This window comes from Vulpes vulpes, chromosome 8, assembly GCF_048418805.1.
Source record: "Vulpes vulpes isolate BD-2025 chromosome 8, VulVul3, whole genome shotgun sequence".
In the NCBI taxonomy this organism is placed as follows: Eukaryota; Metazoa; Chordata; class Mammalia; order Carnivora; family Canidae; genus Vulpes; species Vulpes vulpes.
The window spans coordinates 77,177,211-77,247,455 of NC_132787.1; the positions used below are offsets into that span (position 1 = coordinate 77,177,211).

At 51.5% G+C, this 70,245-nt stretch overlaps 4 protein-coding genes across 5 annotated transcripts in view; all 4 read right to left on the reverse strand.

Moving 5' to 3' along the window:
- Positions 1-6,984: 6,984 nt before the first annotated feature.
- Positions 6,985-10,484, reverse strand: ADRA2B (adrenoceptor alpha 2B). Its single transcript, XM_025994320.2, has one exon. The coding sequence runs from the start codon at positions 10,125-10,127 to the stop codon at positions 8,793-8,795; it is 1,335 nt and encodes a 444-aa protein (XP_025850105.1). The 5' UTR covers positions 10,128-10,484; the 3' UTR covers positions 6,985-8,792.
- Positions 10,164-30,795, reverse strand: ASTL (astacin like metalloendopeptidase). The gene is made up of 12 exons (XM_072718827.1): positions 30,744-30,795; positions 29,963-30,091; positions 27,979-28,040; positions 26,590-26,680; positions 26,040-26,157; positions 25,093-25,274; positions 22,564-22,645; positions 22,318-22,472; positions 17,157-17,551; positions 16,515-16,556; positions 11,084-11,186; positions 10,164-10,423 (listed from the first exon to the last, which is right to left on the reverse strand). The coding sequence occupies exons 1-12, from the start codon at positions 30,793-30,795 to the stop codon at positions 10,164-10,166; spliced, it is 1,671 nt and encodes a 556-aa protein (XP_072574928.1).
- A 5,267-nt stretch (positions 30,796-36,062) lies between these two features.
- Positions 36,063-38,597, reverse strand: DUSP2 (dual specificity phosphatase 2). Its single transcript, XM_072767180.1, has 4 exons — positions 38,059-38,597; positions 37,655-37,776; positions 37,022-37,241; positions 36,063-36,902 (listed from the first exon to the last, which is right to left on the reverse strand). The coding sequence occupies exons 1-4, from the start codon at positions 38,444-38,446 to the stop codon at positions 36,688-36,690; spliced, it is 945 nt and encodes a 314-aa protein (XP_072623281.1). The 5' UTR covers positions 38,447-38,597; the 3' UTR covers positions 36,063-36,687.
- Positions 38,598-67,959: 29,362 nt separating this feature from the next.
- The window catches only part of STARD7 (StAR related lipid transfer domain containing 7), a 25,705-nt gene continuing 23,419 nt past the window's right edge, over positions 67,960-70,245 (reverse strand). For both annotated transcript variants that reach the window (XM_072767181.1, XM_072767182.1), the window contains exon 8: positions 67,960-70,245. This exon is cut by the window's right edge. The gene's annotated coding sequence lies outside the window, so the exon portion shown is untranslated.

Below are 70,245 nucleotides of genomic sequence, written 5' to 3' on the forward strand. Positions count from 1 at the left end.
GAGCTCCCATCTCCTGCTCTCCACTAACAGAGTCTCAAAGGAATGTGCAGGAAATCGGGTCCTCGGCATGTGGCCAGGAGTTTGGGGACGCCTGCAGGCCCGTGGAGACCAGTGCCCCTCACCCAAGCCCAGGGAGCTGCAGCCTGAGAGACTTCAGGCCAGAGAGAAGAAAATAAACAAACAAGTTTGCTGGCCGCCTTCAGCTGTGACTGTCTCCTCCCCTTCGCCTCCTCCTCGTCCTCCTCCTGACACTCATCATTCTTCCCCACTTCCTGGAGCCAGGAGACCCTGACATCCCTACTTATTTTTAGTCTGCTGCCTCTAGAGCAGGGCTGCTGGCCCTGGGCCTCACCCCACCCTGTCCCCTGTCCCTGGGGGGCAGCCTGGGGCCAGAAGGTACCTCAGATCGTGAGCAAACCCACACCCAAGCCATAGCAGGGACAGTGTGGCCCCCCCTGCTCCCCCTTCCACTCCCCTCCTGCCTGAGACACCAGCCATGACCTCTGCAGAGGCCTCCTTCTTGGCTTCCTGCCCTCCCCCAGCAACCACCCCTTTGGCCCTGCCTTCCCTCCAGGAATTTCAAAGGTTCTGCTGCTGCCCTCCATCCCTCAGTGCTCAGTGTTGGGGGCCTCTTCCTTGCCCCCTGGATCCCCCAAAGGTCCCCCACTCTCCTCTAAGGTGCAGCGTGGTGTTGTCTCTCTCCCAGACATTGGGTCCTCCACTCTACTGGTCATGGAGCGGCTGTCCCTCCTATGACCACAGCGAAGATGGGCACAGGGCAGAGAGTGGGAGGTGGAGGGCATCACTAGAGGCAGCCTCTACCCACCTCTGTGGTCCCCAGAAATCCCCCTGGGCCCCAGACATACACACTCTCCCCAGTCAAACCACAGCTATGCTTCAGGGGGACTCACAGCCCACCTGGCCCCCAGACAATAACCAATACCTGTTATAGTTTGAGACCATGTCTTGAGGCTCTAACTTCCCACCCTCTTGTCCACTCTTCCTCCCTCCCTGGGAGGAGGTTTCCTAATTATGGTTTTCTGCCCCCCATCATGTTTCCAGGGATATTTTAACACCCCTGGAGACTGGTGTTGGGGCAGCTGGCCAAATAGGCCAGCACTTACATTGTCACTATGTGTCGGGCGTGGTCAGGCCTGGGATACACAGTAGGCCAGTTAACCATCACAATCCTTATGGCGCTCACATTCTAGTAGGGGGTGAAGACAAGGAACAGACAGGTAAGTGGAATATCCAGCATGCTAGCCGGTCATAAGTGCCAGGAAAACTTACAGCAGGAAAGGGGGTAAGTGTTTGATCGGGAGGGACCAGGTGAGGCACAGCATGTCCTGATTCGTATGATGGGTGGGGGCCGCAGGGTGGCTTCGTGCTCTGCAGGTGGAGGGACCTTGAGCCTCCTGGAACACAGAGAGCAACAACATCTCCTCCAACCAGGCGATGGGACTCAGAAGCAGCAGAGGAGTAGGCCATTCACCTATTTGGGCCGGGTGACCCTTGAATCATCCTCGCCTTGCTTTCCATGCTCTTGGGAGGATCAGCCCACTCATGCCCCTGCACTCCTTTCCCCTCTTCCTGCCCTGCTCTGGCCCGGGTCAAGGTATGCTGGCTGCCACAGTCCACTCCGCTGTCCCACCAGCTCCCGGGCTGCCATGGAGGAATGTCTTTGGAGGTGACCCTTCTGAAGTTCATGCGGAAGTGGGGACCGGAGCGGGGAGCTGCTTCTTGAAAATGGATAAGTAGAAAAAAGCAGGGGTAGGGTGAGGACAGGAGGCCATTGATTGCCCCCCCAACTCTGCCCCTGCCCAGCGGTTCTTAGGGCAGAACCCAGGACATCATGTGAACACGCTCCTGTCCAACTCCTTTATCTGATAATGAGGAATTTGAAGCCCAGAGAGATGAAGGCATTTGCCCAAGGTCACCGAGCAATTTGATGGTCCTACTGGGACCATGACCCGAGCCTCTGGCCCCTGGCCAACATTTCTGCCACAGCGGAGGAAATCTTTGAAACAGTCACCAGTTCTGCACCCTCCCCCCCAACCCCAGCTGCCAGGCCAGCGTGGGGCAGAGAGGCCAGAGCCTGCCCAGATGGGCAGCCGTGACAGCTGCATCAGAGCAGCAGCCCGGGGGCTGTTGGAGATCACCCAGGGACCTAGTGGAGGCAGCTGCCTGGGGCTCCCCACGCCAGCCCCTTCCCATACTGGGAGGGAGGGCTGGGTTTAACCTTACCACCACCCCCCTTCAGTGTCCAGGGACCCCAGCAGCAGACTCAGGCAGCCTCCCACGTTGTCTCCCAGCTGCAGCCGGCCTTGGGTGAGAACTGGGACACCTGGGTCCCACACTGCCACCCACACCACCGTGGCCCAGCCTTTTCCCTCCTGAAGCACCCCAGGCCCCTCCGGGAGCAGAGACAGCAGCATAGCATCTGAGCTCTGGCTGCTGGGAGATGGGAGATCTGCCCCCCTCCCCAGCTCCAGAAGGGTCCTGCCACACACACACCCACACCCCTCCCCGACCTGAGGAAACCAAAGGTCAGGACCCTCACATCCTGGGGCTGGGGCCCAGCACCTCCCCCGCCTGCCAGAGCACCAAGGACCCCAGAGAGCTGTGGCAGGGCCAGAAATAGCCCCAACTTGCCAGGGAGGGAAGCTCTTTTTTAGACTCTAGTATGTTCTGGTCCCCTTGCAACCATAATTGCCCAAGGAGCCTGCAGGCCCCATGAAGAGCCTGGACAATCCTCAAGGGGGAGGCTGAAGTCAGAGGGTCAGCAGGAGGCAGAGGGGACACTCAGGGAAGGGGGAGCAAGCCTCTGAGGACCCGGAAGTGGGAAGGGCCAGGAGAGGGGAGGAGAGGAAGGGAAGAGAGGGAGGAGAGGAGGGAAGGGGGATAGAGTCCCAGGGGGAGAGGGTGAGTATTAGAGGGGGGGGCGTGCTTCCTTTGAAATCACTGCTAATCAATAGATGGCCACAAGGCCAAGCCAAGGGCAGGAGCCTTTGGCCAAAGGCCAGGGGAGGGTGTGAGAAGATCAGAGCCAGCGAGCCCTAGGGAGGGTGCAAGCTGACATCCAGGCTCCTTCCAGTGCTGGCGTGCTGACAACAGCCTTCCCCACAGCCGGACGGAAGGACGGACGGATGCAGGAGCACGAAAAATCCCAGAATCTAATTTTAGCTGAGTGCTCCCGCCTCCCCTAACAGAGAGCAGAGCTTCCCACCCCTGCCCAGCTCCCGTTCTAATGGAGGTACCAGCAGGCAGGGAGATAGCCCCCCACCCCGCCCAGCCAAGCCTTAGGGTCTCTACAGAGCAGGCCCTCCAGCTAGCACAGGGAGGGGCTTTGCTGGGTTGGGCGCCGCCCCCCCCCCCCCCCCCCCCCCCCGCCTGCTCCCCCATTGCTGAGGAGGCAGATACTGAAGCCAGTTAGTGACACAGTTGAGATTAATCTGGGTGGGTTGGTGTCCTGGCTCTGGATGACCTCAGGCAAGGCACTCAATCCCCCTTGCCTCAGTTTCCTCTCCTATAAAAATGGCAATTGTAGTTGCTTTAATCTTAGATGACGCACATCAGGCACTAGTCCTGATGACTCAGAGCTGTCATTATTCCTCTGTCACTGCCCATCTCAGAGGGCCCCAAATGGATCAGTCACCCCAGACCCAGCCTGCCTCTGCACTAAGGCACAGAAGAGAAGAAAACACAGCCCTAAACCTGCCTGAGAGTCTGACCTGAAGAACAACTGATTAACTCCAGGAACTTCTGAATCTGGATCTTCCAGAAGGCCGGGGGCACAGCCGAAATGGAGCCTCAAGCTAGGGGACCTTAGGGATCTTGGGGTCAACCCCTCATGGGCAGGCAGGGCACCGAGGCCCCAGGAAGGACCCAATCCTGCTCAGGGGCAGCTGGACAAATGATGGCAAGAGGAGAGCCTGACCTTGGACTCCTAGCCACCTCCCCACTATGGTTCTCACTGGCACAAAGCCCCACACCGGCCCACCCCTTCACAGCGACCAGGCCCTCTAGGCAGAACTCCTGGCCAGCACCCGGGAAGCCAAAGTTGCCCTGCATCAGCTCCACCTGGGCGGGTGGGTGGCTTTTCAGGCCCAGCCAGCAGCAATCCCATCTCCACAGTCTCACATCCTGTTCTCAGCACCACTTCCCAAACACAGAAGAGTATGGGGAGAGGTGGGGGCCTAATGAACTCACAAGCCACAAGCCCCCTCCTCCTAGCACAGGTACCATTTGAGCAGGTGGGATAGGGGTGCCTCCTGCAGCAAAGCCCCCAAGAGGAATTCCCAGCAGCCCTGAATTTCTCAGCAGCTGGCCTGAGGCAGAGGCTGAGACTGAACTCCCTTTCACAGGTGTCCCCTGTGATCTAAGGACCCGGATTCTTTTTTTTTTTTTTTTTAATTTATTTATGATAGTCACAGAGACAGAGACAGAGAGAGGCAGAGACATAGGCAGAGGCAGAAGCAGGCTCCATGCACTGGGAGCCCGATGTGGGATTCGATCCCGGGTCTCCAGGATCGCACCCTGGGCCAAAGGCAGGCACCAAACCGCTGTGCCACCCAGGGATCCCAAGGACCCGGATTCTTACGCAGTGTATGAAACTGGAGGGGTGATATCTTCCCAAGCCATCCACCCCACCTCTTCTTTAACTGTCTTCTTAATTGGTCCCTCCCTTTGCTGGGGATGTCTTAAGACAGGTGATAGAAGGGTCTTCAGAAGGTAGAAGTGCTCCCTGCCAGCGCAGCTCTCCTCCCCCTGGTGAACTGCCAAGGCTCCCTGCTGCCTCCTGTCCCTTACCCTCACCCCCAAGGTGTGTGAGGGATTCCCTCCACCCCCATCTCTGCTGCTCTGTGCCCGCCTCTTCGACCCTCCACCCCCACCCCTCAGATGGGCTCAGGGTGAAATCAAAAGTAGGTACTACTCACACAGAACAGCAGGAATGGGGTGTGAGAGGAGGCGGAGAAAGCAGACTGCGAGCCAGGGCTCCTGGGATCCAGCTCTAGCTGCACCACCTACGAACCGTGTGACCACGGCCCGACCCTGGGGCTCTGCCCCTCAGGCTCTGCATCTGAGACCTGAACAAAGTAGCAAAATAGGAACAAGCCTGCCACAGGCCCCGGCATACAGCAAACTGTCCCAGATGTTTCCCGAATGCAGGCCTGTCATTCCTTGAGTCTGGATACATCCCCTTGGGTAGGATGGCGCGGAATGGTGGGCAGCGACGGGCAACCTGTGTTCCAGGCCAGCTCTGCCACCGTGTGCCTGGGGCGGGTTGGGGGGGTGGTCAAGGTAAGTCATCTCTCTCTGGGCTCCAGTCACTTCTTGAATAAAATCCGGGGTTTGGCCTGAGCTGTCAGGAATGGACAACCTGCGGGACACACGTACCATCGCTTACATGTTCTGAGGCCGTGACAGACACGAGCGGTCCGTCACCCCACCACCACCTACTGAACCCTGCCAGCAGCAGGTTCCGAGTCTCCCAGCAGCTGGCACCACTGAACGAGAGCAAGAGGACCACGAAGCTTTGCGATTCAGGGACCCAACTGGGTGACCTTGAGCCTCAGTGTCCTCTTTGGCAAAATGGCCCCACCTAGCAAGATTGTGATGATTGAGGAAGCTAAGATATTCAATATTAGTATTCAAAACGGGCTGCCAGCTGTCCAGCTCCAGCAGGGGTTACTCTCTGCCACCATCTGGGCAGGGAGCTCTTCCCCCAGGCACGGGGGCCCACCCCTCACAGACCCTCAGGTAACACTGACAGTGTGGTCTCTGTGGGTGACCTCTGGCAAGTCAGTACAACTTTCTGAGCCTCAGTGTCCCCTGAATAAAATGGGCTGATACTACTTTTACACAGTGGGCATGAGGATTACACAAGGTAATTAGACAAAGTGCCAGGAAAGTGATTGGCTCAGTAAATGGGAACAAATGAGCTGCTTTAATCTACCTTCATCAGGCGCAGGGCCCTGGCTTTGGAAAGCCAGGCTAGTAGGAATTGCTGGGAGCTCCTCAGGCCAGGACGTGGCTTCTCATCAAGTCCCCGTGTCCACCAGCAATGGTGGATACATAGGAGTCTCCATCGGTCACCCGTGGCAGAAGCCATGGCCCTGGGAAATGTGAATCCTGGATACGGGAGATGGCCTCTTACCACCATACCCTGGGGCCTCACCGCTCCTCCCTCTGCCCTTCCTTCCCAGGCCTCACCCCTCCCTGGGGCCTCCTCTGCCCTCAGAACCAGGCCAACCTGGCTTGGGCCTCAGAGGCTACCCTCACTGAGGTGGAATGGGATGCCTGGTGGACCAACTCCTCACCCAACTCCCTGGGTGGCCCTGGGGTCTCAAAGGCCTCATTTGAGAAACAAAGAGATTGATAGGAGTGATATCTGCAGATCTTCCAACTCTGGTGTTTGTGACCAAATCATAGTGTGAGAGAGCCCTGAGCAGAGCAGCTCTAGTCCATTCTCCTGCCTTCATGGAAGGCAGCAGCTGAAAGCACTCTCGGTTACCATCCTGCCCTTCCACCCATGCTCTTCCCGCCCCCTGTGGGTGGTGTCCGATGACCTGCTCTGGCCCCCAGCCGCCACACCTGACCACAAGGCAGGGCTAACTTCAGGCTGACTCTCAAACCATCACGAATCCACCAAACCACACCCTTGGCACATGCTGTCCCCTGTCAGAAACACCTCTCCTGCCTTGCTTCTTGGCGTACTCCTGTTCTTCCCCCAAGGCCCCCTCCTCTGGGAAGCCCTCCTTTTCCTCCTTTGGCAAGCAGCCAGTCTCAGGCTACTCTGGCCACTCTCATCCCACTGACTTGCAATAAGGGATGCTGAGTGGACAAAGCAGGTGGGCAGGTAAGTAGGTACCACTTGCAGCCACGCAAGTGGCCCTGGGAGGGAGCCCATGCTTAGAGATACTATGCAAGTAGCTGAGAAATAATTACTCTTGGCAGCCTTTGGGCAACAAGGACACAGCTCAATTATTACAAAATATCCTTTATTGATAAAATAGCTCAGACTTTAAAAAAACAAAACAAAACAAAAACACCTGCATATCACAACAAGGGGGCCACAGGCAGCCACAACTGCAGGAGTCCCATGGGACACACACACAAGACCAGTCAGCAGATGTCACAAGTCAGCCACTCCCCTGGCCCCAGCCTCCCCAGCCTCGCCCCAAGACCATGCCCAGGCCTTACACTGAGCTTGAGGGAGTCCCTATCCCCAGAAGGGACTCTCTTTGGTCCTCTCCATTCCCTGCACCCCAGAAAACTCTCTCAGGACTTCTCCAAATCTGGCCAGGCCCACCAGAGTGCCACTGTGCCAATACTAGATACCCGCTGGCTTAATGTCAAAGCAGGGCCACTCCTTGGAGAAGGGGAAACGTCCTTCAAATGCTCCCAAGTGCTCTGGTTGTCGGGTCCTGGGATGGGGAGACAACCAGGAGGGAGAGGCCCCTGGAGCCCCATCAGGGGGATAAAGCAATGGGGCTGGGTCAGAGATGGCCAACTGGCCCCCACCCAGGGTAGGGTCGGTTATACACCACAGGGACCCATTGGGGGCTTGGAGCCCTGGCCTGGGCGCTCTGGTGGGAGGCTCCTGCAGGAGTCCACAGGGCCCTCATTCACCTGTTCCAGCCCCAGCACCAAACCCAGGAGCTCTGTCACCCATCCCAGGCTCTCACCTCAGACTGCTCCCATGGTATGGGTATTTTTAGCTAGTGTGGGGAAACAATTAGCCTGCTTGATGACAAAAGACTTTTCCCCCATTGGGGGGCCCAAGCCACTGAAAACCCCCATAGTGTTGTAGGTGAAATGTCAAGAAGTTGTCATGCAGCAGAATAACTAAACCCTTGCAGGCGCAAGAATGCGTTCTCGAAGAAGTCCTTTGACTGAAATAGTGGTTCTATCATTCCCCCCTTCCAGTTTGGGGTAAGAATTCACACACCCCAAGCACAGAACAAAAGTCTACAGGAAGACAGGTGGTGGTAAACACAGAGAAAGGGTCTTTTTATGTGACCAAATAATCACATTTTCTGGTTCTCTAATGCGTTTCCCCATAGAGCTCAAAGCTTTCTGCAAAGGCTTTTATCCTCCTGCAGCAAGTAGGCGGCAAGCCATTGTTGCCAGGTTTTTGCAGGGGGTGAATGCTAGTGATCAGGGATCTCCTGTTGAGGCAGAAGCCAGGCCTCCAGACCACCCCACCAAGGCGAGGCATCCACTGGTACACGCCCACCTCCCAGAGGGTGCCGGTGAGGAAAACGATTCCAGAAAAGGTTCTGGCCCTTAAAGGAGCTACAAATCCAAAAGTAGGTGGAAAGGGAAGAAGGCCCAGAAACCGTGCCAGACCATAACCTCCCCCACCCAGGACCTGATGGGGACCATGGGCATCCAACGTGGATCCCTCAGTTCTGTCTCCTCCTCAGCAGCACATCCTCCTGGGAAAAGTGGAAGGCTGGCTTCCTGCTCTTTACCAGGGGAAGATGAGAAACAAAACCACCACAAGCAAGTGACCAGCCAGGAAACACAGGGTCCTGGAGAAAAAGAAAGCCCACTCATGGGCTTGCAGGGGCTTTGGGGTACTGGGAGGGAAGTGCTCTATCCTGGCCTGGCTTTAGAGGCTTCAGATGGACCCCTGCTAACAGCACCCCTGCCCCTCCCAGGGGGCTCCCAAGATGAGGTCTGCAGGACCAGAAAGCCCCAGGGAGGTGGCCACATAAAACAGGGAAGAATCAGAGTGGCCCTGGTGCCACCTGGCACCAACCCCACATGGGCGGCGGGCAGGTGGCTCACCATGCCGTCTGGGTCCACTGGCGGCAGAGGATCCTTCGGAAGGCACGGCGAAAGTCCTGGTTAAAGATGGTATAGATGACAGGGTTCAGCGAGCTGTTACAGTAGCCAATCCAGAAGAAGAACTGGAAGAGACCATGGGGCACCTTGCAGTGCTGTGGGCAGATGGCACCCAGGCTGTAGCTGAAGAAGAAAGGGAACCAGCAGAGCACAAAAACACCAATGACCACGGCCAGCACAAAGGTGAACCGCTTCTCCCTGGTCAGCTGTGCCCGCCGACGCCACCACTGCCCGCTCGTGGTGCCCACACCCCTGCCCAGGAGCACCTGGCCACGTAGAGTTGCCAGCACCCGAGAACCCTGTGGCTGCTGCAGGGGTGGGCTACAAGCTGACGGAGGAGACGCCGGTAAGGCCTGAGGCTCACACTCTTCCTCCTCTTCCTCCATCTCGGCTTCCTCCTCTGGTGATGCCCCACACACGCCTTCCTTCTGACTCTGGCCTGGGGTGGGAATGGCTGACCAGCTGGGTGGCAAGGCAGGGGTCCCAGGATCTTCAGAGGTATCGCCCTCTTCCTTCTCCCCAGTAGGCTTCGAGTGTCCATTGGCCTCTCCAGAAGCAGCCAGAGAGGCCAGGGTTGGCAGTTTGGTTGAAGCTGCCGTGGGGACTGAGTGGGGCTGCTTGGACTCACCCTCCCCGCGGCCCCCCGCGGCCCTGGGACCTCTGCGGTGACTGCGTTTGGCGATCAGGTAGATGCGCAGGTAGACAAGGATCATGATGAGGCAGGGTGCAAAGAAGGAGCCGATGCTAGAGGCCAGGATGTACCAGGCTTCTTGGTTGAGTTTGCACTGTGGGCGCCCGCGGGGCTGGGGCCCCTGGTCGCCCTTGTAGATAAGCGGCGGCAGGGAGATGACCGCTGCGATGAGCCACACGGTGAGGATGATGCACTTGATGCGGCGCGGGGTGCGCTTGGAGTTGTACTCGAGCGCGCGACTCACGGCCCAGTAGCGGTCCAGGCTGATGGCGCACAGGTGCACGATGGACGAGGTGCAGAAGAGCACGTCGAGCGCCAAGTACACCTCGCACCACGTGCGCCTGAAGTACCAGTAGCCCAGCAGCTCGTTGGCCAGCGAGAAGGGGATGATGAGCGTGGCCACCAGGATGTCGGCTGCGGCCAGCGACACCAGGAACAGGTTCTGCGGGGCGCGCAGCGAGCGGCTCGTCAACACGGCCAGGATGACCAGCGCGTTGCCGAAGATGGTGAAGAGGATGAGGAACGTGATGACCGCCGCGATGGCCGCGGTGGCCTGCACCGAGTAGGGCTCCTGGTGGTCCATGGCGGGGCGGGGGCGGCACCGTCCTGCGGAGCGAGGCTAGACCCGAGGCGCGGCCCCCCGGCGGCGCAGGAGGCGCCGGAGCCCCATGGCCGGGCGGAAAGGGGCCAGCCGCCGCCCTCCTACATCCTCTTCCACCGGTACCGGCGTCCCCGCCGTCCTCCCCGGAGAAGTTTTCCAAGTTGCCCCGCTGCCGGCCCGGCCCCGCCCCGCCCCGCCCGGGACCGGAGGAAAGTTGAGCCCTCCCGCGCCGAGGCTGCCGGGCGCGCGCGGGGGCGCGGGGTGCGGGGCGCGGGGCCCTGCGGGCCGAGCGGGGGGCGCGCCACCGGTGGTCGGGGCCGGCTCGCGGGCTTAGCCGGGAGCCGCGCCTGCAGGCAGCCCGCCGCGGCAGGGGAATGCGAGGAGAGCGAGCGCGCAGGAGGGAGGAGACGGGAGGCGGGCGGGGAGGCGGGCGGGGAGGGAGGGAGGGAGGGAGGGAGGCGGGGCGCGGCCGGGCGGACCCGGGGTGCGCGGAAGGTGCGCCTGGCGGGAGGCCTGGCCCGGCCCGGCCCGCCGCAGCCGCCCCGCGCCCCGCACCCCGCGCCCCTGCCCTGGCGCTCCTGCCCCTCCTCCTCCCGCCTCCGCGCCACGGGAAGTCGGGGAGCCCGGCGTCTGGGGTCCTCGGGACTCCGGGAAGGATGCTTGCAGGAGCGAACGGGGAGCTGGGACCGAGGCGGGACCTCTCTGCAGCAGACCCGGCCCGAGCACCGCATCCAGCACGGTGGGCGCCGGCCGCTCCCTGCCCCCGCCGCCCAGGGGCCCCAAGGAGAGGTGGCTGGGGGGGGCCCCGGGGCGTAAAGAACCACACCTCCCACTCGGCGCCGGAGAAGCAAGCCGAGTGGATGGGGTGGGGGGAGCGGGGAGACTGCCCGGCGCCCCTTCCGCGAGGGCTTCCTTGCCGCGACCGGACCCCGTCGGACCTGCGCAGCCTTGGGAGGCGCGCGTGGCCGGGTCGCGGGCGCCCCCTGTCTGCAGCTCGCGGACACCCGGGAGGCCCCGCCGGTCGCGGCGTCCTGGGGGGCCCTGAGGAGGTTCCCAAGGCCGGTGGGGAAAGCGAGTGCTCAAAGATTTAGGACGTCCGCTTCCCTGATCCCCCCGCAGCTCTCTCGGTTTCCTTCACAAAAGGCAAAAAGGTAAGAGGAAAACTGGCTTGGACTCCAGTCTCAGCTTTTTAACACAACTCAGAGAAAAAGTGGGTGTCGGGGGCAGCTAGGAAGGTAGGAGCATCCCTTTGACTATGTTGTGACCAACCCCCCCACACACCCTCCCCCGCAATCCTGCACACTCCTCTACATGTGGAATGGCTGTGGAAGGAGCTAGATACGAAATTTCAGATTAATCACCCCACCCCATCCCTGACTCCAAGAGCCATAGGCTCCCCCTCAGCCCTACTCACTCTGTGGCCACTGCCACCAGTGTCACTCTGGGCAGCCTTGAGGACACATTTTTTTTTCCACCACTCCTGGAGCCCCTGGTGTTGTAACCCCAGCCTAGAGCCAGGCCTCATATTTATAGCCCATGGCTCTACAGGAGATCCTTTGTATAAATAAGCATCAAGCCACCTCTGAAAGTAGGGCTCCTCCAAAGGATCCCGCCTGGAGGCAGCGCGCACACTGGGCCTTCCCGCCTGCTCATCTTCGTGGAACCAGACCAGAACCAGGGACTGACCGCTCAGTGCCTACACGGTCTCACCCGGATCCAGGCTCGCACAGAAGTCGAGGGGCTCCTCCATCCAGGGCTGTCCCTGCTTCCTGCCATCCTACTCTGCTCCTTTCTAAGTCCACGTGCCCCTAAGAGCTGATGGTGGGAGAGGACAGCCAGCCTCTCTTACCTCTCCAGAGACAGATTTTATGGATGCATCCCCCACTCGCTGGCTGGGCTGAGCCTGGGCCTGTGGTTGCCAGAGCTGGAGGAGTGTCAGGAGCCCCTTCCCTGAGGAAGGACTGAAGGACCGCTTTCTCACCCTCTCCATACTCAGACCCGGGGCCTCTGTGGGTATCTCCCCAGACACTGCAGTCAGCATCAGCCCTGTGTTTCCTGACCCAACTTTTCCTTGAAAGGCACCAGGACCTCCAAAGGAGCTGCAGTCGGGGCTGCTCAGACTCTCTCTCCCCTGCCCTTTCCTCCCCACTTGGGCCTTTGCAAGGCTTCCCAGTCAGCTCTTCCCAAACTAGAGCTGACCTTCTATTGCCATTCCATTCCACCCGGGCTGGCCGACCTCAATCCCAGACCCAGAGCCAGAGCCTCCAGCAGCAGGAGCCGCCTTAATGCATTCCCAGCCACCTTCGGCAGGAGAAGAAAACCGTGAGGGGCACGGGCCGCCTTCCTGGCCCCACCAGGAAGGTGGTGGTCCCTGACCATTCCTGAGCTCCCACATCTCCAGTCCTTCCCAGGAGCTTGTTGTTCCTTCTGTGCTTGGTGAGCCCTCTCCAAGGCCCTCACCTCTCACCCTTCACCCTCCCAGGGAGAAAGAGGTCCACGTTCTTTGACTCCACGTACACAGTACCACTTTCACACTCAGATGTACTGAGGTGGTGGCATATGGCTTTGCCGTATCACTCTCCACCCCGACTTGAGCACTACATCCTTTGTCCCTAATACTGGCCAAGATTGCTAAATGATGAGGGGGAGTGGCAGCCTGGCATCAGTGGATGACATAACACAAGCCTCTCTCAGGTAGTGTCCAGATGAAGGTGTCCCTAAGGGATGCCCTCGGAATGGGGGTGAAGGGGAGGTGACCTAGTACCATCTTTTCCAAAGAAACAGGGACAATGGTCCCATCCCTGCTGTGGGAGATGTGCCACCTTAGTTGAAAGCCCTGGGGCCATTTGTCCAGGCCTGAGAGAAAAGAGTGGCCCCAGATTCTCCTGTGCCAGGGCTCCATAGGGAGGATGTCCACTTGGGCTTCACACTCTAGCTTTCCCCAGGAGCCCCAGCCTTTCAAATCCCTAGGACCCTATCTTCCCAGACCCTTGAGTCATGCTCTCTATAATGCAAGTCCATCACCCTCTCCTCTATCTCACCTCACCTGACAAAACCCCAAGCCTGGGCAGACCTAAATCATCCACCCTGCTTTTGCCAAAGCAGCTGCTTTTTCTGGAGCAAAACACTCACCGCATCAACTGGCCTTGCTTTAAAGTCATAACCACAAATCTCCAGACTTTCCTAGTGTGCTCACCTTTCCCCTTCAGAATCGGTATCCCGCTCATCCTCCTCACCTGCACACCCTCCTCCACTCCAAGCTGTGACTTTGCCCCAGACTTAGAAGATGAAATCCCTCAAGCAGAAATTCACGACCCGCACCCCCTGCCAGCACCTACAACTGAGTTCCATCTCTGCTGGGAGGGCAAGACCTTTGCATGTGTCCCAAACCCTCTCCTGTCCTCCAGGACTCTACTCCTGCAATCATCACCCTCCATTGTCACTCCTCCCCTGATCCAGGGCCACCCCCATGCCCCAGGAAGCCCTCTGTGCCCCCCTACAGCTGCTGCTGTCTCAAAGTGTTCACTGCACTCTCTCCAATCCTCACATTCGCTCTTTAACCCTCCACTGGGTGTCTGCACCCTGTCCTCCACTGAATCTACTCCTGGTGGGTCATTCGCGACTCCATGCCATCAAGTGTGTCCTAATTTCTCAGCAACATTTTAGACAACAGACTGGTCCCTTCCCTGAGAACACTACAGGCTCCCTTCCTTCTCAACCTCCTTTTCTCCCCCAGACTCCCAATCGCCGATTCTCACTGTGATTTTATTTTGCCCTTTCTCTTCCAAGGACATTTGGCAATCCAGTACCTGGAAACATTCCTGATGGTCACAACAAAAAGAAGGGGGATGGTACTGGCATCTTGTGGGTAGAAGCCAAGGATGCTGCTGAACAACTTACAAAATACAGGACCACCCCCACAACAATTATAAGGCACAAAAACACTACTAATGCTGCCCTAATGTTGCAGCACTCTTGTTCAGTGCTAGGGTTCCTTTTTCCCTTTTATTCTGGACCCAAACTCTCTTTAGTAATTTCATCCAGGCCTATAACTCCTTCTAGATGCTAAGGGCCCCCGAAGTACATTTCCTGCCCTGAACTCCAGGTTCATTCAGCCCACACACTCCCTCACTTACCCTGAGAGCTCTATGCTGTATGTGGTGTCCCTACCTGTACATCCAACAGCAAATGTGGTTGCCTCAACCTCCAAAACATGCTCCAAAAGCATTCACTCTTCCCCTTTCCGTACCCCATCACTCTGGTTTGCACAACTGTAGTCCCTTCCACCTGTTCTCCCTGTTTCCAGTCAATTCTCCATGGAGCACATAGGATGATTTTTAGGAGCTTAGAGCTCATCACTTCCCTCCTTAAAATCTAGCAACTGCTCCCTGTTGCTCTTGGAATAAAATCATCCCTCTCCAACCCTGCCCTGCCCACCTCCTTCCACCTCACTTCATCCCTCCACTCACACCTTAACTCCCTCCTGCCTCAGGGCCTTTGCACTGATTAGTTTCTTGGATTTTTTCCACGGTGTAGTCTCCATCATTCAGGTCCCAGTGAAATGCCAACAACCTAAAGGAATATCCCCCTTCCCCCCATCACTTATCAATCCCTGAGTACTTATTTACTGTCCATCCTTCTCCCACCCCCCAAATAAACTCCACAAGAGGGGCACCTGGGTGGCTCAGGTCATGATCCCAGGTTCCTGGGATGGAGGCCTCCCCCTTGGGCTCCCTGCTCAGTTGGGAGCCTGTTTCTCCCTCTCTCTGTACTCTCTCATGCTCACTCTTTCAAAATCTTAATAAACTCCACAAGAATGGAAACCTTGCCTTGCTCACTGGGTTAATCCCAATGGCAAGAGCATAGCCAGCCTGGCACCTAATTCAATAGATTCTGTCGAATGAATAAATATGTGGTTGGGGGATTAGGGAATAGTCCAGAGAGCCTGAGATGGGTTGCTAGCCACCAGGTTCCAGTTAACAGCCCATGGCTTCATCGCTAGCATACCCCACCCCCCTTCCAGGACTTCAGAGGCTGAGCCAAGGCTGGACCATAGGGGCAGGGTGGGGCTAGTGGACTAGGCCTGGAGAATGGGGTCTGTAGTGCTAGGTGACTTCATGGGGCGGGGGGACAAGGACAGCCTCATCCCTGATCACCCCCAAGATGAGGGAGGAAACACTCTTGCCCTTGAGCCATGAGGCTTGGCCAGCCCCTCCACCCAAAAGAACCCAAATTTTGGAGAATCCAAAAGCCACATCCTAATGGTAATGGAGGCTAATGATGCACAGCTTCTGAGAGCTAGGAGGGCCTCACAGGGCACAGAGCACTTCATCTCCTCTGACCCAGTGTGGTCACCAAGAATGCCCAGCCCTGCACCAGAGGTCTCTACTTTGAGACCCATAGGTGGTCTCTAAGGTGGTAAGGCAGTCACTTGTTTCTCTGATAAATGGGGGCACTACATACACTCTCAATGTTTGCTTGGGAATCTCCCAGGGGAGCTGTCACCATGCTAGGAACATGGCTAGATACTCCCAGCACCCACCCACTCTAAACTCACCCAGACAATACTCTCAGGTCCAGAGGGAGGTAGAGGGACAGTGTGTTCCCCACCCATGACCTTTCTCTGCTGCTAATCCCTGAGACCAGGACCCTGTTCAGTCTGAGAAAAATCCCTGGTTGAAGACTGAAACCCAAGATGGATGGAGGGCAAGAGGCTCCAGCCTCCTGCACACAAGCCCTCATATCCCCTGGCTCAGCCCAGGGGCTGGCAAAGGCCAAGCCCTCCCCAGAACCAAAGCACTGCAAGCCTCAGCCCTGGTCCCCCAGCCATGTCCACCTGTTTCCCAGAGTGGGTATAACCACCAGAGGGCCCCTCCCAGGTCAGCAGGATTAAATGCACTCACACGTAGCCCAGTACCTGGCTCCTGGAGCAAGTACCCAATTTTATTTCTACCTTCTCCCCAGAATATCAGAGGCACTGGGCCCCATAGGGCAAGGACACAGGCTCCTACTTCCCTCCTACTCCAACTGGGGCTCCCAGCAGGCCACAATAATACTTTCTCCCCAGGGCTAGAGACTTTCTTCACTCTTGGGATAGCCTTCCCCCAGGAAGCCAGGAGCTAAGGGTAGGGCTTTGCTAAAGGAAGAACAGCAGGTTGACCCCTCCACCGCCCAACCCCCACCTACTCCTCCCCAGCCCCTTCCCACCTTCCAGGGCCTCCTCTGGCCAAGTCCCTGGCTGGTATGGGGGAAGGCTCCCAGGAACAGGAGAGCAAGGTGGAGAGGAACTTTGAATCCTGTGTCCAGGAGCCTCACATTCTGGCTGAGTTCCCCATTGTGCAGGGCTGGAGGGCTTCCACCCCTCCTTACCAGCCCATAGGGCAGCATCCCTGCAGCGGGAACCTTCCACCACTGCACAGGAGCAAGCAGAAAGTCTCATGGGGAGTGGGGCTGGAGGCTACAGCTGCAGGGTAATATTCCTAGCACCCAACATCAGAGATGTGAGGCTGTTCCCCGGGTCCCAGTCATAGGCTCCCCCTAAGTTCAGGCCCAAGGGAGAGCTAGAGGCAGTACCTTAGCATGCTAGGGGGCTGGGACTCCCCTAGAGAATTCCCAGGGGCCTTCAGGGCTGGAACCTGCTTCTGCCAGGCCTCTCTAGAGCCCTGGTCTCCTGGAGAGTATCACCTCCCCTTCCCAGCAGCCTCCAGGGCTAGGGCAGAAGTCAAGAGCAGGCATAGCCAGTCTCTTGTGAGGCCTGCCTTCTCCTGATAGACCTAGAAGTCCCCTTTGTCCCCTAGATCCTTCAGGAGAATATATAGAAAAGGAAGGGGCAGAGGGAGAGTCCTAGACCTCAGAGATGGTAGCCAGATTGGGGCTGAAAGATAGGGTACTGCCCGGTAAGGCCAGGAGTTACACAACCCAGCTACTCTAGACAGAAGATGCCCTTCCCACTTGGGGACAGAAGCCACAGGCTTGACCTCTGGGCATCCCCCTGAAAGGACTTTCAGGTACACGAGCTCCTGGCAGAGCTGAGTTCCCTAAAGCATCCTTGTTGGGCATCAGCTGGTCTTCTGCTTCTGGAGCTGTGGTTGGGGGTACAGAGGGCACTTGGGCCAGCCAGGAGGTCTCTAGAGAAATCCCAGGAACACCTGCTCCAGGCCGTGAGTTTAGGGAGGAAGCTGGGATCTGAAGCAGCCCTGCAGAGGCCTCCCCACCCACCTCCCTCAGCGCAGGGAGCTCCCAGCTACGGGGACTCTCTCCAGGCACTGCAACTACACGCTGGCCTCTTGCCTTGGAGCCACTGGGGTCGGGGCTCCCAGATTGTGCCAACAATGCCTTCAGAAGCTGCTGCAGGTATGGTCTAGAGGCAGGAGTAGGGCTCCTAGCATCGCTGTGGGGCTGGAACCCTGAAGCAGGAAAGACAGGAGGTTATGTGCCAGAATCACAGAAGGAAAATGTGTGGCCCAGCTATAGAAAGCTGGAGCCATCTTCAGTTTTATTCACAGGTCTAGCTCAGCTCAGAACCTGCCACACCCCTGCTAGGACCTAAATTCTCAATTCCCACTTAAAGGTCTACTGAACCATCCCTTTCCCTCCCGTCTTGGTTCATGAGTCGCCACCAGAAAGTCAGGCCCCAGGGGTCTTCCATGACCTCCTGCCCATACCCCAAGCTGCTGATGGTCAACTCACCAGATAGCTGAGGGCTGATAGCACTGCGGCCCTCACTAGCCCAATACCTCCTGGGACCCTCCGTACTGAGCAACACCATGCCTCTCACCCCGCATTTGAGGCCTCCTACAGAACTTCTCCCACATGTGCAACCCCTCTCCATCACCATCAGGCACATGCATTCAGGAGGACGGGTCCTCCTTGCTCTTCACTGCCACTCCTGGGCCATGGCTGTTGCTGGTTCCTTTGTAGAATTCCTCTTCCTAAGCCCAGGTTATCTGGCCAGGCCCCTCTACCCTCTCGGTGCTGCCTCTCACCCCTGTCACACCTGCCCATGCACCAAAGGCTTCACGAGGAACCCAGTCTTCCATCAACAGACACTGACTGTATCAGAGCTGACATGCTGCAACCAGACTCTTCTCCCTCTTCGTCACATTGACCTCAGCTCATTCCCTCCCCCAGACCTGGGCAATACCAGAAACTACCACTGCAGAAGTCTCAGTGCCTGGTAGCCCACTCCTGTACATCCAGCCCACTTGTTTAAATATCACCTCTGCAGCCCCACTGAGCTCATGGACCCCAAGGTCTTCCTGCTCTACCACCTTTTCACTTCTAGACCATTCTCTGCACCTGACTCGGGCTCCACAGTCCTCACTACGATTATTCCTCAAGTACCTTCCTCTGTCACACCTGCCCACAAAACCCCAGTCCTGAAGAACCAAGTTGCTAACCTATGCCATGCCTCCACCTGGCTGCCAGCTGCCCCAGCACCACCCACAGCCCCACAGGGGATCTCTAACTGGTTTCTTCTGCTGCCTAGTCAGCAGCATCACACCTTTCCCTTCACATCCATCTCCCTCTCCCCAACCTCTAGGCTAGTGACTTCATGTCATGCTTTGTGGCCAAAGTCCTCCAAAGCCCATGCATCTGCACATCAAGATCCACATGCAAAGTTAGGTCTGCTCCTGTCTTCCTTCTCATTAGGTCCAAGGAAGCTCAGATATATTCTTGGAGACCTATCCACCAAGAGCAGTCCCTACCTAAATGTTTTAGATATTCTTCCCTCCACTCTCTGAATCCACCCTTTTTCCTTTTCCAATGGGTCATCATCTCAGCATCCAAACATACTTGAATGTCTACCATCATTATAAACCTTCTCTTGACCTACAGCCCCTTCCAGCCACCTCCCAATTCCATTACTCATGGTAGTTACCCACAAGGCTCTTGCCACATCTATTATTTTTAACTAAAAAAAATAAAAAAGCATATCATATTTGATAGTATGTATGGGAAAGAACAGCATAAGAAATGGTGCTTAGAACTACTGGATAGTCCCACGCAAAAGATTTAGGATTAAATCTTCATGACTTTGGGTTAGGCAAAGGCTACTTAGGACAGCAAAGGCACAGTTAAAGGATGGAGAAGTTAGACCCCCGTTGAAATTAAAAAGGTCGGTATTCAAAGGACACCATCAACCTATAGAGAGAAAGTTTGATAAGGGACGTGTATCTACAATACACAAAGAAATCCTATAACTCAGCAACAGACAACCCAACCCAAATGAAAAACATGCAAGAAGATTTAAACAGATTTGAGGAGGATATACAGATGACCAATAAGCATATAAAGAGATCATTAGGGAAATGCAAATCAAAACAAGATATCACTTCATTCCCACTTAAGATGGATATAATCTGAAGAACAGATAATAGCAAGTGTTGGCAAGGGCATGGAGAAATTTGAACCCTCATACACTGCCCATGGGAGTAAAAAATGATGCAGCCAATTTGGAAAACAATCTAGAATTTAAATCTGGAGTTACCATAGGACACAGCAATCTACTCCTAAGTGTATATCCAAAGGAGAAGACCTGTTCACATCAAGCCTTGTATAGGAACATTCATAATAGCATTAATCACGATACCCAAAAAGGAGAAATAAACCAAATATCTTTCAACAAACATGTCTTATCCATACAATGGAGTGTCATTTGACAAAAAAATAACAAGGACTCATACAAGCTACAATATGCATGAGCCTTGAAAAATGTTAAGAGAAGCCAGTCACAAAAGGTCAAGTGTTGTAGGATTCCATTTACATGAAATTTCCAGAATAGGCAAACCTAGAGAGACAGAATGTAAATGGACGGTTACCTAGAACTGGGGTTGGGGGGGTGCACATGCAAGATGACCTAAGTGACGGAATATACACACTTCAACTTTAGAAGGTATCAAACTGTTACCAAAGCAGTTGTAGCAATTTAAACTCTTGTCAGGATATGAACATGATTTTTCCATAATTCTTTTCTAGTATTTGGTGTTAAGTTTGTAAATTTCTGCCATTTAAGGGGTGTAAAATGATAAAATTGTGGTCTTCATCTGCATTTCCTGAATTATGAATGAGGTTGAATATCTTGTGTTTACTTCTCATTTGGTTTCTTCTGTAAGATACTCATTAGGTCTCTTGCCTGTTTTTCTTTGTACTTCCAGGTTTTTTTTATTATGCATATTATATAATATATATTATGTATTTTGGATACAACTAGCTATGGGTTACAAAAGTTCTCTTCTGATTTGTAACTTGTAATTTCATGGTCTTTTGATTAATAGTTCTACTATATTTTAATAGTTGTTAACATTAATATTAATATTTCCAATTTTTTCATTTGCTTTTGTCTTAAGAAATTCTTACCTATCCTATGGTCCTGAAGATATTTTACTATGTTTTTTCCTAAACGTTTTTCTATTTATATGTAAGCCTTCTATATATCTGAAATGTATTTGTACATGAGGAGTTGGGTTTTTTTTTTTTTTTTAAAGATAACTAGAGGCATTTAACAGCTAGTCTATTCTTTCCCTAATGATCATCAATGCCCCTTTATCAAAATTCCACTTCTTAGGATTCATTCATGGACTTTCCATTGTTTCAATGGGCAGTTGTCTGTCCTTGCACCAGTGCTATGCATTTATAGAGCCATTTTATACACTATCATTTCAAGCCTACGTATATGTATTTTATATGGGTAAAATATCTTGATATCTGCTAGGACAAGTCCCTCTTTCCTCCCCCCCCCCCCCCAAGAGTAGCTTGGCTATTATCTGCCTTTTGTGTTTTTATATAAATGTTTTTGATCACTTTGTCAAGATTGCCAAAAATCTTCTTGGGATTTTCAATGGGAATTGATTGAATCTATAGATCAGAATTGAGATTTTTACATGGTCTATTAATGAACAGGATACATGTCTCTATGTGTTTAGGAATCTTTAAGAATCTTTAAGGTTAATTTTTCATAGGGCAGCCCTGGTGGTGCAGCGGTTTAGCACGGCCTGCAGCAGGGGGTGTGATCCTGGAGACCCGGGATGGAGTCCTTCCTGCATGGAGCCTGCTTCTCCCTCTGCCTGTGTCTCTACCTCTCTCTCGTTCTCTGACTGAATAAGTAAATCTTAAAAAAAAAAAAAAAAAAAAAGAACTTTTTATATAATTTCTGTCAGTTTGATTCCTTGGGACATTATTACTATTATAATGGGTTTTTAAAAATTGATTTCCAACTATTGATATAATCAATATAGAAGTTATAGTTCTATACATCTTTTTTTTAAGATTTTATTAGAGGGAGGGGGGAGAGAGGGGGGAGAGAGGGGGGAGAGAGGGGGGAGAGAGGGGGGAGAGAGGGGGGAGAGAGGGGGGAGAGAGGGGGGAGAGAGGGGGGAGAGAGGGGGGAGAGAGGGGGGAGAGAGGGGGGAGAGAGGGGGGAGAGAAGCAGGCTCCATGCAGAAAGCCCGATATGGAACTCGATCCCGGGACTCCAGGATCATGCCCTGAGCCAAACGCAGACCCTCAACCGCTGAGCCACCCAGGCTTCCCTATACATCTACCTTTTAGATTTCTTATTGCTGGGGCACCCTGGGTGGCTCAGTTGAGCATCCCACTCTCGGTTTCAGCTAAGGTTCTGATCTTGGGGTCATGGTATCAACCCCCACATCAGGCTCAGCGAGAAGTCTGCTTGAGATTCATTCTCTCTCTGCTCTCTCCTCCCAAATAAATCTTTAAAGAATGAGATAAAATTTACAGTGCTTATTTGTTGCTTTCAATGTAGATAACCATCATCTATGAGTAGTTGAGTTTTTGCCTCCTTCCCAATCCTCAGAATTATTTCTCTTGCCATATTACCATGGCTAAGACCTTCACTGAACAGATGGGACAATAGTGGAAAAGCTTTTGATCCTGATTTTAGCACTTTAACATTAAAAGTGATTTTTGCTCTGGGTTTTTGGTAGACCCCACGTTAAAGTTAAGAAAGTGACCTCTACTCCTATTTAGAGTTTTTAATCATAAATGAGAATTTTCAAATGCTTTTTCTACATCTCCTGCAGTAAACCCCTGATGATTTTGCCCTGCTCACCTCTGCAACCTCAGTTCTACTTCTTCATCCTTATCGACACCACTTCAACATAGGAGCCTGCTCCAGATTCCTCCCATCACTCTGCCCCACCCCATCACTCACCTCTCCCATGGGTGCCTTGACCACTTGGATTGCAGTCATAAAGCTTGAGTACTCGTGTGATGTCCGAGGAGCTCAGGTTCCATCGCTGGCCAATATGGACATTGGAAGCCCAGAGCGGTGTAATGGTGGGCAGCCCACGCCGGCTGAAGGCAAGCCTGAAACCCAGCAGGTGGGGACCAGAGTCCAGCTCACACTGGGGGCTGGCAGGGCAGTGAAAGAAGGAAGAAAAGGAGAGGGGACCCTCACCTCCCATAGTGCATCACTGACGAGTAGTCATAGGGCACTAGCATGTTGCTGCTCCGAGATTTGATGAAGTTGATTTCAAAGCCTGGGAGAGAAAAAAAACCAACCCACAAAATTTAGTGATTGGGGAAGAGGGCAGGGAGAATGAGGAGTGATCAGGGACCTCCAGCAATCTGTAACCTATTGAGCTGAGGGGTCCAAATCATAGCCAGATGTGTCCCCCCGCCCCAACCAAGTACTAGTCCCTGGTCCCCATCTCCTTTGTGCCTTCACTGCCTACTCTTCCTCTCTCCAGGAAGGATCCAGACCTCCACTAGCTGATGTGGAAGCACAGGAACCCCATGACTTCCTAAAGAGTTCACTCTACTTGTTCCACTCAAGCTTATCTGTCTGCAACTATCTTTGTAGAACCTATACTTTCCACCAAGTCACACACTATTCGGGGTCTTCAACGTCCCCTGCCCGCGAGATAAAGTACCGACCCTTCAATCCAGCGTTAGAGACCCGTTAGTCCATCACCTGCCATTGAACTCCCACTCCCTAGTAGCAAGCCACCTTGTTCCTCTGACCAACACACCCACTTCCCAGGTTTGAGTTCAACACTTCTCTACTGGCCAGAACACCCACTTTTTCCCCCCATCACTAGGATCCCCTAGGCCTGGGAGGGACAAGACTCCCTCCCTCAGCTGCTCTCCTACCCTTCACAATGAGCCTCTGAAACGACAGATACACCTTCTGTATTTACTCCCCCAACCTTCCTAGGCCCAGCCAGCCTCTTCCACAACTGCCTCTAGAGAATTCTTAATCCTTTCTATTAAAAACCCCTAAGATATTAAACTGTTTTAAACAGGCAACATATTCATCTGGTTCAAAAGTCAAAAACTGTTGATCTATAATAAGCCTCCCACTCCATCCCCCTTCTGAGTTCCCACCCCCCACACAATTACTTATAGTTATTAGTTTGTATATCTTAGCAATTTGTTCTGTACATAACTAATACCGATGTATTCTCATTTTTCTTCATTCTTAATAATGGGGGAAATTGCTTAAGAAAACCATTTCAGTTTATGAGTGCTATTGGTTTTCTAATTCATTAATTTCTGTCTTTAACTTTATTCTCTCCTGCTTTACTTCTTGAAGATTGAAATGCTTATTTTTTTTTTGTTTTTATTGATATAAGTATTTTAGTCTACACATTTTCCCTGAGGGTTGTGTTAGCTGGGAACCATTGGTCCTAGTATGTTGGGTTTGTTTTTGTTTTTGTTTTAAGAATTCCTGCAATTCTTTAACCCTGGAGCTAGAAGAAAAGATTGTTTTTTAAAACTCCTAAGTAGAAGACTGTTTTGGTTATTTTTATTTTATATCACAATCAAAACATTTGAATTAACTTTTTCAAATTTGAAGTTTTTCTATCATATGGTATGTTTTCCCCAAGTATTCCAGGAGCACTTGGAAGGATTATAGTATTTATTTTCAGGGTATAGTCACTATTATCACCCCTTTCCTTAGGATAATTTCAAATCTCAAGTTTCATCCCTTGTCTCATTATAAGGTGCTAGCTAAGTCCCCCCAACAAGACACCCTTTCTCCGGGGCCCCATGCATGCTAGTCTCTTGAGTACCTTCCCCCATCCACTTCACCTGGCTCACCCACAACAGCAGCAGAGGTGCTCACACCAGGAGCTCTCCGCCTACAGGAAGCCTTCCAAACCTTCCCCTTTACCCTCACATTCCCCCAGACCAAACTCCTGATCACATATCTCCTCTGCTTCCCTCCTTCATGAGCCAATTGTCTCTACTCTTCTCACCTCTTGAATCTGGCTGTCCCCCCACAAGGGAGAGATCCCACCATTACTGAGATCAGATGCCCAGCACTCAGTGCCACACCTAGCACACAGTTCCTGCTCACTGGCATCCAACACAGTGGCCCACTCCACAAGCCAGCGTCAGCTCTGCTACAGCCCACCTTTCAAGGATGTGGTCTCCCCACACTTCCTATCCCATATGCCCATCAGTGCTCATCTCACAAGGACTGAGCCCCTGCTCCGCTGTCCTCAGCCTCTAGGATCGGACACTTGGCATACACAGCCTACTACTTCTAGAGCTCCTGTCTTGGCTCAACCTTTGCAGCTGGAACACAGCCCCTGCCCCAACCCCACAGAGCAATGTCTGGCACATGCAGGACTGCTAGTTGAATACACAGTGAACAAGGGTTAAAGGATACCACTAACTCCATCCTCAGGTAACTGGCTGTGTTTGTGAGAAAAAGAGGTGGCACAAAGCAATATAGTGATGCCCTAGCTCAGGCAGGGCTATGGGCAGACAGATGGAAGGCTTGGAGCCCAGAGCAGTAGTATCTGGACCACCTCCAGGTCTCCAGAGAAGCAGGAGCCCCACCTCCCCCCATGGTAGACAAGTAGGTGGTGGGAAAGCTGTATAACCTCTTTAGAGGGGGCCTGCAACTCAGGCCTGGCCTATGTCCTCTACCCCCAGGATCCCAGGGTCAGTTTGTGCTGTGCACGATTTGGCTTACCTGGGATGATCTCATTCCAGTTGATACGAATGTACTGGTCCCGATCAGCCCGTGAGTGCTCATGCCAGAAGCCCAGCACATGCATGAGTTCATGCAAGACAATGCCTGGGCCTCTCTGGAGACAGGTAGGTGCCAAGGATACCACCTGCATCCCTCCACTGCGTCCCACACTGGAGAAACACCTGCAGGGCCACAAGGGAGCAATGGGTAGGCACCAGCCCCGAGATCCAGAGCATACCTAGGCCCTTCTCACCCTCCTTGCGCACCCCCCCCACCCCCGCCATCCTGGGATGAATGAGCACCAACAGGTAGTCCCTATCCTGCATGCTGGTCCCAGGCTTGCAGTTCCCAAGTCCATTCACTGCCATGCATGAAATAGGTGTCTTGGAATCCCATTCCCAGCCTGGGGTGCAAGAAGATGTAGGAATAGGGAAGAGCACCAATGATGGTATAGCAGCTCATTGAATGAACATCCCCATGCAAGGGTCCCCAAGTCAAAGCTTTCACACAGGATCTTATGTCCCTAACAAGCTAGAAAATGGGTATTTCCATCATCCCCATTTCACTGACAAGGCAGGAGCGCCTCAGAAGTTAAGGCACTTGCCCAGTGTCAGTGTAAGGCACCTGCCCTGCAGGACCCAGATCCAAGGCCAAGTGGGTCCCACAAAAGCCACACCCATTCACCAGACCATGAAGTCCCCTCAGAGAAGGGTTTTTGTGAGGAGGGTCAAGCACCTCATGTTCCCCTCCCTCTCCACCCTAGATCCAGCTCACACCTGGCAAACCACTCAGTGGGCAGGGTGGCTTTGGACCTAAGAAGACAGGCCCAGAAACAGGTTTTCAACGATGGCTTCGGTAAATCCAGGCTGAACTCCAAAGAAAGCAGAAGAACTCCCCCACTGTGTGTGCATGCTTGGGCATGGTTACACATGCCCAGGAACACTTACCCAGACATGGGGATAATGGAAATGAAGTCTCTCTGGCCCTTGTAGGCGACAAACCTGACGCACGTCAAGCGCTCAAACTCTGCAAATGCCTTCAGGAGGATCTCACGGCTGGGTTTATCTGGGAAGGTGACATCCTGGCTGATCCTCCAGCAGAGACCCCAAAGCCCTTATGACCCCTCAGAAGGCCACATGCAGGATGGGAATGGAACCTCCAGTCACTCTTCCAAGATAGAATGTCAAGAAAGGGCAGCCTGGGTGTCATGGGGTGGGGGTGGGGTAACAGGGGAAGCTGGGTCCCAGACAGGCCCTGGCTGTGCAACCTTGGGTGGGTCCCTTCCTCTGGAAGCAGAGGCAATAGTCCTTATATGTACCCCCAACAGCTCTTCCAGGCTTTTAGCCCTCCTAGCCCCCCGGGGCCCTCGGGAATAAAGGCTTCTTGTGGAAGGGCTCTAGAGGCAGAGGAGAGAAGACCAGAGAGGAGCCCAGACTACACAGGGGAGTACAGAGGCTGGCCCGCAGCTCCCAGGACTGAGCGCACATGCCCACTCACCATACTTGCTGGAGAGCAGGAAGGGGACCTCTACAACCTCCCCGTTCTTAGGCCACTTGTTGCTGGTAGTGGAAAACAGCCGGAAGGGACTCTGAAGAGAGAGGGCGGCTCAGGGACCCCTGGGCACACAGGCCAGCCAAGCTTCCTGCCCCCCAGAGGTGCCACATCTCAGGCCACAAGAACCCTAAAGACGTGAGAAGCAGGACGCAGGTGTGTGTGTGGGGGGGGGGGGGGGGGGACAGATGGGTGGGACATCCGGGCCTGCTAGGAGAGTCAGGATACACAGCAGGACCATTTGTTCTACAGAAGAAAACTAACTTATTCTGTCAAAGGGAACAAAACATTTGTTCCTAGAGAGGCTGACAGGAGCGCCAGCTGATGGGGGTGGGGTGGGGTGGGGGGGAACTCTGGTTCAGAAAAGCTCGGAGCTCCAGCAGCAGCCCCACGCTTCCTGAAACACAGCAGTCAGCCAAGCATCCCTGAATGTCCAAAGACCAGGAAGGGTCCTTGTAACGCTGATGTTAAGGCGACGCTCCTGGCCTTAGCAACTCCTTTTTCAACTCTTCTGCCAACCAAAAAACCCTTTGAAGCAGAGGCTTTATGGCACCCCAGTGGGTCCTGCCCCACTGGCTACCATGGGTTTTACTGGATTCTGCTCTTACTCCTTTGTCCTCACTGGGTGACCAAGAACAGGGCCTCGCTCCACCCACCAGCCCTAGCCCAGCCCCTGGCTCTTCAGCCCAGCCTCATGCTGTGCCGCCATCAGTGGGCCACCTCCAAACAGCAGGATGGTCTTGCTCTCACCAGGTAGCTGTCCTGTTCAGGAAGATATTTCTGCCACCCAGTCTCTTAAAAGATGGCCCTGTTCTCCTGAACATAGTGCATTCTTGTCTCCCTGGCAAATCACCCCAATTCCCATCAGCCTTCTCCCTTTCTGACTCTACCCCTCACTTCCCACCAGGACGGGGCCCCTGCATTACTTCCCCAGACCATGGCTACCACCCCCAGTGTTCACCACCACCACTTCCCCACAGCCCCACCAGGCCCTCTGCCAGTCTGTGCTCAGCTCTTCATTCCAATACTTTCTGAGCACCTCCCCTGGACAGAGTACTGCTGGATCTTGAAGGCTCAAACTCCCTCCTTCAGGAAGCCCTCCCAGGCTGACTGCCATACCACTGCAGATGTTACCTTCCCTCCCATTCAGTCTGGCTAATTCCTTCTAGAATATTCACCATGATTTAGCAAAAAGCTAAAGCTCTCTCAAGCTACAAGCCACAGAGATCGATTCCTCACATGTCCCACTCCCATGACACCAGAGGCTACACTCAAAGGCCTCTCATGCTATCTGTGAAATTATTCACACTCTTCTGTGTACATGCTCACACTCACTGGCCGAAGGATATCCCCCTCAAGGAGGAAGCTGCTCTCTGGAGTTTCCTCTGGGATGAGCCCTAGAAAGGGAGGGATGTGGGTAAGCCCATGCCCCCCAGAATCCAGACTCTAGGGACAGGCCCAGAGTCTATCCTTCCTGACTCTGAAGCTGGAACTTCCCTGGGCCTGGAGGCTGTGTGACCTCAGGCAAGTCACACGGCCCCTCAGAGTCTCCAGTCCACAAACATGCATGAGGCTTCTCAGCCCAATAGCTCTCTTGCTAGAGCACAGTCCGTGGCTCCTCTAACCCATGCAAATCCAGTCCCAATTTTTCCCTTTACATTGGAGTCTCTCTGCTAATCAGGATCGGCCTTTTCTTCCAGCTATCCCCTAGGTCATCCCCGCCTCCCCACTCTGGGAACATGCCCTGGGCTCTCCTGTCCTTCCTCACCACCACCCTCCATCTAATTCCTACCCATCTGTGTGGTATTCGGGGCCCTCACAGTGACAGGTGACCAATTCCAGCTTGCACCACCACAGAAGGGCAGGGTCTGCTCCCACGAGCCTGGCCCTCTGGCTCTCCCCACTAACCCCCACCCCATGCCAGCACACCTCTACTGTTCTCTCCAGCCTCCATCTCTGCCACAGCTGGCAGCCCTTCTCCACAGCCTCGTTACTAAGAGGTCAGCCCTACGAGGAACCCTAGAAAAGGGTCTGGCCCTGAAGGTACATTAGATTGGGCTCCCTAGATGCAGAGCCTAAACAGGGAAGTACCTGCGAGTGATTTATTGAGGGGGTGCTGGGGAAGTGGTGAAGACCCAGGCTCTGCTGGACTGCAGCCTCAGCCAGATCCCCCAGGAGCTCTGGACCCCAGATGGCACCAGACTTGTTCCACACTAAGGCAGGGGGCTGCCCCAGGCTGAAGGGGAGTCACTGTGGGTCGCCCTGGCAGGGGAGGGTAGCTTCCAGGCATCCCAGCAGGCCAAGGGCCCTCAGCTGTGAGGCCCTAGCAGCCAGCATACCCGGCAGCTGCAGGCGGCCTATGCTTCCCCGTAAAGGGCACCTTGGAGAGCTCTTGGGCCTCCCACAGCCCCGCCGGGGTATCCTCCGTGGTGCTGAAAAGTCAGTGTGGGAGAGCCTCAGATGGCTTCTAGCACCTCTGGGCCAGTCACAGTCACCGAAAGGTAGCACACTGCCCTGCCCCGCTCCCCAGTGCTGGGGCTCCCAAAGAAAGGGCAGAACTACGTGTGGGGAGATTCTCATCCCTCCAGGCAAGGTCACCCCTTGGTCCCCCTAACACTTCAGCTCCAGCCCCCAAATTCCAGTCTCCCCCCTCCGCCCCCCACAGCTTCATCCCGGGTTATCTATACATTCTCTATCTTCAGCTGAGATCCCCACTCAGGGAGGCTTGGGGCCTCGTGCTGCTTGGTCTACCACCCCCACCCCCCAGCTCACACCTGCACACAATCCTGCCCCAGGTGGCTGCCATCTTTTCACACAATCCACTAATGACTTAGCTCAACACCACCTGAAGCAGCCCAAAGACCCATACTTTTATCAGGCCAGTTTTTAAAACCTAAGCTTTTCTCACTTCTGATAAGAGTAACAATCCAGTAGCGAGGATACAGAAATATGCACTTTTTAAGCATTGCCCACAGAGGGCGCCTGGGTGGCTCAGTTAAGCATCTGCCTTGGGCTCAGGTCCTGATCCCAGGGTCCTGGGATGGAGCCCCACATTGGGCTCCCTGCTCAGTAGGGAGCCTGCTTCTCCCTTTCCTTCTGCCCTTCCTCCCTGCTTATGCTCGTTCTCTCTCGCTCTCAAATAAATAAAATCTTAAGAAAAAAAAAAAAACAGTTGTCCATAGAACTAAGAACTGCTAACCCAGTAAACTGGCACATTTCCAGCTTGTTCTGCTCATCTGCATGTTCGGCATGGTCTTCACCACACTACAGGGACAATCTCAGAGCCCCTCCACCCCACAAGAAGACACAGTGACCTCACCTTGGTTAATCGCAGGGATGTCCTTGTCCCAGGACGTCTGGGTCTCCTCCTCAGGGTTGAGGTCCTCTGAGAAGCTGGTTCCACATGTTTCTGGGGAGCTAGAGACTGAGGGTGCTCCTAGGATCAGACCTGGCCCAGACAGGTGCATACACATGAGGCCCAAAGTGCCCTCATTAGTGAGAGAGGACAACAGGACATGGGGGAGGGGGGAACCAGGCCCTTGACAAAGGCAGCTCTCCAGAAAGTAGCCTGGCCTCCCCTCAGTCCCAGATGGTGACAACACCTAGACAACTTTGAGGAAGGAGCTCCTTTAAGGGGACCAACATTGGGTTCTAAAAAGCAGCCCCAGGCCTGAGTAGCTAGCTGTGTGTATGAGATAGGGAGGGGAGAAGGGAGGCAGGGAGAGGCCCCAGATGACAACACTGAAGGTGGTACAGGTAGCCTGGACCCTGTCCCGTGCCTCCCCTCTTAGCCTGAGCCTCTGGAAAACATACTCGGCTGGGCAAGCCTGGCACGCCAGCAGAACAAGGACATCCGGAGCACCACACCTGCCACCCCCTGCCAGACGCCGCCGCAGTAGGCTTTCAGGGTCTTCAGGAGGCCTCCCCTGGGTGCCCCTCGGAACTGGTTTCTGGGAACATCCGCAGCCCATTCTCTGAGCTATTCAGATCAATTCAGATCCCTGCGGGCTCCAGCCACACCCTGCTCGCCTCTACCCACAGGCACTTGGCGTGGGCTAGAGCCAAAACTCGAGAAGAGAAAGACAAAGTACCCGACTTACCTGGCAAACAGAGCAGACCCATCACCCAAGGCCAGAGGCCTCCCATATTCATGCTATCCGGTGGGTCCCCACGGGCCCCGCTGCAAGCAGAAGCACAAACACCCAGCAGGGACAGGCCAGCTACCACCACCACCCACTCCTTAAATAGCAGCTTCTCCAGCCTCCACCTGGAACCCCACCCCAACCAATTCCACCTGCAGCCCTGTCTCAGTCAACTCCACCTGGAGCCCTGCCCGCCCCTACCTGTGTCCCCCACCCCCAGCCCAGGCCCGAGCCTTCCGGACCCTGTTCAAATCCTTCCCAGCCTGGCTGAAGTGGGGAGAAGGTGAGAAGCCAGGAACAAAGCAGTCTGCAGGGACTGAGGGTACCCCTTGGGAGTGTGCCTCTTCTGCGGTCCTCTCCCACCACCAGGGGGCAGAGAAACATCACAGAAGGGTGCTGAGGGGAAAGCTGGAATGGACCTGATGCTCCAACATGGGGAGACCCCTTTCCTGCCCACCACAACCCACACACACTCAGAAAAGGGAAAAGCTGCCTGAGACCCTGAGGCACCGCCAGTCTGTCTGCGGAAGGAGGAAAAGGTCACTCGTTTTTATAAGCTTTTACTTCAGTGTGCACATAGGAAAGTGGACAATCACAAGTGCAGGGATCAGGAAAAGTTTACACACTGAACGCCCAGCGTAACCAGCACCCCAGAGAAGCCTGCCATGTGGAGAGGAGGAACTTTTGGATACCTAGACCCTTGCATGCACACTATCTCTGTCATCCCCACAACAGCCTTACAAAATTGGCATTTATCCCCATTTCACAGATCCAGAAACTAAAGTTCCTTATCCAAAAATAAAAATTAAAAAAAAAATAAAAAATAAAAATAAAGTTCCTTATCCATACTCCTCCTCTTCTATGCTTTTTGGCCTCTCAAGAGGCCCATTCTCGGGGATCCCTGGGTGGCTCAGCGGTTTAGCGCCTGCCTTTGGCCCAGGACGCGATCCTGGAGTCCTGGGATCAAGTCCCGCGTCGGGCTCCCGGCATGGGCCTGCTTCTCCCTCCTCCTGTGTCTCTGTGTGTGTGTGTGTGTATCATAAATAAATAAATAAATCTTAAAAAAAAAAAAAAGGCCCATTCTCAATACTTGGTCACCAAGGGGGCCCCCTGGACTTAAATCTAGGTGAAGGATTGGGGACCTCCCTCACCAATGCCCAGTGAAGGGAAGTGACAGCCGATGTAGGGTCACCAGCTACTGTCCATAAATGCCTCTCAGCATCCTGCCATGCGTGGAATCCAGCATTTCTCAAAAGAGAGGAGTCCGAATCACGGAGAGAACAGAGAGATGCCCCTGCTGCCCAGGCAGGGTATTAATGTATGTAAAAATGTATGGATGGGCCACTTCAGATGAGAGCTTGGTAAAATAATAATAAATAATCACCCTGCTGAGGTAGAGAAACAGATTCTGAGTTAAGAAATGCAGTTTGAGGGGATCCCTGGGTGGCGCAGCGGTTTAGCGCCTGTCTTTGGCCCAGGGCGCGATCCTGGAGACCCGGGATCGAATCCCACATCGGGCTCCCGGTGCATGGAGCCTGCTTCTCCCTCTGCCTGTGTCTCTGCCTCTCTCTCTCTCTCTCTCTCTGTGACTATCATAAATAAATAAAATTTTAAAAAAAATAAAAAAAAAAAAGAAATGCCCTTTGAGGAGCATGTGGGTGGCTCAGTGATTGAGCATCTGCCTTCAGCTCACATTGTGATCCCAGGGTCCTGGGGTAGAGTCCTGCATCAGGCCCCTTGCATGGAGCCTGCTTCTCCCTCTTCCTATGTCTCTGCCTCTCTCTCTCTCTCTCTGTGTGTGCCTCTCATAAATAAACAAATAAAATATTTTTTTTAAAAAAGAAATGCAGTTTGACTTGAGGACATTATGCTAAGCAAAATAAGCCCTTCACAACAGGGCAAACATGGTATGATTCCTCTTATATGAGGCGTATAGTCAGATTCAGAGACAACAAGTAGAAGAGTGGTTGCCGGGGATCCCTGGGTGGCGCAGCGGTTTGGCGCCTGCCTTTGGCCCAGGGCGCGATCCTGGAGACCCGGGATCGAATCCCACGTCGGGCTCCCGGTGCATGGAGCCTGCTTCTCCCTCTGCCTGTGTCTCTGCCTCTCTCTCTCTCTGTGACTATCATAAATAAATAAAAAAAATTTAAAAAAAAAAAAAAAGAAGAAGAAGAGTGGTTGCCAGGGCCTGGGTGGAGGGGGAAACGGGGAGCTGTCCTTTAATGGGTATAGAGTTGCAGTTTTGTGAGGTAGAAAAGTTCTGGAGATCTTGAATATGCTTAACATTACTGTACATTTGAAAATAGTAAAGATAAGGGGCACCTGGGTGGCTCAATGGGTTAGGTGTCCCACTTAATGGGACACTCACCTCAGGTCTTGATCTCAGGATTGCGAGTTCAATCCCCGAGTTGGGCTGCATGCTGGGCACAGAACCTACTTTTAAAAAGATGGTAAAGATGGCAAATTTTATGTTATGCCGTAGTCCCCCTTTATCAGCAGAGGATACATTCTAGGACCCCCAATAGATGCTTGAAACTGTGGTTAATACCAAACCCTATTTTTTCATACAAACCTATGATATTAATGTATGCATTAGGCACAGTAAGAGATTAATAACTAATAAATGCTGTAACTAAAGTTATGTGGATATGATCTCTCTCTCACTCAAAATATCTTAATGCATTGAGCTTGCCCTTCTTATAATGATGTGAGATGTAAAATGCCTACATGATGAGATGAAGTGAGATGCATGCTGTAGGCATTGCAAAGAGGGTTAGGCGACTACTGACCTTCCAGTGATATGTCAGATGGAGGATCATCTGCCTCCAGACCTTGGTGGACTGGGGGCAAATAAAACCACAGAAAGTAAAACCTCGGATAAGGAGGGCCTACTGGATATTTTTAACCACGACTCAAAAAAATTTTTAAAAGATTGATTTATTTATTTTAGAGAGACAGAACATGAACGGGGGTGGAGAGGCAGAGGGAGAGGGAGAAGCAGACCCCCTGCTAAGCATGGAGCCCAACTTGGGGCTCATCCCAGGACCCTGAGATCATGGCCTGAGCTAAAATCAAGAGCAGCCTTCTCCACCAACTGAGCCACCCAAGCGCCCCACAATTTAAAAAATTTTAAGCAATAAATAAGAAGGAAGGAGAGAGAAATTCAGTTTGTTTGGAAAACTAACTTGAGGCACCTGGGTGGCTAAGTCGGTAGAGGATCTTGCTCTTGATTTCAGCTCAGGTCATGATCTCAGAGTGGTGAGATCAAGCCTGGCGCTGGGTTGCATGTGGAGTATGCTTGTGACTCTCTCTCTCTCTCTCTCTCTTTCCCCCTCCCCCCACCCTTGCTTGTTCTCTCTCTCTCTTTCTAAAAAAAAAAGAAAAGAAAAGAAAAAAAGAAATAAAAAAAAAAAGACTTAAAAACACATGTGCGGAAGGCTGGGCATGGTGGGTGGGTGGAAAGAATGGGGTAGGGGTGAGGATGGGGTGGGCAAGGCCTCAGCCACCAGTCCTGCTGTTGGTGACATGGAACTGTGTGATGAGAAGGCCCTGATGCCTCAGAGCCCGCAATGCCCTCCACTCCCGCCCCCCCAAGCTAAGTGTTGTTGGCAGGTCCAAACAAAGCCCACTCAGGTCCTCAGAAAGCCTTGATAGCAAGCCCAGCTCTGCTCAGTTCCGACCAGGGAGCAGCTCACCCACCCCCAGACAGCAGGGGGAACAAGGCTTTGGGGGCAGGCTGCTCATCCTTCACCTGCCTGTTGAAATGAGTGCTGACCTGTGCCAGACTCTGGCTACAGAGGGCAGAGCAGACCATAGGTTCTGCCCTCTTGAGCATCCAGCCTGGGTGAGACATACAGGTACACACCTGAAAACCTTCACTTCACGAGCCATCAGTGGCTAACAGTTCCTGAGCACCTACTATGTGAGGTGCTAGGCTAAGCGTCTTACATGGATTGATTTGTGTCATTCTAGATACACTAACTGGCAAGGGCTAATGATAAAACTCCATTATACGGACAAGAAAACTGAAACGCAGGGAGAATAACTGGCCTCCTAACCATCGGACTCCATCCCTCAGGTGTACCCTGCCAGGCACACAGAATGCCATGAAGAAGAGCCAGCATTCTGCAGGGGTGACCCTTGAGCTGACTTTGGAAGGACTGAGTTAGCCAGATGACATTCCGAGTGGCCAGAAGCATCAGAGTGGAGGCCGAATGAAGCTGGCTGAGCTGTCCAAGAGCTGACCTCAAGAGCCTCAGCACCCCTGCTCTCAGGCAAATCACAGCACCCGTTTCTGGCAGCCTCAGCATGTACCCCCTCCACTTCTGGCTTGGGCTGGACCCGTGATTCATGCCTCCCCAGATGGCACAGTCCCATGCCAGGCAAATACCCAACATTCAATCAAGACATGCTAGCTGGGGGATGTCTGAGTGGCTCAGTGGTTGAGCGTCTGCCTTTGGCTCAAGGCTTAATCCCGGGGCTCTGGGATCAAGTCCCGCATCGGGCTTCCCACAGGGAGCCTGCTTCTCCCTCTGCCTGTGTCTCTGCCTCTCTCTCTCTGTCTCTCATGAATAAATAAATAATTAAAATCTTTTTTAAAAAAAGACATGCTAGTTGGGTGGGTGTAAAGAGCAACTAAGCCCACCCCTGGTGACATGTTTTCCAATACCAAACATCAAGCCACATGGCTTCTGGGGACAAGAAGAAACTCTGGCACATGGGCTGCCATGAGCCCCAGTGCAAATAGGCATTCCGAGGCCTGGGGGCCCAGCCTGGGTAGGTGAAAGAGGGGAGAAGTTGTTTTGCCCTACCGTGGGGAAAAGGAGGCCTGGCCTAGCACGCACATGCACAGCCACTGGAAGAGCCATGCACACAGGCACACTCACAGATACCTTCAGGTGCATATGACATGCAAGCGTGTGCTGGGTAGGAAGAGCAGACACCCACACCCATGGGAACAGCCACACACACAGGTGCACACACATGCATATCCATCCATGTCCCAAAAAGGAAGTGCAGTCTGAGCCATGGACCCAAGCTTTTTCCCACAGAATCGAACGCCAGTAACAGAAACGAGGTTGGAGTCAGCCTCCCAGAAACCTCCTCTTTCAGCTCTAGAGATGGAACACTGCCTGGGCTAGGACACCAACAAAAGGTGACAAGGCCCAGGAGGGCACCTCCTATAGGTGAGCTCACACGAGCACCTTCTTCCTTCTACTCCTCAGGCACAAGGATAGGTTGAGGTCTGATGAAGAAACAGACCAGATGCTTGAGAAATTGTTTTTTAAACAAAACAATACTTTATTGACACATCCTCAATGTTCCGTATAAATATAAAGTGCTAAGTTTCCAACCCCCGCCCACAGGGCTGGGAGGAAGTGGGGGAGGGAGTGTTAAATGTCAGCTGAACACAAAAAAATTTCCAGCACCAATACAGGCGTGAAATGCTCACACACATACACATGTGCACGCACGCAAGCAAGAGGTCCGGACGTAACAGACACATCACTTCCCTGATGCCCAGCTCCCCAGGAGTACAAGGCTCAGGCTCCGGGCCTGTAGTGGACCACCCCCCAGACAGGGCTCCTGGTTGTCACAGCTTGTTCCTTGGAGCTCTCAGGCTGCCAAGGGCCTCAACATGGTGCTGGGACCAGTGGGAATCCATGGGTGTAGAGTCCAGTTAGTTTCCGCCAGAAGAGAGGGGGGGAGGGGAAGCAGACATGCCCTCCATTCTGGTCCCCAGAATAAGGGCCAGCCCTCAAACCCAGCAGAAGAGCACCAGGTGAGTAAGTCCAGAGTTCCTGCATTCCCAGCACCACCACTTGGGGGGCTTTTCAAATTTCAGGGGGGACGGGGGAGGGCAGCTTTCCCTGAACTGGAGCTGGCATGGTGGGGCCCTGCCTCAGTGACACAGCACCTGAGTCTCAAACTGTAGTAGCTGCCCCATGAAACTGAAGTTGGGGGAGATGACTCCCCGGCGTTGCTTGACAAAGTCAAAGGCCTCGTCCAGCCTCACGCGGCGGCTCTGTATCAGGTAAGCCAGGCAGATGGTGGCAGAGCGTGAGATGCCCGCCTGACAGTGTACCAGTACCCGGCCTCCACTGTTCTTCACGGAGTCTGCGAGGGAGATAGGGAAGAGGGGGTCAGCCAGGAAGGTAGGCAGGGGAGGTGACAGGTGCCCCAGTCCCCTCACCTGGGTGTCCCTTCAGGTCCCTGGGTGAAGCTCCCCCTCTTACCAATGAAGCTTATGGCCTCCTGGAACCAGGCACTGATCTCCACCATCTGGTTGTCTTCCACCGGGATGCTCTTGTAGCGGAAAAGGCCCTCAAAGTGGTTGGGACAGCTGGCGGAGACGTTGAGGACCGCCGTGATGCCACATGCCTGCAGCCCTTGCAGGTCCGAGGAGTGGCTGCAGCTGCCCAGGAACAGGTAGGGTAAGATCTCCACAGGGCCGCCCTGTACAGGTGGGAGAAAAGGGATGATGAGGAGGAGGTCTTCTCAGCCCAGGCCTGGAGGGCTTGAGTACGCGGGGGGCACACAGGGCAGGCTGCCTAGCAAGAGGAGCCCTCGGTCTATCCTGACCAGGATCACACTCTGGAATATGAGGACACGAGGGGACACACAGAGATACACACAAACACACACCTCCCCATCAAAGCCCCAAATATGCTGCAGACACGGATTCACAGAGGCGCACAGGAGCAGCCCACACCAGACACACAAAGATGTGCTCCCATTTGCTGCGGGGACACAACCCACGCACACAGGTGAGTGCGGACAAGGAGAGGCCGCTGGAATCCACCAGCGGCAGCCTCCTATCCCGCAGAGGCAGGGGGTGGGCGGTGGAAGCCGCTGTGATCCCAACTCACCTGGTCGTAGGACGGAGCCCGGGCGTCAGAGCGGCTGTTCTCGACCCCGGCAGACGACATGGCGGGGGCGGGGGACTCCGAGCACAGGTCGGGACAGCAGGCCTGGAAGCCGTCGAAGCCGCCTGCGGGGAGGGCGAGGGGCGGTGAGCCGGTGAGCCGGGAGGGCGCGCGGGGCCGGGGCCGGGGGGGGGGGGCCGGGGGGCCGGGGGGGGGCAGGAGGGCAGGGGGGGGCCGGGGGGCCGGGGGGGGGGGCCCGGGGGCCGGGGGGCAGGAGGGCCGGGGGGCCGGGGGAGCAGGAGGGCCGGGGGGCCGGGGGGCAGGAGGGCCGGGGGGCCGGGGGGCAGGAGGGCCGGGGGGCCGGGGGGCCGGGGGGGGCCGGGGGGGGGGCCGGGGGCCGCGCTCACCTCGCAGGAAGCACACGGCCGTGGGCCCGGCGCGGGTCTCCGGCAGCAGCGCGGCGAGCAGCGCGTGCGCGGGGCCGTCGGGCGGGAGCGCGGCCACCGAGGCACTGCCCTCGTCCAGCACCACGGCCCGGGCCAGCTCCCCGCGGGCCAGGCGCGCCCGGAGCGCGCGGTCGGGCAGCAGGCAGGCGAGGGCGGCGGCGGGGGGGCCCCGCGCGCGGCGCCGCAGCAGCGCGTTCCAGGGCACGGGCCGCGCGTGGCGCACGTGGCGGCGGCAGAAGGCCAGGAAGGGGCGGCAGTCGAGCAGCAGCGTGCGCTCGGCCTCCCGCGGCTCCCGCAGCAGCGCCCCCAGCGCCGCGCAGTCCAGCTCGCGCGCCGCCTCCAGCCCCATGGCGACCGCCCCGGCTCCCCGGCCTCTGTCGCTGCGCGTCTTCGTGCCCGCGCGCTCCCGGCTGTCGCGGCGGCCGCGCTGCCCCGACCCTAGTGTTCCGGCCCCCGGGCGGCGCCGCGGCTTAAGTACCCGTGGGCCGGCCTCCCGGGTCACCATACAAGGGCAGCGCAGGAAGGCGCCGGCGCCCGCCCCCGCGGCCTCCAGCTGGCGCGAGCTGGGCGGGCCGGGGCCTGGGCGGGCTGAGGGGGGCGGAGCGCGGGGGGGGGGGGGGGAGCGCGCGCCCCGGAGGAAGGGGTTTTGCCGGGGTCAGTGGGGCTCCAGTGCCCCCCACCTTTGCGCCCCAGCCTCGCAGAACACTCCCACCCTCTGGCCTGCTCCCACCGCTCAGTCCTTGGGACGGGGTTCTCCGCGGCACATCCCCATACCCAGATGCCCCTTGCCAGGCTCTCTTCCTTCTCCCTTTCTCTTCCAGGATTTTCGCTCTAGGAATTTGTTACAACAAAACTTGACATTGCCCTGATTTCTACCCTGGAGAGTGGGGAGCCGTGCTGAGATGCCCCTTTTCTACCTTAGAAGCCTTGGGCAGAGGCACTTTATTTCTCCTCCCGTCCCTCGCCCATTGCATGGCTGAGACCAGCACTCTGGGTCTTGCAGCAGGTTAGCGGCCAAGCCAGTCCAGACCTTTATCCTCTGGGCCCAAGACCCTGGACATTGGCATGAGAAGGACCCCTGGGCCTCCAGAGGAGAGGCAGGGGGGCCTGTGATAAGTTTCCAGTTAAGAGTGAGGCAAGGCTCCCCTGGGGCCCAGGGAAACCCCAGAGGCCCAGGGTGAAGCACTTCCCCAAGTCACAGGCCGGCTAGCAAGGGGAACTCTGCTGACGTTGCTGGGCTCTCCCTGGGGCAGGGTGGGAATTTCAGGAACCTCACCAAGGGGAAAAGGGAGAAGACATACCAGAATCGGCCTCCTCCCCCCCTTTACCACACCCCCTCTCAGCCCCTCCCTAGGCTGTAGCAGCCCCCCCCCCATCCCAGAGCCAGAGAGCCGGGACCTAGGACCACCTGAGCAAGGGGACCTAGGACCACCTGAGCAAGGTGATGAGCAGTGAGAATGGGGAGCTGGGTAATCTACATCCCTTCTGCCCCCCCACCTCAGCTGCCAGCCCAGGGACCGGATGTGGTGAGGCCCAGGTGTGTGTGGGGGGAGTATCTGGCTCCATCCCAGGGTTGGGGGCCAGAAATATAGACTGCTAAACACCAAAGCAGAGATGTTGAGGTGGATGGAGCAGCTTCTTGGAGCAGGAACTGCTCCCACCCCCACCACATAGCTGTGTGGGATTTCAGAACCCAGGCCCCTCAGCGCCCATTCCCCTGCATCAGTGCCCTCTGTAAGATCCTTCCAGATCTCTTCCAGTCCTCTATGTCCAGACCGTCTTGGAGGGTTACAGATAGGACCCGTGTTGAGCCCCAAGCCCTCCACTTGGCTTATAAACTTTAAACTCCTCAAAATGGTGTGTCATGCCTGTGTATGTTGTGTATGATCTGAATGCAGTTGCACAATGTTTGAGACAGTTTGGAGCTCATATGTGCTATGGGGAAGAGGGGATCCAGGGGACAGAAAGACTCCAGAGATTCCTGGGGCCAAGTCACTCTCTCATGCTTCATGTCCCCATCTGCAGGATGGGAGCTCGTAATAGACCAGCTCTTCACGCAACGCTGGTGCCAAGGCTATGAGGCCACACTGCTGCCTGGGTGCCTGCAGTGTCCTGTCCCTCCCTACAGGCCAGTCTGGGGGCTGATGTGGCAAAGCCCACAACAGAGCCGGGGAGTCTGGGCCACAGATCCCAGAGGCTGATATGTGACCCTTATCCTTGGCATCAGACTGGCAAATGACTTAATGGCTGATTCCAGGGGCAAATTACAGAGCACGCAAAAGAATAGTCAGGTCCAGTCTTGCTAACCCGTGGGGCTGGCGTCACCTGCCATGCTGGGAGCCACAGCCTTCCAGCTCCTTGGGGAGGAGGAGAGAGAACTGGCCAGCTGAGATCCTGGCTCAGGGATAAAAATCAGCTCAATGGTAGGGGCTGCAGACCCCTGAGCTTCTCCCCCTCCTAGGGGGAAGAACAACCTGTACTTTGCTGGGAAGTTCCACTCGGGAGTGGGGGTGCGCCACTAAAGGTTTGCTCTAGTGGCACAGTCCCTGGGGCCCTGCCCAGCGCCCTGCCTGAGGTAGTGTGTGTAAGTCACCCCCTCAATGCCACCTGTTTTGGGGCTGTCCCTTTTGCGGCTCTGCAACACAGACTTAAGGAGATCTGACTTAGCCATGAAAGAAGAGCTTCCCTTTGTCCCCTTCCCCTCTTCCCAAACTGGGGTAGTCCCCACCCCCAATAACTGGGTAAAAGCCCAAGGCCAGGGTAACACAAGAGGGAGAAGAGAACGCAAACCCACGTCCCACCCCCACTTCTGCTCTGACTAAAGATCCCCAGACCTCTGGTGAGTCATGGCACGGGATGATTTCCTTCCTTTGCCACCTCCTGAAGGAACACCATTCCCACAGCAGAGACGAGGCAGGGCTCTGGGCCCTCCGGTGCAGTGTGAGGAGGGGTCTCGCTTAGACTTGGTACCCCATAGGCTGCAGGTTCTGGAGGGAGGACCCCACGCCGCATCACGAGACCATAGGGATGGCAGGACGGGGGTGTCATATGCAGAGGTTTTTGGGTGTTTTATGTTCCTGGCCTGGTGGTTACAGAGCAGATACTATTAAGTCTGTTTAGGACCCAGCTTCATTTTTTTAAAGATTTTATTTACTGGGGATACCAGGGTGGCTCAGTAGTTGAGTGTCTGCCTTCAGCTCAGGGCATCATCCTGGGGTCCTGGGATGGAGTCCTGCATCAGGCTCCCCGCAACGAGCCTGCTTCTCCCTCTGCCTGTGTCTCTGCCTCTCTCTGTGTCTCTCATGAATAAATAAAGCCTTTTTTAAAATTTTTATTTATTTATGATAGTCACAGAGAGAGAGAGAGAGAGAGAGAGAGGCAGAGACACAGGCAGAGGGAGAAGCAGGCTCCATGCCCCGGGAGCCCTATGTGGGATTCGATCCCGGGACTCCAGGATCGTGCCCTGGGCCAAAGGCAGGCGCCAAACCGTTGCGCCACCCAGGGATCCCTAAATAAAGCCTTTTTTAAAGAAGATTTTATTTATTTACTTGAGAGAGCAAGAGAGAGTGAGCATGAGGGAGGAGGAGGGTCAGAGGGAGAAGGAGAAGCAGACCCCCTGCTCCACAGAAAGCCTGCCACGGGGCTGGACTCCAGAACCCCGGGATCACAACCTGAGCGAAAAGTAGACACAGATACTCAACTGACAGAGCCACCCAGGTGCCCCTTCATTTTTTTTTAAATTAAAATACCTAACTGGAACAAATGTGTTATTCTTTGTAACCACCCGTTTTGACAGTAAAGTGTCATTCCCCTCCTGCCTCGGGATTCCTGGCTTCCCCTGCCACCCCCCAGCACATCCACCCAGCCCCCATGCAAAGTGGTTTCCCTTCCACAATCACGAAGCTTGAAGCTCTGTACTGATGTGGGCTTGTGTATGGTGCTCCTTCCCCCTCCTTTCAAACCCACACCCCAAGCCTGTGCCCCAGGGGGGAAGGAAGAAATGAATGGTGTGGCCATCATCCTTCTGCCAGGTAGGTACGAAGGTGAGAGTGACGAGTGGTGGCCACCCGCAGCCTCATCTGAGGAGTGAGTCAGGATGACGTCAGATTTCCTGTGCCAGGCGTCAGCCTAGGAGGCACTGTGGCCACCCCCACAGGCACCTGCCAGGCGGGAGCAGTGACTCTATACTCTTCAAAGATGGCCCTGTCCAGCCCAGTGGGAAGGATGGGGCAGAGTGGACCTTGACCTTGGGCATCCAGCCCTCGGAAGAGGGTCCTTCCGTGGCCAAAGGGGAGACACATGCGTGTCACACTGTCACATGTATAGGTGGGAAGGAGCATGGTCAGGCAGCCTGCTGGGGAAGCTCTCCTTAACACAAGGAGTATGTTGAGATGAAAGTCTCCACTTGGAACTGAAGTGGTGCTTTCTTTTTAAGATTTTATTTATTTTTAAGATTTATTCATTTAGGTGGTGGGTAGAAAGAGCATGGGCAGAGGACAGGGCACAGGACAAGCAGACTCCACGCTAAGTGTAGAGACCAAAGTAGGACTTGATCTCACACCCCTGAGATCCTGACCTGAGTCCAAACCAAGAATCCTAACTGACTGAGCCACCCAGGCACCCCAATGTGTTTTTTTTATTAGGGCCTTCCCCAAGCATCTAGATCCAGATCACTCTTTCCTTCCTGCATTTGTTCATTTACCAGCCCCTCACTCAAAAAATATACTTTGAGTACTTGTAATGTGCCAGGTAATTTTCTGGGTGCTGGGAATACAGCAATAAATCACAAACCACTGCCCTCAGGGAGCTGACCTCATTGTTTCAATAATATTTGTTTTTGTGATTGTGTTGTATTCGTGGCAAGTGAGACTAGTCATTTACCTAGAGTAATGATACAGTTGAATGGTACAGATGGGACCCAAAGATGGTAGAGTGTGACACAGGTAGGAGATGGGACACAGGTAGGAGAGTCAGGAGAGTTGCCTGGGAAAGGATCCTCACAGCCCCTTGCAGCTTCTGTGCAGTTCTGTAGGGTCTGGTTCTCTGTTCTCCCATGGTCTCCCATCAAGAAAGAGCATGAGGCATGGAGGGGAGAGGACCACAGCCCTGAGGAAGAGCATCTGGGGGAGCCAGTCCCATTGCCAAGGCCAAAGCCAGCTCCTCTAGTGGAGACCAATGCTCCATGGGCATGTCCATCAGAGGGACCTGGGTTTGACTGCACCCCTGGATATGCCTGGCTTGGGGCCAGGGGACATCTCTCTTCACTCTTCTGTCAGCAGGCACCCACCCCAGCACACCCTGGGCCCCCAGCCCATGGCTGCTGCAGCAGAAAAATGGTTCCATTCCCACCCTGTTGGCCAGATGTGCCCCTAGCTTAGGATACAGTAGCCAAGAAGGGAAGAAGTGGGTGCTAAGGGAGAGCTCTGTCACCAGTGGGAACAGTTAGGCAAGAGGCGAGGGATTCTCAGAAATGTGACCACACTGTGACCACACTGTGACCACACTGTGACCCCAGGGTGCCTGACTCTGGGACAAGAGGATTCCTGGGGCTGCCCCACAGCCAAAGCCCAGCGCAATGTGAGGGGTGACAAGGGGGTCTGGAGGCCCAGAGAAGCCAGAGACGGCTCCTTCCCACCTGTCACCACTGCACCTTGACCACCAAAGACCAGGCTGGCCCACTCCCCTGGAGACCAGTAACACCAGCAGGAGCAGGGCAATGGCAGTGGTGTGATCAGTGAGCCTTAGGGGCTCTGGAGTCACGTTGCCTTGGTGCAAACACAGCAGGGTTGTTTCCTCGCTGTGGGGCCTTGGATAAGTGAATTGACCTCTCTGTGCTTTCATTAAACAATAGCAGTCACTAGCACTGGGCTGGGTGCCTCCTAAGCATTATGGCATCTAGCCCTAAGCATCCAAGGGCTAGGGGAATGGCATTGTTACCCTCGCTTTGCAGACAGGGAAACCCAGGCCCAGAGGGGTTTGGGGGTGGAACCCAAGTCACACAGCCCACAATTAGGAACCCTGGGATTGCTGCTCCAGTGGCGCAACCGGTTAGCGCGCGGTACTTATACGAAGGAACCCTGGGATTGGAACCTGGGTTTTCACACACCTCCGCCCCGTGACCCTGTCTGAGACAGTCTGCACGGCCACCCCTTCCACCAGCACATGCCTCTTGTCTCATCTTTCTTCATAAAGACAGCTACAAAAACTAATACTGACTGCCATGTGCCTAGTCCCGAAACCTTTATAGGAGTTATCACCTTGAAACCTCAGACACCCCTAAGAGTCAGGAATGACTAGCACCCCAAATACAAACAGGGTAGCAAGGCACCAAGAGGCTAATTTACCCAAACCGTCATAGTTGGTAGATGGTAGAGCCAGAGTTCGAACTTGCGATCTTGTATCCCTCCGTCCTGTCTTCAGAATCCAGATCCTCGCCCATGCAGGCTCTTCCTACCTGCCTCCCACCCTTGCCCAAAGCCCTCTCTGCTGGGGCTCTGGCCACACAATCCACCGTCCAAGAGGACCTGGCTCTTTTTAGGGGTCACACTGCTATCTTCTGGCTCAGGTATAAATCCCTGGAGGGTGCAGGATGCCCAGGTCACCAAGGGGACTTGCCACATCTCTGTAGATAATGTCAGCTTGTCCCTGTGCCCCCAGCTGGCCCTCCAACAAGAAGTTGATGACATAGGAAGTTGAAAATCCACAATGTTGAGCAGCGGTCAGTGTCAGGATGGGGCCTGCGAGGCCTCTCCCCTTGACCTCCCTGCTCCAGACCAGAAGACGTGCCCTCAATCTCCAAAGCAGAGAATGATTCTGGAGAGTAAACCCGCCAGCATATGAGTGGAAGAGTCTGTGTAACCCGCGCAGGGAGCCATGAGGGGCTGCCAAGGTGGCTCAGGGACCTGGTTGCACCTGCGGTGCTGGAGATGGAGAAGGGCCCAGATTGGGTGCGGGGAGAAGCAGCAGAGACTGTAGACAGAGCCGTGGTGGAGGGCTCCCGGATCTGGGCCGAGCGGAGGGGTGGATGGCTGACTAAGGACAAGATGAGGCTGGGCCTTCCTCTCCTCCCTCTGGCCCCCAAGCCCTGCCTGGGCACCTGCTCCCCCAGCCAGGGGACCCAGGAGCCAGCCGTGGTGTGTGCTCATCACATCCCGACTTGGTATATGGTCTGGAAGAGAGCGGCTTACTCGGCACGTGTGAGGGGAAGGGCAGAGAAGGGAGGCTGACTAGGCCACAGCCAGAGAGGATCCGGGGGGCTGGGGGAGACAGGGCAGCAGCAGTGCCCTGGGCCCCGGGGCTGGCTGTAGCAGCACAGATGGCCTGGGGTGGATGCCCGAGAGGAAGTGCCTGGAGAGGATTAGGTGGATCAAGGCCACGGACAGGATTATGCTGCCCTTGAAGAAAAGCTGAAGCTATCACTGTTTGTGGAGTTGCCCCTGGACATCCAGAGAGGGCCATGCGCATGCGTGTGTGCCTACAGTCATGCACTCACATACCTGCCCTTGTACACACGGTGTCACATGCCATCACACATGATCAAACCCAAGCACCTTCCCATCGCACACAGACACTTGAACAACCCCCCAGGATGTGGCCTCCCTAGCTCCACGACAGCCCACAGAGACTCCTCTGTGAGCAGTCCCGCCCCCAAGACCCCAAGACCCAGCCCTGGCCCCAGGGCCCCCCCAGCACTGTCTCACTCCTTACCACCAGCCCAGGCCCCACCGAAGGGTTGCCTCTGCCCACCAGCATCCTATCCTGTTTAGCTGGAAACACTGTGCAGCCAAGATCCAAGGCTCCCAGTCCACTTCTCACTCAGACAGCTCCGGGGGGGTGGGGGGCGGTGTGTGTGTGACTGTCCCCTTCCCTGCACAGCCACCCCGTCATGTCTGGGCTGCCCCAGAAAGAAGCTGGCTCTTGGACTGCTGGGCGTTCCATGCAGGGTCATTTCTTGGGGCCTGGCCTCAGCCCTGTGGAATCTCACACATACACACACACACACACACACACACACACACACACACCTTGTAAGGTCTGAGCTCCCCATCATCATTGCTGTTCTGTGGAGGAGAGGCCACCCTAGGGATCTCAGGGCTGAACAAGATGGCTCATATGAATCTTTGACTTTGCAAATACAGGGGTATGGGGTCCCCTGGGTCTCAGGCACTGTGCTGGGTGCCACAGGGACACTTCACTATGAGCTGGGTTTTGCTGTCATCCCCATTGACACAATGCCATAGATCCCATCCACTACCAGGCCAGGAACCCCTGCTTCAGAGAGAAGACTACATAGACTGTCCAAGTGGCCAGGCCTGGCCATATTCTCCATATTCTTGGCAGGTCATTTTTGAGCATCCCAACCAAGAAAGGTTAACCTTGCTATTCCTGCTTCTTTCCAGGAGGTAGCTGCTGGCCCTGTCCCCAGTCTGACTCATGCAGAACAGGGACTCAGCAAGGAGTGCCTGCCTCAGTTTCCCCAGGGACAGAGGTAGATCTCGGATTTAGTCTAACACAGGAAAGGCCCCTGGAGGCTAGGCCAGGCAGGTCATCAGTAGTTACCTGTAGGGGCCAGCTACCTGCAGGGGCCAGGTAGGCCCAAATGCCCAATGTTCCTGCCATCGTGGGGCTGGCTGGCTAAGGCCGCAAGATCACCCAGCAATGGGGCCGAGTGAGAAAGAGCAGGAGGCTGTTACAAGGCCATGGGCCCCCGGGTGCAGCCCCAGAGACAGAGGTTAGGCTAGAAATCCGGTGGCTAGAGGCTCTCCATGCTGCTCTAGTGCTGAGGGTAAGGAAGGCACACACCAAGGAGGGCCAGAGGGCGTGCTGCAGTCACCTAGACCCCAGAGGACCCAGAGCAGGGCCAGAGAGCAGTGCCCTGGGAGGCATCTCATGCAGCAGCTGGAATGGCCGACCTTTGGGAGGACACCAACCCCTCTGCCTTCTCCCTCCTGTCTCCTCCCCTGCTCTCACTTTCTTCTCCTCTCCCTCCTCCTCCTTCACTCCCCCCTCCCCCACGTCCTAGCTTTGTCCTGCTCTCAGCCCTTCTTATTAACTATCCCCACAGACACCGTCTGCAGCCTCCTCTCTTGGACTGGAAGTCTGGGGGCCCTTACTGACAGCACCTGGCCGGAATCTGGAGCTCACCTCTTTCAGCTCAGAGACCGCAGACACTGATGGCCCAGTCCCCACTCCCAGGCCTGGCCTTTAGGCCTCACCATGACCCCCCAATCCACCCTGTATCCACCACTGCACCCCACCCCAAGGATTTCCTCTTGGGCCCAGTGTCTCTGGGAGCCTGCCCTGACCTGCGGCCAGAGGAGGAGCACGGCCACCACTCCCTGGTGTTGGGGTCAGGACCATCCCCAGCCTGGGGCACTTGTCCCTGAAGGAGTGAGAGGAAGCCAGCACTCTGAGGTCAGCCAAGGTCAGAATGCAGAACTTCGCTGGCATAGGGAAGTTGCCCAAGAGCCTGGGGACATCTTTCTATATGGGGACTGAGGCCCATGGCAGGGCTGCTGAGGCAGGGGGATGGCAAACATGAACTAGATGGTTCTTTCCAGCACAGGATGCTCACCAGGTAGAACAAGATTTTTGGTGGCTTCCCCATGTACCAGAATGTTACTTCCCTGCGCCCTTCACCCACCAGGCCCAGGCCTCAGACTTTAGTCCAGAACGTCTATTGCTAATGGGCCCAGCCATGGGGCTACCCAGATGCTGTCAACCTTCCCCATGTCCTGGAGGCCAAACCAGCCCTAAAAGAAGCCCAGAGCCTGCCTTCTGTTGGTCCACTGGAGACCCCAAGACCCCAAGGGCTTCCTCAGCTCTGTTCCTGTAGCCCCAGGCATCTGGGTACTGCCTCATGCTGGCTGAAAGCAAGAACCACTTGGCAATGTTTTCAAGTTCACACTTATTGTGGACCTACCATGCATTAGCTATACTTTATCACATTTCTCATTAGTTTTATGTCACTTTAAGGGATGGGAGGGTGCCTAGGTGACTCAATCCATTAAGCATTCGATCCTGGATTTCGGCTCAGGCCATGATCTCAGGGTGGTGAGATAGAGTCCTGAGGTGGGCTCAGCACTCATTGGGGAGTCTGCTTAAGATTCTCTCTCCCTCTCCCTCTGCCCTTCCCCCCATTGTGCATGAGCTCTCGCTCTCTCTCACATAAATAAATCCTTAAAAAAAATTTTTTTAAAGATTTTATTTATTTATTCATGAGAGACACACAGAGAGAGAGAGGCAGAGACACAGGCAGAGGGAGAAGCAGGCTCCATGCAGGGAACCAGACGTGGGACTCGATCCCAGATCTCCAGGATCATGCCCTGGGCCAAAGGCAGATGCTCATCCACTGAGCCACCCAGGCGTCCCCCCAAAATTTTTAAAATAAAAGTGGGAACTACTTCTCCCCACTTTGCAGATGAAAAAACCGAGGTTGAGGGATTGTTTCCAGTGTGCTTAAGGTGGTTGTCCGCCCTTCCTTTCCCAGTGAGGTTGCTCTCTGTGTCTCTGCCCTCAGCACCAGGTGTGGAACTGGAACCCAGGAAGTACGTGCAAAGTTCTGTGCCTCTTCCCTTGCTTTCCCTGCTTTGCCTCACCCAGGCCTCATCCCAGGGGTTTCCATCAGCCCTAATGTACAGGTGAGGGAACAGGTGCAAAGATGGGAAGGGAGTCCTGCGGGGTGCAGACTAGAGCAAGGGGCTGGATAGGGTAGAGGACAGGTCCTGTGTAAGCCTCCTAGAACAGCACTCCCTTCCTTCCACTTCTTGACGGAAACTCTCTTGCCTCTAGGGCAACCACGGTCCCTGGAGGGCTCCCCCAAGAAGCCTCCTGCAGGAACTGTGCTGAGCAATGAGACATGGGACAGCTGACAGCCGTGGTTCCTGTGGGGCAGGGTCGGGGGCAGGTCCCAGGTCCCAGGGGAGCTGCTGGGCTGGTCCTTGGTCGTCTCCCACTTCCCCATCCAGAGCCTCAGAGCTGGAGGTTACTACATCCTGGCCACGGAGGGAATGGGTACTGGAGCATCTAGAGCACTGGGGTGGCCACATGGGTCTGGGGAACATGGAGCAGCCGGGAAGCCTGGAAACTTTGAGGGTTGGAGGTGAAGCCAGGCCAGGCTCCCTAATGCCTCGACCCCATGGGGGGCCAGGGTTGCTCCCTCAGACTGGATCTATGCAGGTGACAGGGCTCAGTGGGGAGGAGATCCCACAGCCTCCATCAAATAAGGGAAACAGAAACCGCTAGCATAGCTACAATGAGGCACCTTCCCCTTCCCAGTGAGCCCTAGCTGGGCAGCCCCCTCTTGGAGTTGTGGCTACTGAGTCAGCCTCAGCCGCCTCCCTGGAAGGTGCCAGAGCAGCGCCCCCTCGCCTGCCTGCCTGGCTGTTGTGGAAATTGAATGAGTTGCCTTCCGGAAAGGCACATGAAGTGCTGTGCATGTGTAAATAATGTAAAGAACTATGGAACAACAGACTCGTGACCCAGTGGCCAGACCTGGGCCACATCTAACCATGAGGAAGACCTTCCTTATCCTCAGCGGCCATATGCCCAGCTAAAATCCCAGGCTCTACTACACCAACCAAGCTTGTCAAAAAACTGATAACATTTTTTAAAAAGATTTATTTATTCACTGAGGGGGGGGGGAGGCATGGGGGAGGGAGAGAGCAAACTCCCCACTGAGAGCAGAGCCCAATATGAGCTCGATCTCAATATTAATCTCACAATCCTGAGATCATGACATGAGCTAAAACCAAGAGTCAGGCACTTAACCAACTGAGCCACTCAGGTGCCCCCCAAAAATGGATACCATGAATACTCATTCAAGAAAATAGAAAAATAGTATTCTTAGAATATTAGAAATAGAAAAATAGGAGGCTTCTTAAGTCTAGCAAACATCATACTTAATAGTGAAGTTGCAGGGTCATTCTCCTAGAAGGAAGAACAAGACAAGCTAGCCTACCTGAACAGCTGCTGGGCTGAGTTTTGGGGGTCCTGGCCTTTCAATGGGACAAGAAAGAGATGTATAAGAAGAACATAAACCATTGTTATCTGTAGAAAATATGACTACCTGTCAGAAGACTCTAAGAGAATCATCTGACAAATATTAGCACTTTATAAGGGGAAATCAATAAGGTAACCAGAGACAAGACCATCATACAGCAATCATTGCTTCCCTACACACACACACACACACACACACACACACACACACACACAAAACCCAAACAAAAAAACAAAACAAAAAACAAAAACTAATGGGAACCTGTAATAGAGTTTTGCCATTCAAAACATTAACAAGGGATCCCTGGGTGGCGCAGCGGTTTGGCGCCTGCCTTTGGCCCAGGGCGCGATCCTGGAGACCCGGGATCGAATCCCACGTCGGGCTCCCGGTGCATGGAGCCTGCTTCTCCCTCTGCCTGTGTCTCTGCCTCTCTCTCTATCTCTCTGTGACTATCATAAATAAATAAAAATTAAAAAACAAAAAACAAAAAAAAAAACATTAACAAAAACTCTAAGATCCCAAGAAACAAGCTTAACAGGAATATACAGACCTACAAGAAGATAGCCGTAAAATTTGGTTGAAGGACATGATAGAGTTAAGTATACAGAGAAGTATGGCATGCCCCATCACGAGCATTCGACATAAAGATGTGGAGTCCTAGCTGACTGGATCTATACATGCATTACGACCCAACCAAAATCATGAGATATTTTAATGGGACCTGACAAGCCGGTTTCCAGATTCATGTAAAAGAGAAAATGAATAAAAATAGCAAAGAAATTTTTGAAAATTAAGGACAGGAACGCCTGGGTGGCTCAGCGGTTTAGCGCCGCCTTCAGCCCAGGGTGTGATCCTGGAGACCCGGGATCGAGTCCCACGTCAGGCACCCTGCATGGAGCCTGCTTCTCCCTCTGCCTGTGTCTGCCAATCTCTCTCTCTCTTTCTGTGTGTCTCTCATGAATAAACAAATTAAATTTTAAAAAAAAGAACAAAGAGCAAGGACTTGTCCCACTTGATATAAAAATAAATTATTAAAGTCTAGCGGTTTTTTAAAGTGTGATTCTGTCACAGAAATATGTAGATGGAGCAATGGAACCGATTAGAAGGTCCAAAAGCCCACTTAGTGGCATCTGGGTGGCTCAGTGGTTGAGCGTCTGCCTTCGGCTCAGGCCATGATCCTAGGGTCCTGGCATTGAGTCCCTTGTCAGCCTCCCCCTTACAGGGAGCCTGCTTCTCCCTCTGCCTATGTCTCTGCCTCTTTCTGTCTATGTCTCTCATGAATAAGTAAATAAAATCTTTTTTAAAAACACAAAACAGGGATCCCTGGGTGGCACAGTGGTTTAGCGTCTGCCTTTGGCCCAGGGCGCGATCCTGGAGACCCGGGATCGAATCCCACGTCGGGTTCCTGGTGCATGGAGCCTGCTTCTCCCTCTGCCTATGTCTTTGCCTCTCTCTCTCTCTGTGTGTGACTATCATAAATTAAAAATAATAATAATAATAATAAAAATAAATAAAAAATAAAAAACACAAAACAACAAAAGCTTACTTAGAGGCAATGGCATCTCAAATCAACAGAGCAAAGACTGGACTCTTTCACAGACAGCAATAGTACAACTGGCTATCTACTTTTTCAAAAATTTTGATCCACATCTCATATGCACAAAAATACATACCATGTGGAATAAATCACTTAAACTAAGACCAAAATATGCAAGAGTTAGGGAAAATACACACCACAATATGTTTATAGCTTAAAAAGCCATAAGCAAAATGCAGAACATGAAAACCCCATATGAAAGAATTGATAGATTCAAACTCACATAAATTAATTTTCTTTCCATCTGATCGGACTCACCATAAACAAAGGTAAAGAGTAAGTGACAGACATGGAGAAAACAGTTAAAAAAAAAAAACAACAGATAAAAGGTCATTATTCACTCATTCATTCATAGGACAATTAATTTAGTGGTGCCATTCTGTACCAGGCTACTGTCCTGGGTGCAGGACACGTTAAAGAAATGACAAAGTCCCTGCCCTCCCAGTTCTTACATCTCATGGAGAGGGGAGAGAGGGGCGAGAAAGAAGGAAACACGTAGCATGTTAGATGGCAGTCACAGAAAATAATAAACAGGGAGGAAAGGGAGTATGGGGAAGGAAAAACAAAGACGTGAGGCCCTTCAAAACTGAATAAGAAAAAGACAAAGAACACAATAGAAAAAGGGGCAAAGAAGAGCAACATAGGATTCTCCGGTCAAGGGATGCAAGTGTCCAGCAAACACACCACCCCTAGGTTGCACCCACAGGAACAATGTGATGGTGTTATTCGCTCAGTGGGTTGGCAAGCATTCAGTCCCCAAAGGGCTGGCGGATAAACTTGTGCCCTTTTGGTGGGAGTGTGCACTGGTATTCTTTGGCAGGGGACGGGGGTGGTGGTGGAGTGCAATTTGGCAAGACCTATTCAGATGTTGAAAGCAGATGCCCTTTGACCCCCAAACCTCTCCTCTGGGTACTACTCTGGAAAGAGAACTGTACAAAGATTTCCAATCCAGCAACATCTGTTGCTGGAGGGAAAATGGAATACACAATTTTTACAGTCCTACCAAGCATCTGTAAAAGATGAATGAGGCCAATCTACACACACCGAGACAGAACAAGCAGAAAAAGAGGAGTTACAAATAAGGTCCTATGGGAGGATACTATTTTTATAAAAAAAAGAGAAAGCTCTATGCTCTATATAAACATAAATATGTGTGAAAACACTCTTGGAGAAAAAGGCTGGTTACAAACCAAGGAAAAGTGCTAAACCACCCCAAGGTGGATGGTGGTGTGGTAAGAGCTGCAGGGGCAACATCCACTTGGGCCAGGCTGGGAAGCAACCATCTAGGAGTCTTCCTCAAGTGGATTGTGAGGGGAAGGGGCCCCGAGGTCTGCTGCAGGGATGCGGGCCTGGGAGTTGCTCTGACAAGGGAAAAGAATGCCAGTGTTAGTGCTGAGAAGGGGCCAGACCAGAGAGGAGATTGCAGGCCCTGAGTAGGCCAAGCGGGTACACTCTGGTCAGGTGGGCTAAAAGAGGCCCCCCCGTGACCCCGATGCACACATCTCAAGCCAGGTGTGCCCCAGCCCCTGTGCTAGCTGACCCTGCCTGGGATGCCTTTATCCACCCCTCCCAGGCCCCTCCCTCAAGAATTCCCTTAGGCCTCACCTCCTCCAGGAAGCCTTCCCAGATCCTCAAGCTGAACCAAGCGCCTCTTCCAGAGCCCAGGCTCACCCCTACCCTTCATGAGCCCCATCAGGAGACCCTCCCAACACTTGGGCCTCCCTGAAGTCAGGTAACGGGTCTTGGCAGCTTTACTTTGCCTACTCTTAGCTAAAGCCTGGGCGGAGCAGATCCCACATCGTGTTTACTGGATAGACAAGCGAGCTATTTGCCTTGTTCTTCCTTCATGTTTGGTTTCACTCTTGGGCAGGGTTTCACTCCAGGGAGGCCTCCCTGGAGTGGCTGGGGAGATTTAATCCCCATCTCTCCAAAAGGCAACATTCCTGTCCTTTCACTTGCCCCCTCACCCAGTGGTCGGCTTCTGCCCTGGATGGGAGCCAGGCAGGGCGGGGGAGGGGAGGTTGGGGGGTGGGGACGTGGAGGCCTTCGGGGAGCAGGATGTGATGACGCCCACGCAGCCCAGGGTCTTTTTTCCGTGGCTCAGAACGTGCTGTACCAGGTGGCCGCCTGTGCTGGGAGCCACCTTGCTTCTCACGGCCCCTTTCTGCTCACATCCTGTTTCCACCACTCTGACACCCTGGGCCCCAAGCCTTGGGCCCCCACCCCCGCCTGCTGGGTTTTCACGTGGCCTTTCCTGGGTGTTCTAGGAGCACAGGCTTCTTGTTTTCAACTCCTGGGGGCTTGAAGGAATTTGCACTTGATGCACTTGAAGGACTCTGCCCTCCTGAATGAATAGTCTTAATGTGTCCACTGTCTCAAGGGGCAGGCTCAGCTCAGAACAGGATCAAAGTGTAGGGGAAGCAGCAAGAGTCAGGGTCATCAGAGCCAGGAGGCTGGGCTCCAAGGCAGGTTCTCCCACCAACACACCTGTGACCTTGGGCAAGGCCCGGACATGACCTGAGCCTCACTTTCCTCAGCTACCAGAAGAAAATCCAAGGGGGGTACCCACTAGTGAAAGCCAGCAACAAAGATACCCACTCTGTGCCCTTGAGACCCCAAGTCCTTTGTCCCCCCAAGACAGAAACCTTGTCCACCACATGCACACACATCCCACACTCATTTATCACACAACAGTTGCTATTTTCCCTCGTTGTCACTGAAATCAATCAACACTATAGAAAACTGAGAACAAGCGGAAAAGAAGGGAGAAGACAGTGAACCACCTTGGTTCGTTGTTGGAGTTACTCCCTCCCTAGTTGTGAGCCCTTTGCAATGAATATGCTTGGTGAGAAAGGGCAGGTAGGGAAATTCAGTACTGAAAGCAAGACTGTTAGCCCCACAGGGCCTGGTAGGAAGCCCCAGGCAGTGTGCCCTGCCTGCCCATTCTCACACATGGAGGCCCTGCCCCACTCCTCCTCTCCCTTCCCCTCACCTGCTGGTCCTCCCCAGTCTGGCAGTGGAGGGCAGCCCTCCCAGAGCCACTGTAACCTCTCCTGTCATCAACATCTCTCCTTGCAGGGCAAGTCCAGGGGCTGGAAGCCAGGCAGGTCCAGGAGGAGGCCAGTCCTGACAGGGAACATAGCACCACACTTCCTGTGGTGGATGTGTCTCCAGACACCCCCTGCCAGATGCACAGAGCCCTGCCCTCCTCAGCCCTCCCTCAGTAGGGCAGAGCCACACCACCCATTCCAGACAATGAAATGTCAATTCTGGCCTGGGAATCCCATTGGGATTTTTCTAGTCTTGCTCTCTTCCTTTGCCTTTTTGCTGGGGAGGATCCCTTATTCTCTAGGCAGTGCAAAGACATGAGGGAGGTCTGTAAGCAAGCTCTGAACCTTCATTAATGTGTTCAGTGGTAGGCATGGTAGGATGGTTGTGCACCATAACCCAGTTATCCTGCCTTTTGCTGGAAAGCTCCACATTTGTTTCACTGGGACAAACCCACTCCCTGTGGCCCTGCTCCTCTGTCCCCCAGCCTCCATCTCACATCTAGATCTATTAAACCCTTCTGCTTCCTGTCACCCCCCACCACCTGGGGCCTGAGCTTCTCCTTAGCCTTTAGACAATTAGTCATGTGCAGCCTGTTCACCCCACTCCTATGGATCCTGGACAGTGACGGGTCCTCTCCTATCTGGCCTAAGGGCCAGTGCCTTGGGGACAGCCCAACTTTTCCCATATGGAAGAGCAGCTACCACTGGCCCTAACTTTGACTGCCGTCACCAGTCTACCCTGGTCTGGGCTAAGTTCAACAAGGGTGGAGGGGGCGGAGGAAACCCCTCCTATCACATTTGGGCACTGTTACTGCCCACACACTTGGCTTCGTGGTTGTTTTTTCATTTATCATCACCTAAGCATGCCCCCATGTCTCAAGCACCTACCCACAGGAACCAAAGATACTTGCTTCTGTCCACAGCACTTCCTGATTTATCATGTTAACTCCTCCTGCCCCCTGCCAAATCCTGAACTCCCTTCTTTCTTTGTCCTTTCAAACCTGACACCTGGGAAAAAAAACCTAATATTATCTCAATCCAGCTCTTAGCCTTGTTAGCTAAATGCTGCTGGAGAAAACCACCATAATGTGTCCTTGTCTTCCTTTCACACTCAGGGGTCCCCTGATCCTCATGACCCTCTCCTGCTTCTTGGCTGCCCAGCTACTGGGCTAGCTGTGGTTAGAACGTGAAAATGGAGGGGTGCCTGGGTGGCTCTGTCCGTTAAATACCAGACTCTTGATTTCATCTCAGGCCATGATCTCAGGGTCTGTGCTCAACAGAAAGTCTGCTTGAGATTTTCTCTCTTGTTCTCCCTCTACCCTTCCCTCGCCCCCTAAAATAAATAAATAAATAAATAAATAAATAAATAAATAAATAAATAAATAAATCTTTAAAAAAGAAAAGAACCTGAAACTGGTAAACCAGGATGGACAAAGCAAGATTGGAATCCCTACCTCACAACTCCTATCTAATGGAGTAAATACCTAAATATAAAAGGTTAAACTATAAAGCTAAGACATAAGTATGTAGGAGGGCATCTTTTTTACTTTGAGGGAATAAAGATTTTATTTTTTAAAAATAATTTTTTAAAAATATTTTATTTATTCATAGAGACAGAGAGAGAGAGGCAGAGACACAGGCAGAGGGAGAAGCAGGCATCAGAGCACCTGACATGGGACTTGATCCAGGGTCTCCAGGATCACACCCTGGGCTGTAGGTGGCGCTAAACAGCTGCACCACCAGGGCTGCCCGGGAATAAAGATTTTTTTTTAAATTTTTATTTATTTATGATAGTCACACACACAGAGAGAGGGGGGGGGGGAGGGAGCAGAGACACAGTCAGAGGGAGAAGCAGGCTCCATGCACCGGGAGCCCGACGTGGGACTCGATCCAGGGTCTCCAGGATCACGCCCTGGGCCGAAGGCAGGCGCCAAACCGCTGCGCCACCCAGGGATCCCAGGAATAAAGATTTTAAAAGCACAGATCATAGTTGAAAAAATTATGGATTTGACCATATAAAAGGTATAGATCTCAGCTCGATAAACAACATCATAGACAGAGTTACTAGATGAATGACACATTAGGAGCGAATGTTTGCAATGTCTATAACACAACAGTTATTGTATATGTATTATATTTTGTTTCATAAATAAACTATTAAAAATCCTAATTGAGCATATACAAGGAATTTTTGTAAATTCAGAAGAAAAATAAAGGAATTATAGATAAGTATCAATAGAAAAATGGATATAGCCATAATAGGCAATTTGTATAAGGGAAATCTGAATGGGTAACAAGTATATAAAGAAATACTTAGGACACCTGGGTGGCTCAGTCGAAAGATCCGACTCTTGATTTCTGCTCAGGTCATGATCTCAGGGTTGTGAGAACAAGTCACACATCTGGCTTCATGCTGGGTGTAAAACCTGCTTAAAATTATCTCACTCCCTTTCCTTCTGCCCCTCTTTGGTACTCATGTGCTTGAAAGAAAGAAAGAAAGAAAGAAAAAGAGAGAGAGAGAGAGAGAGAGAGAGAGAAAGAAAGAAAGAAAGAAAGAAAGAAAGAAAGAAAGAAAGAAAGAAAGAGAGAAAGAGGGGGGAGGGAGGGAGGGAGGGAGGGAGGGAGGAAGGAAGGAAGGAAGGAAGGAAGGATATGAAAAGAAATATTTAAACTCCCTAGCAGTTAGATAACTCAAAAATAAAACTATGAGATATCCATCTTTACACCATCCAGATTAGCAAAATAAAAATAAAGAATAAAAATTAGAGAATACAAAAAAAAATTTAGAGAATACCAAGTATTGGCAAGGATATAAGGAAAGAAATGTGGTAATATTTAGTCAAAAAATAGACTCCAGGGGCACCTGGATGGCTCAGTCAGTTAACCTTCAGCTCAGGTCATGGTCCCAGGATCTTGGGATCAGCAGTGAGCCTGCTTCTCCCTCTCCTTCCTGCTCATGTTCTCTGTCTTCTCTCTCCTCAAATAAATAAAATATATTTTTAAAAAATATACTTCATTGGCAAAATCTCATTGTATCTTCACTCTTAAAGAAAGATAAGCACAAAAGACAAAAATCAGAAAAACATTCTCTGTAAGAGATGTAAGATAGGGTAAGATAGGGTGAGGAGGAAAAAAAATAGGAAGGAAGGGAAATGACACTACCATTCTGCCTCATATGAAACACAAAATAATAATCTGTAGTGATGGGGATCCCTGGGCGGCTCAGCAGTTGAGCGCCTGCCTTCCGCCTAGGGCATGATTCTGGAGTCCTGGGATCAAGTCCCGTGTCGGGCTCCCTGTATGAAGCCTGCTTCTCCCTCTGCCTGTGTCTCTGCCTCTCTCTCTCTCTGTGTCTCTCATGAATAAATAGAAAAAATTTTTTTTTAAATCTGTAGTGATGATACATATGTAATAATATAGAACAAAGAATAATTGGAAATATCCATAATATCAAATGTGAATCTTACCTCACACCATATATAAAAATTAACTTCCACAGATCATGAACCTAAATGTAACACCTAAAACTATAAAGTGTCTAGAAGGAAACATAGGAGAAAACTCCTATCCTTGTGTCAGGCAAAGCTTTCTTAGAACATAAAAGCACAAGGGAACCTGAGTGGCTCAATTAATTAAGCATCTGCCCTTGGCTCAGGTCATGATTCCAGGGTCCTGGGATTGAGTCCCACACTGGGCTGCCTGCTCAGTGGGAAGTGTGCTTCTCTCTCTCCCTGTGCCCCTCCTTCCTGCTCATGCTCTCTCAAATAAAAAAATAAAATCTTTAAAAAAACATAAAAGCACAAAACACAAAAGGAAAAAAATTAATAAGTCGGACTTCATCAAAATTATAAACTTGTGCTCTTTGAAAGATACTGTTAAAAAAACAAAAGACAAATAAAAAAAAAAAAAAGGCAAGCCACAGACAGGGAGACAACAGCCCCAACATGTATATCAAAGGACTTGCATCTCAAATATACAACTCAACAATAAAATGATAAATAATTCAATTTTTTAAAGATTGATTTATTTATTTGACAGAGAGAGAGAACATGTACGAGAGCACAAGTAGGGGGAGCAGCAGGCAGAGGGAGAGGGAGAAACAGACTACTCGCCAAGCAGGGAGCTCCATGCAGGGACTCGATCCCAGGAGCTCTGGATCATGACCTGAGCCGAAAGCAGATGCCTAACCAACTGAACCACCCAGGTGCCCCCCAAATCCAATTTTTAAGGTATTGAATAGACATTCCTCTGAAGAAGATCTACAAATGGCCAATAAGCACATGAAAAGATGCCCACCATCATTATTCATTGGGGAAGTGCAAACCAAAACCACAGTGAGATACCACTTCATACCCACTGGGATGGCTAGAATGAAAAAACAATAACAAGTATTGAGGATGTGCAGAAATTGGAACCCTCATAAGTTGTCAGTGTGAATGTAAAATGGTACAGTTCCTTTGGAAAACAATTTGGCAATAACTCAAAGATAAACAGAGAGTTACTGTATAACCCATTAATTCTAGTCCTATGTATATAATTAAGAGAGTTTTTTAAACATATGTCCATACGAAAACTTAAAATTGAATGTTCATAATGGAATTATTCATAATGGTCAAAAAGTGGAAAAAACTCAAGTGTTCAGCAAATGATAAATGGATGAACAAAATGCAGTATATCTGTACAGTAGAATACTATACAATCATGAAAAGGAATGAAGTACTGATAAATGCTACAGCATGGATGAACCTTGAAAACATTCTGCTAAGGGAAAAAAGCCACTCAAAAAGACTATATGTTATATGATTTCATTTACATCAAATGTTCCATAGAGCCAGAAAGTGGATTAATGGCAGTCAGGGACTAGGAGGAGGGATGGGGTAGTGATTGCTAATGGGTGTGGGGATTTGCAGGGGTGGGATGGGCAATGAAGATGCCTGTAATTAGATAGGGGTGATGGTTGCACAACTTTGTGAATATGCTGAAAACCATTAAATTGTACTTTTTGATAGGGTGAATTTTATGGCATGTGAATGATGACTCAATATTTTAAAAGAGGAGAAAAAAATAAGATTTGTACATTGTAAAAACTCTTATGGTATGATTGAACACAAACAACCCAATAAAAATTAACAAAAGATTTCAAACTACACCCCAGAAGATTTATGAATGCCAATAAGCACATAAAAATGCTAAACATCATTAGTCATTATGGAAATGCAAATTAAAATATAATGAGCGACAACATGGATGGACCTAGAGGCTATTATGCTAAGTGAATTAAGTTAGACAGAGAGAGACAAATAGTGAGTGATTTCACTTATATGTAGAACCTTAAAAACAAAACAAATGAACAAACAAAACAAAACAGGAACAGACTTACACATATAGGAAATAAACTAGTGGTTACCAGAGTGGGGAAGTATGAGGGTGTTGGGGTGGCAAAATAGGTGAAGGGGATTAAGAGTAGCAAATGTTCAGTTATAAAATAAATAAGTCATGGGGATATAATGTAGAGCATATGGAATATAGCCAATAATTGCAATAGAGTTATTGCAATAACTTTAGGGATGCCTGGGTGGCTCAGTGGTTGAGCATTTGTCTTTGGCTCAGGGCATGATCCCTTGGTCCTGGGATCGAGTCCTACATCAGGCTCCCTGTGGAGAGTCTGCTTCTCTCTCTCTGCCTCTCTCTGTGTCTCTCATGAATAAATAAATAATTTTTTTAAATATTTATTTATTTATTCATGAGAGTGGGGGGGCAGAGACACAGGCAAAGGGAGAAGCAGACTCCACGCAGGGAGCCTGATGCGGGACCCAATCCCGGGTCCCCAGGATCACCCCTGGGCCGAAGGCAGCACCAAACCGCCATGCCACCCGGGCTGCCCAATAAATAAAATTTTTATTTATTTTTTTTTTTAATAAAATTTTTTAAAAAAATATTGCAATAACTTTCTATGGTCACTAGACTTATTGTGGGGATCATTTCATAATGTATAAACATCATCAAATCACTATGATGTACACCCAAAATAAATAGGATATTTTATGTTAATTATATTTCAATTTTTTCAAAAGTATAATGAGAAGACTGGCCATAACAAGTTTTAGCAACAAGATGAAGCAACCAAAACTCTCATACACTGCTGGTGGGAATGTAAAATGTCACAATCACTTTGGAAAACAGTTTGGCAGTTACCTGCAAATATTTTAACATACACCCACCATATGCATGTGACTAAGCCATTCTACTCCTAGGTATTTATTTAAAACAAAAACCTCAAAAACAGTCACACAAAGACTGGTACATATATGTTTATGGCAACTCTCCTGTAGTAACCAAAAGCTGGAAACAATCCAAATGTCTCTCAGTAGGTGAACGAGTTAACAAACTATGGTATATCCATTCCATGGGATAATACTTTGCAATACAAAGGAACAAACCATTGATAAATGCAACATGGACAAATCAAGGATTGTTACCCTGAATGAAAGAAGCCATAGGTAAAAATGGTACATCCTGTATGATTCCATTTATATAAAATCATAGAATAAGTTAGTTATTTGATGGAGACAGGAAGCAGAGTAGTGTTGCCTGGGGACAGGGGTTAGGGAGAGTCACAAAGGGGCACAAAGAAATTTTGTAGATGATGAAATGATGGCAAAATATTCATTATCTTAATTGTGATGATGTCACAGGTATATATACATGTCAAAATTGATTCAATGGTACGTTTTAAATAGATGCAGGTAATTGCACTTTGATTATGCTTCAATAAAGTTGGAGGAATAAACTATATGAAGAAACAAACAGAAGCAGACCCAGGCAGATGTCAGACTGAAAACACAGGTTAGGGCAGCCGGGGTGGCTCAGCGGTTTAGCGCCGCCTTCAGCCCAGGGCTTCATCCTGGAAACTGGGATGGAGTCCCATGTCGGGCTCCCTGCATGGAGCCTGCTTCTACCTCTGCCTGTCTCTCTCTCTCTCTCTCTCTCTCTGTCTCTGTGTGTGTGTGTGTGTGTGTGTGTGTGTGTGTGTGTGTCTCTCATGGATAGATAAATAAAATCTTTAAAAAAAAGTTATAAAAAAAAAGAAAACACAGGTTAACTTTGGCTCCCTCCTGAAACCCCACTTCAACAACAATTAAAGGAAGCAAAATTTAAGGCAAACCCTACACAGTCAAGGAGAAAGAGGAAGGACAGGAAAACTGTTTTGTGAACTGGAAAGCAGATGCACAAAACTGTAAATGGCTTAGGGTGAAACAAAAAAATGAATTGCTAGTCAGTAGTAGAGACAAGATGCGGGAAACTTTCAGAAAATAGAGCAAGAAGACCAATGGCTGGAAAACAAGAGAAAAAAAAAAAAAAAGAATGTGAGAGGCCATTCAGGTGATCGGCCACTTGAATAGCAGAAGGGCCAAAAGAGAGAAGAGGGAAAATGAGATAATTCAAGAAAATTATCCAGAGTTGAAAGACAGGAATTTACAAATGAGGGCCCAATGATGGCACAATAGGTAAAAACAAGTCAGACGGAATACCAGAAACAAAGAGATCTCACAGGCTTGGGGGCTGGAGGCCCAGGGAGGCTACACATCACAGATAAAAGATCAGGAATCAAAACATCTTCCAATTTGGCCAAGATTCTAAAGAAAAACTACTGCCAGCAGGTCTTATTGTGCTCAGCTGAATTATACAGCTATGTGAGGATCTGAAAAATTGTACCTCTTGTGTACCCTTTCTCCTTGGACGATCATGGAGGAAAATAAACTAAGCCTGAGGAAGAATGGGATGCAGAGAACAGGGGATGGACATGGAAGGAATCCTTGAGGAAAGGGAAGGGAGACCTTCCAGTTCCAGGTGAGCATCAGAGGCTGTACCTCCCTCTCCTGGGAGGAGAAGCTTTTAATACCTACTCTGGATGGATATCAAGAGCTCCCAGATGTCACAGAGGGTAGGGCTGAATTTGTGATAAGAACACAACAAATGGGGGGCCCTTGGATGGCTCAGTAGGTTAAGTGTCTACCTTTGGCTCTGATCATGATCCCAGGGTCCTGGGATGGAGCCCCACATCCCTGCTCAGCAGGGACCTTGCTTCTCCCTCTGTGCTCCCCAACCCCTACCATTGTCCCCTCTCTTGCTCTCTCAAATAAATAAAATCTTAAAAAAAAAATACAACAAACAAAGCAGGTGAGAAACCAAGTACTCTGTCTAGGCAAAAATAATGAGGTGTGCGAGAAAGAAGTGGTCGTAGTGTCTGGTCACCTGTGAATACCATTTCCATGCTCAGAACAATTTAAATGCTAAGTAATGCTGTAACTAAAATTTGATATAACTTCTTTGGGAGATGAGGGGATGGGAAGGGTGGCGGAGGGAGGAGGAAGAGAGGAGTTTTCATATAATGCCTAAAATGAAAAGTTTATATATGGTGATAGTAGCATATTATTTAGAGACCTGGAAGAAAATGCTAATATAATCCCTGTGATACTGGTGGTCCTGGGAGGGGAAATGGGTAGAGGATTTCTCAACAAGCTTAATAAGAACTATGTGACTTTTTAAACTATGTGCACAAATGCTTAGATAAGGGGAACCTGGTGGCTCATGGTTGACCATCTGCCTTTGGCTCAGGTAGTGATCCCGGGGTCCCAGGATCAAGTCCCACATCAGGCTCCCTGCAGGAGCTCTCTGCCCATGTCTCTGCCTCTCTCATGAATAGATACATAAAATCTTTAAAAAAAAAAAAAAGATGCTTAGATAAAACTTCAAGAAAAATGTTATATACAGATATAAGGATAGAAAAAAGACACATTCTCTGGCATGTAAGGATAACAAGTAATTTTTCTTTATAGTTTTATGTATAAAATAAATGCTTTACCTTTTTAATCACATAATTATTACTTCGGGAAACAAAAGAATATGAAGGCAAGAATCCGAAAGAGTGTCAAGCACGTTCTCAGTGATGAATCAGCATGACACATAGGTTCCAGACTGTTGGCAGATCTTGTGAATGGAGTCCCACTTCACCCTGGCCTGGCCTGGCCTCCCCACACAGAACGGACACTCCTTTGGTCCCCAGGGCCAAACTATTTAATTCCATGGACTTCAGTGTCCACTCCCCAGCTGCTTCATAAATCTTTTGAAAGTCATCAGACATAGTGGGTCTTCAACGATTTCTTGCTGAATATCATGCCTTCTTTCATCTGTGCAGAAATACAGTAAAGAATTATAACAAGATGAAACTAATATGACACTGTATACTAACTAACCGGAATTAAAATTTTTAAATAAAAATAAAATAGTTATACTAGGAAATTTCGGAATTATAACAAGAGAATTGGGGCCTCAGCTTAGCTGACCAGCCCTAGGCAGCCCTCGTGGTGCTGACCTACGTCCTTAAACTGGAGCTGGACTGGCCACCAGGAGCAGACAGACTGCTGGGGAGGAGGCAGCAAATCAAAGCTGCTGCCTCTTTGTCGCCACCTCCTTCTGTGTCCCATGCACAAACCCCTGGGCACCAGGCATGGAGCCTGTGGATCTCCCACTTGTGCTCAGCCTCTTCTTCCTACCAACCTACTATATACACCCATACAGGTTGCAGTCATCCGACCCACTTCCTCTCTCATTTATTCACAGGACTTGATGTCCATCCAAGCTTTGAGGGAGGGGTAGCAGTGCCCAAATAGAACCACATTTAACTGTCGGTTTTTGTGAGATGTAAAATCCATCCGGCAGTCAAGGGCAAACTGAGAAGAGGCTCCCGGCAGGGCGGTGCAGCCCTGCCCCCTGCTGCCGCCACAGGGAAGCTACAGGACAGGTGACCAGGCCAGGCCGGGAAGCCTTTCTGGACTCAACCAGGGCCATTTTTTTGACAAGTCATCCTCAAACGGGGTTCTCTGTGATTTCCCCGTTATAGATTAAATTGTGTCCCATCAGAAATCATATGTTTAAGTCCTAGCCCCCAGACCACAGAATGTGACCTTATATTTCAAAACAGTGTCATTGCAGATGTGATTAATTAGGTTAAGATGAGGTTAATACTAGGGGCGCCTGGTTGGCTCAGTCCGTAGAGCATGACTCTTGATCTTGGGGTTGAGTTTGAGCCCCACGTTGGGTATAGAGATTACTTAAAATCTTTTTTTTTTTTTTTAAAGATGAGGTTAGACTGAACCCAGTGGGCCTCTAATCCAGTATGACTGGTAGACTGGTACCCTTACAAAAAGGGAAAATTTGGATGTAGACATGCACACACAGGGAGAACACCACGTGAATGTGAAGGCAGAGATTGGGATGTACCCAAAGCCACAGAATGCCACAGACTGCCACCAAGCACCAGAAGCTGGGAGAGAGGCCTGGAACAGATTTTCCCGTACAGCCCTCAGAAAGGACACTTTGATCCCGGACTTCCAGCCTTCAAAACCATAAGATAATACATTTCTGTTATTCACACCACTCACTTTGTGGTTGGTATGACAGCCCTAGCAAACCAGAATATCCACTGGCACTTTTTGCCTTAACTGAATCCAGTCTTTGAAGTGAGTATGTTTTAGCTATAATTTGGCAAAGCCTGCCAGTTGTCCCTTATTTCCATCCTCTCCTTCCTCAGCAAAATTACCTCTGAATTTTAACTAGGTACATGCTTGCTCCAAGTATAGATTATTTCTCAATAGCTGGGTATGGTCTTTTGATGAAGTTTTGGCCACTCATCTGTAAGCAGAAACAGTGTGGCATTCTGGCAAGTGTCCTCAAGGGAAGGGACATTCTCCTTTCCCCTACCCTCTTTCCCACTAGCAAAACACAGACAAGATGGCAGGGGCACTGGGGACTCAGCAGGCAATGAGCACAGTCCCTGCCCTCATGGTACTCATCTGCCAACAAACGGAATCAGGTCTAGTGCTGGGCACATTTAAGGAAAAACAATGACAGAAATAATAACACAATGCTTGGGTCTCACCCTCAGAGATTCAGATGCAATAGATGTTGAAGGTGGAACAAGATAGCAGGAGCCTGGGTCTGGAAAGACTGCAAAGTTACCAGCCCTCGACTGGCGATGTTCACAAGAAAACATTAGTTTTGTTTCATATTGTGGGTTTCTGTTCCTCGAGGTTGAAGATAATCCTAACTCTCACACAGCAGTCTTAGGATATGATAAAATGCATAAACTTCAAAACATCAATATTACTACTTTGAATCACCCACCCTACCTTTTTAGGTATGCTTAGGCTTTTAAAAGGGGATACTAACATTAGGTCATTTCTGTTATCCAAAAAAAATTTTAAGGACATTTGTGGATCAGAATCAACCATGAGATTTTTTTTTTTTTTTTTTTTTTTTTTTTAACCATGAGATTATTAAAAGCAACTGTGACAGGGATGCCTGGGTGGTTCAGAGGTTGAGCGTCTGCCTTTGGCTCTGGTTGTCATTCCGGAGTCCAGGATTGAGTACCACATTGGGCTTCTTGCAAGGAGCCTGCTTCTTCCTCTGCCCATGTCTCTGCCTCTGTGTCTCTCATGAATAAAATCTCAAAAAAACAAAAACAAAAAACAAAAAAAAACAGCAACTGTGACAGTGTGTGGCCTAGCAGTTCTTTTGGAATAATGCTCTACCAAGTAGCCAGAGGTTTGTAGGAACAAATATATTTTACATTAAGATCACTTCCAGGGGCGCCTGAGTGGCTCTACTGGTTAAGCAGCTGACTCTTGATTTTGGCTCAGGTAATGATCTGGGGGTCCTGGGATCAAGCCCTGAGTTGAGATTACTTAAAATCTTAAAAAAAATTTTTTTTAAAGATCACTTCCATCCACATGCTGTAATTTCTTACTCTTTCAAGTTTATTAGAAATCAGAGTTCTCAGATTTTCATTCTGAAAGCAATTCCCAGATTCCTGTTCTACCATGCTGAGACTGGTTGCTACCTCAAGATGTCCCCAAGCATACCACCCTATCCCTTTATATCAACCCATGTGTCATGGCAGTGGTATATATCCCGAAGTTTTTAGGGAAAAAACACTTGTTTCTGATACTCATAGAAAAAGCACCACTAATTAGCAATTGGATGTGGAGCTAGCAGGTTAAGAAGGAGGCTTAAACCATATAAAACATACAAAATTTAACAAGAATGGATAAAAAGAAAACCTATGTTCCAGGTTCCAAGTCAATCACCCTGGGAAGGAATCTAGCATGACAGTACTTATGAGAAACCTAAGTGTGAAGACATGCTGCTATGAGTCTTTGGAGAGGTCAAAGCTAGATCTGCATCCTGGCTGTTACTTCCTGTATGGCCCTGAGCAAGAGAATTCCTTAATATCTGATACCATTTCCTTGCTTATAGAACAAGGATAGCTACACACTCACAGTGCTTTGATAGGATGAAACGAGGTCCTGCATGAAAGCATGAAGCATGGTGTCCAGCACAAGTGCTCAGTAATGGTGGCTATTATTAGCTGATCCCAAGCCCAACGTAAGCCAACAGAGTGACAAGACTGGTGACAAATTATTAACACCTCAGCTTGTTTTTAAAGTGTACAGATTGAGATTGTAGCCTGTTTTAAAAATCTGATTGCATTAACATTCAATACTTACACCCTCACCAATTCTGATATAATCGTTCTGGGGTGAGACCATGGCATGGGAGTTTTCAAAGCTCCCAGGAAGTCAAGTTTAAGAACCACTGCACTGCACTGCACCATACTACCAGAAGCACCCAAGAAGCTACAAACAGGCAGGCTACTGTTGACTTACCTACTTAGCTACCAACACAATACAGGATACTGAATTGGATCCTGGATTGGGGGGTGGGGGGGCAGTGTGCTGTTAAGTCATTTGGGGGACACCTGGGGAAATTTTAATATGGACTGAATTACTAGGTATTAAAGGATGCCTGGGTGGTGTAGTCCATTAAGCATCTGACTCTTGGTATCAGCTCAGGTAGTGACCTCAGGGTTGTGAGATCGAGCCCTACATTGGGCTCCATATTCAGTGTGATCTGCTTAAAACGCTCTCCCTCTGCCCCTCCTGCTTGTACTCTCAAATAAATATAAATCATTTTTAAAAATTAGATATGCTATCTATGTGCTACTTAGTATGGTTACAAAGAAATCTTTATTATATCATAAAAAAGCATTAACATACACCTGTTCAGAGGGGAAATATCCTGATGTTTGCAACTTATTTTCAAAAGGTCATGAAAAGTACTCAGGCTACCATAACAAAATACCACAGACTGAATCACTTAAACATAACTTTATTTTTTACAGTTTTGGAGGCTGAAAGTCCAAGATCAAAATGCTGCCCAATTCTGTTCCCTGGTGAAACACTGTCCCTGGCTTGCAATAGCTACCTGTTTCCTCACAATAGTAGAGGGAGAACAAGCAAACTTCTGGCATTTCTTCTAAGGGGACTAATCCCATCAGTGAGGGCTTCACTCTCACACCCTCATCTAAATCTAATCCCCTCCCAGAGGCCCCATCTCTAAAACTCACATTGGGGCTTTAGGACTTCAGCATATGAATTTTAAGGAGACACAGTTCAGTCCACAGCAAAGTCTATTTATAAAGACAAAGCATACACCATAGCAAGTTTAACAACCAGCAAAGGTAGGGAAAGGGTATACAAGGTTTTATTATTACTTTCAATTTTTCAATATATATGAAATTTTTCAAAATAAAGAGTTGGAAGGACTTTTGAAGCTGCTGGTGACATGAAGCCTGGGAAAAGGTTAGGGTCACACGAGCACGGTCTTCAAAAATGTGAAGTATTATCCCATGAAAACATTTTCCTCGTGTCGCTCCAAAGACAGGGCTTGACCCACTTGACTCATGGGTAGACGCTGAGGTGGCACATTTGGTCTCAATGTACAGAACTTCCTGAAAGAACTGTCCAACAATGGAAATGTTGCTCAGTAAGAACAGGTGCTTCTCAGTGGAAGTGTTAATACAGCGCCTAGAGAACCACACCAGGGATGTCACATGTAGGGGGCCTCTGCAACACAGCAGAGGCCAGAACCACCAACTTCCCAAATTTAAGATTATACAGATGCATGGGCACCCATAAACACACATCTAACAAGTAGTCTACAAGTAGAGATGGCTTTCCAGTGATCATCTTATAGAACAATCTAGAGAAAAGAGTTTTAACAGTTCAGGTGTACATTTGTGTTCACCTATTGTTTCCCACAGGCAGAATCACACATAAACTCAAAACCTAGGTGATGCTCTAAAGTGTCTCTAACATATCAATTGCCTTGCAACAAACTGACACTCTAGCAAAACTGCCTTCCCACCAAGCTAAGTGGGGCTTGAGCTCACCACCCTCCCTCTCCAGCCAGGGCCCTGGTCTGCCTCCTACACTAGACCTGGCATGCTCAAATCTTCTCTGTCTTTCCTTGCTCCCTCCCAAGTTTCAGTGTCAGCAAAGCTCAAACACGGTTTCCTCAAGTTGATCCTTCTTTAAAAGCAAAGGATATGGGTTAGTAGATCAAGACAAGGAAGTAGAAATAGATGGTTTGTTTTCAGTTGCCAAACTGGTCATCTAGAAAGGGCTCATGGTCAAGGCAAGGTGGTTAGTTGTGTGTCAGCCCCTACCAAGGAAGACCACACCCTGCTACTTTCATGTGCCAGCCCTATGTAGAAATACTCTTCAACTTTCCGAACAGGAAGAAACAAGCAGCTCAATATACAAGATTTCCCACCATATGTCCAAAGACAAACACTCTTTTGTACCAATCTTTATATATTTATTCACACATTTGATAAAAATGTCACAGTTAGAAGTTAAATCATTACAATGACATAATAATTGTACAGACCGACTCCAAGCACAGAGTCGAGTTGCAAAAATCAGAACATGAGCAACACACAGCTCCTTAACGCCTGTGCATTCATACACTCTTGCCCACACCCATCCATACCCCAACAATCACAGGTATGTTCAGACATAACCCAGGAACCTTTCCCTGGCTTCTGTCAAGTCCTGGGGATGAGAAGAGACAAATGATCAATGAAAAGCTGGGACTACTCAACATATGTCTCTGTTCTGCCAATCACTGAGAGAAGGCAAGACACGAAACATGGGGGCAGTTATATCCTTGGCACAAAACTTAACAGGCAACAAAAATGTTGAGGGGTTTGAGTTAGTCTGAAGTTTAGATCTCCCTTTCAACACAAAAGGGTAGCAAGTGGGGAAAAAAGGGAAGAATCCATCCATTTATATTCTCGGGAAAAAAAGAGGTGGGAGTTATTTAAAACTTGATCCCTATTCTCCTGTCAGATTGCAGCAAAACCAAAGCAAAATCAGCCAGGCCAAACTGATACCATCTGATTGTGACTTTATCCCAACAGCATAGTTTGCTTTCATTTTAACTCTGAAAAGAGGAAGAAAAACTTTGCAGAGGAACAAGGGGTCACATAAACCACACCCCCATTATATTAGTATTTAGGGCAAGATTACATCTATCTGTTCAAACGACTTGTCTACTGCTCTGAGAGCTCCAAGGGAGTGGCCCAACCCCCATTC

Coding starts and splice junctions, on each gene's coding strand:
- ASTL (XM_072718827.1), bottom strand. CDS start 30,795: ATGAATATGGGAGGCCTCTGGCCTTGGGTGATGGGTCTGCTCTGTTTG. Junction 16,557..17,156: donor CAGCTCTGCCAGGAGCTCGT/GTACCTGAAAGT, acceptor GCTCCTGTGCAG/TGGTGGAAGGTTCCCGCTGC. Junction 11,187..16,514: donor GGATGCTGCCCTATGGGCTG/GTAAGGAGGGGT, acceptor GAACCTCCTCAG/GGCCCCCCAGGACGCCGCGA.
- ADRA2B (XM_025994320.2), bottom strand. CDS start 10,127: ATGGACCACCAGGAGCCCTACTCGGTGCAGGCCACCGCGGCCATCGCG.
- DUSP2 (XM_072767180.1), bottom strand. CDS start 38,446: ATGGGGCTGGAGGCGGCGCGCGAGCTGGACTGCGCGGCGCTGGGGGCG. Junction 37,777..38,058: donor GGCCGTGTGCTTCCTGCGAG/GTGAGCGCGGCC, acceptor CCCTCCCCGCAG/GCGGCTTCGACGGCTTCCAG. Junction 37,242..37,654: donor GGGCTCCGTCCTACGACCAG/GTGAGTTGGGAT, acceptor CCACCTGTACAG/GGCGGCCCTGTGGAGATCTT.